This window comes from Vicia villosa, linkage group LG6 (genome assembly GCF_029867415.1).
Source record: "Vicia villosa cultivar HV-30 ecotype Madison, WI linkage group LG6, Vvil1.0, whole genome shotgun sequence".
Taxonomy (NCBI): Eukaryota; Viridiplantae; Streptophyta; class Magnoliopsida; order Fabales; family Fabaceae; genus Vicia; species Vicia villosa.
In genome coordinates this window covers 109246972-109319060 of record NC_081185.1, presented here as the reverse complement: position 1 = coordinate 109319060, position 72089 = coordinate 109246972, and the positions used below count along the sequence as shown (strand labels likewise).

The 72089-nt window shown below is 36.5% G+C and overlaps 1 protein-coding gene across 1 annotated transcript; it reads left to right on the top strand.

The window, feature by feature from the left end:
• Positions 1–19943: 19943 nt before the first annotated feature.
• LOC131609544 (MADS-box protein SOC1-like) lies at positions 19944–48439 on the top strand. The gene is made up of 8 exons (XM_058881258.1): positions 19944–20177; positions 20466–20660; positions 36193–36274; positions 46590–46651; positions 46764–46863; positions 47153–47194; positions 47400–47441; positions 47527–48439. The coding sequence occupies exons 2-8, from the start codon at positions 20479–20481 to the stop codon at positions 47662–47664; spliced, it is 648 nt and encodes a 215-aa protein (XP_058737241.1). The 5' UTR covers positions 19944–20177; positions 20466–20478; the 3' UTR covers positions 47665–48439.
• The last annotated feature ends 23650 nt before the right edge of the window (positions 48440–72089 follow it).

Below are 72089 nucleotides of genomic sequence, written 5' to 3'. Positions count from 1 at the left end.
GATGTTCTTGTGGTTTCAAGCAGTGACTCTAAGAAGGAGTGGATTATGGATTCAGGTTGCACTTGGCACATGACTCCAAACAAAGACTTGTTCGAGGAATTATGTGATCAAGATGGTGGATCAGTATTGCTGGGAAACAACAAGGCTTGCAAGATTGCAGGTGTTGGATCTGTGAGATTCAAGCTCCATGATGAGTCAATAAGGTTGTTGACTGAAGTCAGGTATGTTCCTGATTTGAAGAGAAATTTGCTTTCTCTTGGTGAATTCGACAAGAAAGGATATGTTTTCCAAGGAGAGAAAAGTATCCTAAGAGTCATGAAGGGGTCGAAGGAAGTCTTGAGAGGCGTGAAGAAACAAGGCTTGTATACCCTTGAGGCTGAAGTTGTAAGTGGTTCGACAAATGTTGCATCCACGAAACCTTTGTCGAAAACAGAAATCTGGCACATGAGATTGGGCCATGTCAGTGAAAGGGGTCTGGTCGAATTAGGGAAACAAAATCTGCTTGGTGGAGACAAAGTCGAAAAGCTGAAGTTTTGTGAACCCTGTGTACTTGGAAAATCTTGCAGAGTGAAGTTCAACAAAGGCAAACAAAGAACACATGGATCCCTTGATTACATCCATGCTGATCTTTGGGGGCCTGCAAGGTGTCCATCACATTCAGGAGCAAGGTATTTTCTATCCATAGTAGATGATTATTCCAGAAAATTATGGGTATTCATCCAGAAGACTAAGGATGAAACTTTTGAGAATTTCAAAAGTTGGAAGACTCTGGTTGAAAATCAGACTGGCAGAAAGGTCAAGAGGTTGAGAACCGACAATGGCCTTGAATTTTGCAATGAGGCATTCGACAGTTTTTGTGCTGCCTCTGGTATTGCAAGGCATAGAACTACTGCAGGTACTCCACAGCAAAATGGTTTGGCTGAAAGGTTTAATCGAACTATTTTGGAGAGAGTCAGATGCATGTTGACTAGTGCGGGGTTAAAGAAGGTGTTCTGGGCTGAGGCTGTTTCGACAGCAACATATCTGATAAACAGATGTCCTTCGACAGCGTTAGATATGAAGACACCTGAAGAAGTTTGGTCGGGACATCCACCAGATCTCGACAAACTGAGAGTATTTGGCTGTGTAGCCTATGCTCACATTAGGCAAGACAAGGTCGAACCTAGAGCTCTGAAATGCATGTTCATGGGATACCCTGAAGGAGTCAAAGCTTATAGGCTATGGTGCCTAGAGCCAGGTCACAGGAGGTGTATCACCAGTCGAGATGTAGTCTTCAATGAAGCTGAAATGGCTTTTAAGAAAACTGATGATGTTGGTCGAAGTACAGAAACATCTGACGAAGAGCTGGAACAGGTAGAAATTCCTGTTGAGGTGGAGCATGTTGATGCTGAATTGCATATCCCAGATGAAGTCGAAGAAGAAGCAGAAGATGCTGAAGTTGAGGAAACTGACGATGACTACCTATTGTCGAGAGATAGGTCGAGAAGAGTCATCAAGCCACCTCAAAGACTTGGATATGCCGATCTTATAGCTTATGCCTTAATCTCTGCAAGTGAGATTCTAGACGAAGAACCTAGAGACTATAAGGAAGTTATGAGGAGTCGAAATAAGACTGAATGGCTGAAGGCCATGGATGATGAGATGAAATCTCTTCATGATAATCACACTTGGGAACTGATCAAGAAACCTGCTGGGGCAAGGTTAGTCAGCTGTAAATGGATTTTCAAAGTTAAGGAAGGAATTGAAGGAGTGACGTCGAAAAGATACAAGGCAAGGTTAGTTGCAAGGGGTTTCACTCAGAAAGAAGGTGTCGACTTCAATGATGTGTTTTCTCCTGTTGTGAAGCATAGGTCCATTCGAATGTTGCTTGCCATGGTGGCACAGTTCGATCTTGAACTGGAACAGATGGATGTGAAGACTGCGTTCTTGTATGGTGATCTAGATGAAACGATCCTGATGAGGCAACCTGAAGGGTATGTCGAAAAGGGGAAGGAAGATTATGTGTGCAAGTTAAAGAGATCTTTGTATGGGCTGAAACAATCTCCTCGACAGTGGAATAGGAGATTCGACAAGTTCATGGCACGCATAAGTTTCATTAGAAGTCAGTTCGACCACTGCGTTTACTTCAGATTTCGACCTGGTAATTCATTTGTTATTTTGTTGCTTTATGTGGATGATATTATCATAGCAAGCAACAATGTTGAAGATGTGATGAGGGTGAAGGCTGAACTCAATAAGGAGTTCGATATGAAGGATCTGGGAGCTGCTTCCAGGATTCTTGGAATTGACATTCGAAGAGATAGAAAGAAGTCGAAGTTATGCCTATCTCAAGAGGCATATCTACGGAAGATTCTTGAAAAGTTTGGTATGTCGAATTCGAAGCCAGTTGTGACTCCAACAAACCCTCAATTCAAGCTGAGTATTGATCAGTGTCCCAGTACTGATGTGGAAAGAGCCTATATGAATAACATCCCATATGCTAATATAGTTGGTTCTTTGATGTATGCTATGGTTTGTACTAGACCCGACATAGCATACGCAGTAAGTCTTGTAAGCAGGTACATGGCGAATCCTGGAAAGGCTCACTGGCAAGCATTGAAGTGGATTTTAAGGTACATAAATGGGTCTCTGAATAGAGTCCTAATTTATGGTGGAGCCTTGGGTGAAGATAGTAAAGCAGTAATAGAAGGATATGTCGACTCTGATTATGCAGGTTGTATGGATTCCAGAAAATCTATTTCTGGATATGTTTTCACTATGTTTGGCACTGCAATTAGTTGGAAAGCAACACTTCAGAAGGTTGTTGCTCTATCAACCACTGAAGCGGAGTATATTGCCCTAACTGAAGCTGTGAAAGAAGCATTGTGGCTTGAAGGTTTTTCGAAGGAGCTGAAACTTCAAGGTCAAGGTATCACTGTTAAATGTGATAGTCAAAGTGCAATACACCTGTCGAAGAATTCAGCCTATCATGAGCGAACTAAGCACATTGATGTGAGGCTGCATTTCGTCAGAGGAGTAATCGAGCGTGGAGAAGTCCAAGTGCTGAAGGTTTCGACTGAAGACAATGCTGCTGATATGATCACCAAGACATTGCCGAGTTGCAAGTTTTTCCACTGTATGCAGTTGATAAAGCTGCATGAAGAAAGCTAGTGTGTTCCCTTGATGTTGTAGAGTTAGATCCAAGGTGGAGATTTGTGAGATATTGGATCGAACTCTAGTATGGCCGAAGGGTAGCTTCTTGGTTCGACAGGGTTAAGCATGATGTCGAAGGTTGTTCACATGCTTGTGTCGAAGATGCTAGGGTTGTTAGCATGTTAAATTAGGTTTTAGTGTTTAAACCCTAATTTGTTAAGTTAGCTTGTTTATTAAGTTGGCTTGTGTAATGGGCCTTGCTGAAAAAGCCCATTAGTTAGTATGTTAGGTTTTATTATAAATAGCATACTAGTCTCTCATCATTGCTAAGCTGCAAATCCTAATTTAGGGTGAGAGAGGTTATTTGTTATTCTTGTAAACTTGTAATCTTGTTTTAAGAGAAAGTAAAAGAATAGCAGTTATAACCAATTCTTGTGTTCTTATTCTCTTCCCTAATTCCCTATTATACTTTGTTATTGGTATCGTTTTTCACAACAAATTGGTGCGGTGAGCGTGGAGAAGATGCCTTCAACAAAGTATGAGATTGAAAAGTGAAGGATAGAAAAACACTTAGAAAGGGGGGGGATTGAATAAGTGTGACTTTAAATCTTGGACGATAAAAATAAATTGCACAATTATTTTTATCCTGGTTCGCTGTTAACGAAGCTACTCCAGTCCACCCCCGCAGAGATGATTTACCTCAACTGAGGATTTAATCCACTAATCGCACGGATTACAATGGTTCTCCACTTAGTCCGCAACTAAGTCTTCCAGAGTCTTCTGATCACAACTTGATCACTCCAGGAACAACTGCTTAGATACCCTCTAAGACTTTTCTAGAGTCTACTGATCAACACGATCACTCTAGGCTTAGTTCACTCCTAAGACTTCCTCTAGAGTATACTGATCAACCTGATCACTCTAGTTACAAACTGCTCAGCCAACTGCCAAGACTTCCTAGAGTATACTGATCAACACGATCACTCTAGTTCCTTACAATTTAATGTAATCTATTCAAGAGTATTACAAATGCTTCTTAAAAGCGATAATCACAACTGTGATATTTCTCTTAACGTTTAAGCTTAATCTCACTAAGATATTACAACAGCAATGTAGTGAGCTTTGATGAAGATGAAGATTCTGAGTTTAGATTTTAACAGAGTTTCAGCAAGTTAATTTGAATTGTATTGGTGCGAAAATCGTTAACCTTGCTTCTCATCAGAACTTCATATTTATAGGCGTTGAGAAGATGACCGTTGAGTGCATTTAATGCTTTGCGTGTTCCGTACAGCATTGCATTTAATGTTATACGCTTTTGTCAACTACCTCGAGCCTTGTTCACGCTGTGTCTACTGACGTTGCCTTTAGTAGCTTTAACGTTCCTTTTGTCAGTCAGCGTAGTCTGCCACGTGTACTTCCTTCTGATCTGATGTTTGTGAATACGACGTTTGAATATCATCAGAGTCAAACAGCTTGGTGCATAGCATCTTCTGATCTTCTGATCTTGAAGTGCTTCTGTTGCGTGATACCATCTTCTGATCTTCAGTGCTTCTGATCTCATGTTCTTCTGATGCTTCCATAGACCCATGTTCTGATTCTGCTTCGACCATCTTCTGATGTCTTGCCAGACCATGTTCTGATGTTGCATGCTGAACCATTTGAGACACAACTTCTGAGCGCTGAATTATGCGTACTCTTTATATATTTCCTGAAAGGGAAATTACATTGGATTAGAGTACCATATTATCTTAAGCAAAATTCATATTATTGTTATCATAAAAACTAAGATAATTGATAAGAACAAATCTTGTTCTAACAATCTCCCCCTTTTTGATGATGACAAAAACATATATAAATGATATGAATTTGCGATCAGAAAGAGTAGACGGCAAAAGACAAATTACACAGCTATAGCATAAGCATATGAATATGTCTCCCCCTGAGATTAACAATCTCCCCCTGAGATAAATAATCTCCCCCTGAAATAAATACTCGAAGAACTTTGATAAAAGACTTCCCTGATTATTTCGGTAGAGACGATCATATAAGCTTCTGCCTTCAGAGAATTCATAGCTTCTGACTTCTGCTTCCATTGGACAGCTTCAGAACTTGAATTTCTTTAGATCCTTAGAACACTCACAGCTTCTGATTCCTGCTTCCATCGTGGACAGCTTCAGAACTTGAGTTTTCTGGATCTTTTAGAACATTCACATCTTCTGATTTCTGCTTCCCTCGGATAGCTTCAGAACTTTGAATGTCTACCAACATCACTTCATGCTAGATTTGTATCAGAACATTGTTGAATGTACCAGAGCATCATCAGAGCATCTCTACATCCTGAAATGTTACAGAACAAAAACTAAACGACAAAAGTCAGCATGAACGAGTTAGAACATAAAATGTATGTTTGAACACATTATATGTATCAGAGCCATATAGGCTGAAATAATGTATCAGAGCAAATAATGTATCAGAGCCATAACATTATATGTATCAGAGCAAATAGAATTTTGTCAGAACAGGATAGACAATGATATTCAAATTCTATTATCAGTGCTTCTGATTCAATCTCCTTTCTTGCTTCTGATCTCTGAAGCTTGACAGCACTCAGCTTGCTTCAGTTTCCAAGAGCTTATTCCTTTTACAGAATAACGCTGCTTATGGTTTTGCTTCTGGTGTTTGCTTCTGAAGGTTCACTTCACTTCTCTGTACCTGCAAAACACTTAAACCATATAGAACTTGCAGTTCTTGTTAGTGAATGTGTGGGAGCCTTTACCCAGCAACTGATAGATTTAATCAAATCATTTATCATTTATCTTTCTCCCCCTTTTTGTCACAACATCAAAAAGAATATTTAAAAAGATTCAGATGTACAAAACGACAAAAGAAAGCATTTACTATGGTCGGCGTCCCTTCAACTGCACGCGCGCTTATCCATGAATAGTAACGACAGGTTTACCATCCCGAGATAAAACGTAACAGCTGTTTTGCTTTAAAAGAGGTTCTGAATCAACTTAGACAATGAAACGTTAGTAATAACCGAATCATAATTTCTAAAAGAATTCAGTCAGAACTTCTGATTAAAAAAAAATTCACATTCATTTCAGAAGATACTCATACATGAGAACTTCTCATCTTCTCATTCTGGGCATAAATCCATACTGATGTTCTTCAGAATGAACTTAAACCTATCTTCAGCCAGGGGTTTTGTAAAGATATCAGCCCATTGATGGTCTGTATCAACAAAGTTTAAAGATATAACACCCTTCTGAACATAGTCCCTTATGAAATGATGTTTAATCTCAATATGTTTAGCTTTTGAATGAAGAATAGGATTCTTAGATAAACATATAGCAGAAGTATTATCACAGAATATAGGAATGTTACTCTCAAATATCTGATAATCTTCTAACTGACTCTTCATCCAGAGTATCTGTGTACTACAACCAGCAGCTGCGACATATTCTGCTTCTGTGGTTGATAGAGCAATGGTTGCTTGCTTCTTGCTGTACCAGGAGATTAAGTGACTTCCAAGAAATTGGCAACTTCCTGAAGTACTTTTTCTTTCAATTCTGTCTCCAGCATAATCAGCATCGCAGAATCCTACTAAGTTGTATTCTTTAGATTTTCTGTAAACTAAGCCAACATTAGTAGTACCTTTCAGATACCTTAGAATTCTCTTAACAGCAGTTAAATGAGATTCTCTAGGATCTGATTGGAATCTAGCACACAAACAAACACTGAACAGAATGTCAGGTCTAGAAGCAGTCAGATAAAGAAGAGATCCAATCATACCTCTGTATAACTTCTGATCTACCTTCTTACTTACCTCATCCTTACCTAGGATGCATGTTGGATGCATAGGAGTTTTGGCTTCTTTGCAGTCCAGAAGATTAAACTTCTTCAGAAGTTCCTTCACATACTTGGTTTGGTGAACATATGTTCCTTCTGATGTTTGATTTATTTGAATTCCAAGGAAATACTTGAGTTCTCCCATCATGCTCATCTCAAACTCAGCCTGCATAGACTTAGCAAACTCCTTTCCAAGTGTAGCATTAGATGTTCCAAAAATAATATCATCTACATATATTTGACAAATTAAGATATCCTTTTTAAAGGTTTTACAAAAGAGAGTAGTGTCCACTTTTCCTCTAGTGAAACCATTATCCAGAAGGAAAGAACTTAAGCGTTCATACCAAGCTCTGGGAGCCTGTTTCAATCCATACAATGATTTCTTAAGTTTAAAAACATGATTAGGAGACATAGAGTCTTCAAAACCAGGAGGTTGATGGACATAAACTTCTTCATCTATATAACCATTTAAGAAGGCACTCTTAACATCCATTTGATAGAGAGTGATGTTATGTTGAGTGGCAAAGGAAATTAATAGACGAATAGATTCTAACCTGGCCACTGGTGCAAAGGTTTCTGTATAGTCAATCCCTTCTTGCTGACTATAACCCTGAGCCACCAGTCTGGCTTTGTTCCTTACCACTTCACCTTTCTCACTGAGCTTGTTTCTGAAGACCCATTTTGTACCAATTATGTTGAATCCATCTGGTCTAGGAACAAGATCCCAAACATCATTCCTTGTAAACTGATTTAGTTCTTCTTGCATAGCAATTATCCAGTCTGGATCTTCTAGAGCATGATCAACAGAAGTTGGCTCGATCAAAGATACAAGACCTAATTGACAGTCTGCATTGTTCTTAAGGAATGCTCTTGTTCTGATTGGATCATCCTTCTTTCCAAGAATGACATCTTCTGAATGACCAGAGATGAGTCTGGATGATCTTCTGACAGATGGCTCTTCAGAAATGCTTAGATCCTCCAGAGAAGCTGATACTTGATCTTCCGATTCTTTGCTTCTGAGAGGTTCTGCTTCTGATGCGTTGCTTCTTGGCTCAACAACTTCTGATATGTCAATATCACAATCTGCAAAATTATCAAACTGCTTTGGTTTTTCAGAACCAAGCTTATCATCAAACCTGATATTGATTGATTCTTCTACAACCAATGTTTCAGTATTGTATACTCTGTAGCCTTTTGAGCGTTCAGAATATCCAAGAAGAAAACATTTTTGTGCTTTGGAATCAAACTTACCAAGATGATCTTTAGTGTTCAGAATAAAGCATACACATCCAAAAGGATGGAAATATGAAATGTTGGGCTTTCTATTCTTCCACAATTCATAGGGAGTCTTATTTAGAATAGGTCTGATAGAGATTCTGTTCTGAATATAGCATGCAGTGTTTATTGCTTCTGCCCAGAAATGCTTAGCCATATTGGTTTCATTGATCATGGTTCTGGCCATTTCTTGAAGAGTCCTATTCTTTCGTTCTATAACCCCATTTTGCTGTGGAGTTCTAGGACAAGAGAAATCATGGGCAATACCATTTTCTTTGAAGAATTCTTCAAAGGATCTGTTCTCAAATTCACCACCATGATCACTTCTGACCTTTATGATTTTACACTCCTTTTCAGATTGAATCTGAATGCAGAAATCAAAGAACACTGAATGAGTCTCATCCTTGTGTTTCAAGAATTTTACCCATGTCCAGCGGCTATAATCATCTACGATGACTAATCCATATTTCTTTCCTCTGACAGATGCTGTTTTGACTGGTCCAAACAGATCAATGTGCAAGAGTTCTAATGGCCTTGAGGTAGAAACAACATTCTTAGACTTGAATGCAGGTTTGGAGAACTTGCCCTTCTGACATGCTTCACAAAGAGCATCTGATTTGAATTTCAGATTAGGGAGTCCTCTGACCAGATTCAGTTTGTTAATCTGAGAAGTCTTTCTCAAACTAGCATGACCTAATCTTCTGTGCCAGACCCACTGCTCTTCAGAAACAGACATAAGACACGTCACCTTCTGACTCATAAGATCTTGCAGATCTGTCTTATAAATGTTGTTCTTCCTCTTGCCTGTAAATAGGATTGAGCCATCCTTCTGATTTACAGCCTTGCAAGACTCTTGATTAAAGATTATATCATAACCGTTGTCACTTAATTGACTGATAGATAAGAGGTTATGTGTTAATCCTTCTACAAGAAGTACATTAGAAATGGAAGGAGAGTTACCAGACTTTATAGTTCCAGAGCCAATTATCTTGCCCTTCTGATCTCCTCCAAACTTGACTTCTCCTCCAGACTTAAGCACCAGGTCTTGGAACATAGACCTTCTTCCTGTCATGTGTCGTGAGCATCCAGAGTCCAGGTACCATGACATGTTGTGCTTTGTCCTTCTTGCAGCCAAGGATATCTGCAATAGGAATAATCTTATCCTTAGGTACCCACATTTTCTTGGGTCCTTTCTTGTTAGATTTTCTCAAGTTCTGATTGAACTTGGGTTTGACATTATAAGCAATAGGAGGAACAGCATGATAATTCTTAATGTGAGTTTCATGATATTTCCTAGGTTGTGTCACATGCTTCTTAGTGTGTGTAATGTGAAAACTTTGTGCATGTGAAGTGTGCCTATTATCATGAGAGTGGCCATACTTGAACTGATCATACAATGGCTTGTATGTAAGTTTCATTTCATCTACAGGTTCAAGTTTGTATGGGGTTTCACCCTCAAAACCAATGCCGACTCTTTTGTTTCCAGACACAGCATATATCATAGAAGCTAGCTGACTTCTGCCAATACTTCTAGATAAGAACTTTCTGAAGCTTAAATCATATTCTTTCAGAATATGGTTTAGACTAGGAGTGGATTTTTCTGAATTAGAAGGAGATCCAACATCATTGGATAATTTTAAAAGATTTTCTTTTAATTCAGAATTCTCCAACTCAAGCTTCTTTGTTTCAAATTCAAATTGCTTTTTCAGCTTTTTGTATTTGAGACTGATCTGAGACTTGAGTTCCAGAAGTTCAGTTAGACCGGACACTAACTCATCTCTAGTAAGTTCAGAAAATACCTCTTCAGAATCTGATTCTGATGTAGATTCTGATCCGTCATCTTCTGTAGCCATCAGCGCACAGTTGGCCTGCTCATCTTCTGAATCATCTTCTGACTCATCCCAGGTTGCCATAAGACCTTTCTTCTTATGAAACTTTTTCTTGGGACTTTCCTTCTGAAGATTTGGACATTCATTCTTGTAGTGTCCAGGCTCATTGCATTCATAGCACATGACCTTCTTCTTGTCAAATCTTCTTTCATCAGAAGATTCTCCACGTTCAAATTTCCTTGAACTTCTGAAGCCTCTGAACTTCCTTTGCTTGGTCTTCCAGAGTTGATTTAGCCTTCTGGAAATCATGGACAGTTCATCTTCTTCTTCAGATTCTGATTCTTCAGGATCTTCTTCTCTAGCCTGAAAAGCGTTAGTGCATTTCTTGATATTAGATTTTAATGCAATAGACTTACCTTTCTTTTGAGGCTCATTTGCATCCAGCTCAATCTCATGGCTTCTCAAGGCACTGATAAGCTCTTCCAGAGAAACTTCATTCAGATTCTTTGCAATCTTGAATGCAGTCACCATAGGACCCCATCTTCTGGGTAAGCTTCTGATGATCTTCTTTACGTGATCCGCCTTGGTGTATCCCTTGTCAAGAACTCTCAATCCAGCAGTAAGAGTTTGAAATCTTGAAAACATCTTTTCAATGTCTTCATCATCCTCCATCTTGAAGGCTTCATACTTCTGGATTAAGGCTAGAGCTTTAGTCTCCTTGACTTGAGCATTTCCTTCATGAGTCATTTTCAAGGACTCATATATGTCATAGGCCGTTTCCCTGTTAGATATCTTCTCATACTCAGCATGAGAGATAGCATTCAGCAAAACAGTTCTGCATTTATGATGATTCCTGAAAAGCTTCTTTTGATCATCATTCATTTCTTGCCTTGACAGCTTTGCGCCACTGGCATTTACTGGATGTTTGTAACCATCCATCAGAAGATCCCATAGATCACCATCTAGACCCAGAAAGTAACTTTCCAGTTTATCTTTCCAGTATTCAAAGTTTTCACCATCAAATACCGGCGGTCTAGTATAACCATTGTTACCGTTGTATTGCTCAGCAGAGCCAGATGTAGATGCAGGTGTAGGTGTAGTCTTTTCACTTTCATCAACCATCTTTTACTGAAGCGTTTTTCTCTTCCTGAATCTTTTCTAAACACGGTTAAGTGCTTGCACCTTAGAACCGGCGCTCTGATGCCAATTGAAGGATAGAAAAACACTTAGAAAGGGGGGGGATTGAATAAGTGTGACTTTAAATCTTGGACGATAAAAATAAATTGCACAATTATTTTTATCCTGGTTCGCTGTTAACGAAGCTACTCCAGTCCACCCCCGCAGAGATGATTTACCTCAACTGAGGATTTAATCCACTAATCGCACGGATTACAATGGTTCTCCACTTAGTCCGCAACTAAGTCTTCCAGAGTCTTCTGATCACAACTTGATCACTCCAGGAACAACTGCTTAGATACCCTCTAAGACTTTTCTAGAGTCTACTGATCAACACGATCACTCTAGGCTTAGTTCACTCCTAAGACTTCCTCTAGAGTATACTGATCAACCTGATCACTCTAGTTACAAACTGCTCAGCCAACTGCCAAGACTTCCTAGAGTATACTGATCAACACGATCACTCTAGTTCCTTACAATTTAATGTAATCTATTCAAGAGTATTACAAATGCTTCTTAAAAGCGATAATCACAACTGTGATATTTCTCTTAACGTTTAAGCTTAATCTCACTAAGATATTACAACAGCAATGTAGTGAGCTTTGATGAAGATGAAGATTCTGAGTTTAGATTTTAACAGAGTTTCAGCAAGTTAATTTGAATTGTATTGGTGCGAAAATCGTTAACCTTGCTTCTCATCAGAACTTCATATTTATAGGCGTTGAGAAGATGACCGTTGAGTGCATTTAATGCTTTGCGTGTTCCGTACAGCATTGCATTTAATGTTATACGCTTTTGTCAACTACCTCGAGCCTTGTTCACGCTGTGTCTACTGACGTTGCCTTTAGTAGCTTTAACGTTCCTTTTGTCAGTCAGCGTAGTCTGCCACGTGTACTTCCTTCTGATCTGATGTTTGTGAATACGACGTTTGAATATCATCAGAGTCAAACAGCTTGGTGCATAGCATCTTCTGATCTTCTGATCTTGAAGTGCTTCTGTTGCGTGATACCATCTTCTGATCTTCAGTGCTTCTGATCTCATGTTCTTCTGATGCTTCCATAGACCCATGTTCTGATTCTGCTTCGACCATCTTCTGATGTCTTGCCAGACCATGTTCTGATGTTGCATGCTGAACCATTTGAGACACAACTTCTGAGCGCTGAATTATGCGTACTCTTTATATATTTCCTGAAAGGGAAATTACATTGGATTAGAGTACCATATTATCTTAAGCAAAATTCATATTATTGTTATCATCAAAACTAAGATAATTGATAAGAACAAATCTTGTTCTAACAAAAAGTTCACCGGAGTGAATGATTTCGGTCTGTGGCGCTTGAAGATAAAAGCCCTACTGGTTCAGCAGGGTTGTTTGGAAGCGTTGAAGGGAGAGGCAGCCATGAATGCTGCATTAACGGCAGCGGAGAAGACAACTATGATCGAGAAAGCTCACAGCGCAATTCTGTTGAGCCTTGGTGATAAGGTTCTCCGGCAGGTATCAAAGGAGACGACGGCATCAGGGTTATGGGTGAAACTTGAAAGTTTGTATATGACCAAATCGCTGGTAAATTGACTCTACCTGAAGCAAGCTTTGTATTCATTCAAGATGATTGAAGACAAAGTATTGGCTGAGCAGTTGGATATGTTCAACAAGCTGATTCTTGATCTTGAAAATATTGATGTGAAGATCGATGATGAAGATCAAGCGCTGTTACTATTGTGTTCTTTGCCTCGATCACATGCTCACTTCAAAGAAACTCTCTTGTATGGAAGGGAGTCCCTGACGTTTGAAGAAGTTCAATCAGCCTTGTACTCTAAGGACTTGAATGAACGAAAGGAGCATAAACCTTCGACTGTTGGCGAAGGTTTGGCCGTTAAAGGAAAACTCTTACGAAAGGATGGTAAGTTTGACAAGAAGAAAGGCAAAAGCCAGTCGAAGTCTTACGGTGGCGAAGCATCTGGCATTCGATGCTACCATTGTAAGAAGGAGGGTCACACAAGAAAGGTGTGCCCTGAACGCCTGAAATATCATGGAGGTAAGGATAATGGCAACGCTGCCATTGTTCAAGATGATTTCGAATCATCTGATGTTCTTGTGGTTTCAAGCAGTGACTCTAAGAAGGAGTGGATTATGGATTCAGGTTGCACTTGGCACATGACTCCAAACAAAGACTTGTTCGAGGAATTATGTGATCAAGATGGTGGATCAGTATTGCTGGGAAACAACAAGGCTTGCAAGATTGCAGGTGTTGGATCTGTGAGATTCAAGCTCCATGATGAGTCAATAAGGTTGTTGACTGAAGTCAGGTATGTTCCTGATTTGAAGAGAAATTTGCTTTCTCTTGGTGAATTCGACAAGAAAGGATATGTTTTCCAAGGAGAGAAAAGTATCCTAAGAGTCATGAAGGGGTCGAAGGAAGTCTTGAGAGGCGTGAAGAAACAAGGCTTGTATACCCTTGAGGCTGAAGTTGTAAGTGGTTCGACAAATGTTGCATCCACGAAACCTTTGTCGAAAACAGAAATCTGGCACATGAGATTGGGCCATGTCAGTGAAAGGGGTCTGGTCGAATTAGGGAAACAAAATCTGCTTGGTGGAGACAAAGTCGAAAAGCTGAAGTTTTGTGAACCCTGTGTACTTGGAAAATCTTGCAGAGTGAAGTTCAACAAAGGCAAACAAAGAACACATGGATCCCTTGATTACATCCATGCTGATCTTTGGGGGCCTGCAAGGTGTCCATCACATTCAGGAGCAAGGTATTTTCTATCCATAGTAAATGATTATTCCAGAAAATTATGGGTATTCATCCAGAAGACTAAGGATGAAACTTTTGAGAATTTCAAAAGTTGGAAGACTCTGGTTGAAAATCAGACTGGCAGAAAGGTCAAGAGGTTGAGAACCGACAATGGCCTTGAATTTTGCAATGAGGCATTCGACAGTTTTTGTGCTGCCTCTGGTATTGCAAGGCATAGAACTACTGCAGGTACTCCACAGCAAAATGGTTTGGCTGAAAGGTTTAATCGAACTATTTTGGAGAGAGTCAGATGCATGTTGACTAGTGCGGGGTTAAAGAAGGTGTTCTGGGCTGAGGCTGTTTCGACAGCAACATATCTGATAAACAGATATCCTTCGACAGCGTTAGATATGAAGACACCTGAAGAAGTTTGGTCGGGACATCCACCAGATCTCGACAAACTGAGAGTATTTGGCTGTGTAGCCTATGCTCACATTAGGCAAGACAAGGTCGAACCTAGAGCTCTGAAATGCATGTTCATGGGATACCCTGAAGGAGTCAAAGCTTATAGGCTATGGTGCCTAGAGCCAGGTCACAGGAGGTGTATCACCAGTCGAGATGTAGTCTTCAATGAAGCTGAAATGGCTTTTAAGAAAACTGATGATGTTGGTCGAAGTACAGAAACATCTGACGAAGAGCTGGAACAGGTAGAAATTCCTGTTGAGGTGGAGCATGTTGATGCTGAATTGCATATCCCAGATGAAGTCGAAGAAGAAGCAGAAGATGCTGAAGTTGAGGAAACTGACGATGACTACCTATTGTCGAGAGATAGGTCGAGAAGAGTCATCAAGCCACCTCAAAGACTTGGATATGCCGATCTTATAGCTTATGCCTTAATCTCTGCAAGTGAGATTCTAGACGAAGAACCTAGAGACTATAAGGAAGTTATGAGGAGTCGAAATAAGACTGAATGGCTGAAGGCCATGGATGATGAGATGAAATCTCTTCATGATAATCACACTTGGGAACTGATCAAGAAACCTGCTGGGGCAAGGTTAGTCAGCTGTAAATGGATTTTCAAAGTTAAGGAAGGAATTGAAGGAGTGACGTCGAAAAGATACAAGGCAAGGTTAGTTGCAAGGGGTTTCACTCAGAAAGAAGGTGTCGACTTCAATGATGTGTTTTCTCCTGTTGTGAAGCATAGGTCCATTCGAATGTTGCTTGCCATGGTGGCACAGTTCGATCTTGAACTGGAACAGATGGATGTGAAGACTGCGTTCTTGTATGGTGATCTAGATGAAACGATCCTGATGAGGCAACCTGAAGGGTATGTCGAAAAGGGGAAGGAAGATTATGTGTGCAAGTTAAAGAGATCTTTGTATGGGCTGAAACAATCTCCTCGACAGTGGAATAGGAGATTCGACAAGTTCATGGCACGCATAAGTTTCATTAGAAGTCAGTTCGACCACTGCGTTTACTTCAGATTTCGACCTGGTAATTCATTTGTTATTTTGTTGCTTTATGTGGATGATATTATCATAGCAAGCAACAATGTTGAAGATGTGATGAGGGTGAAGGCTGAACTCAATAAGGAGTTCGATATGAAGGATCTGGGAGCTGCTTCCAGGATTCTTGGAATTGACATTCGAAGAGATAGAAAGAAGTCGAAGTTATGCCTATCTCAAGAGGCATATCTACGGAAGATTCTTGAAAAGTTTGGTATGTCGAATTCGAAGCCAGTTGTGACTCCAACAAACCCTCAATTCAAGCTGAGTATTGATCAGTGTCCCAGTACTGATGTGGAAAGAGCCTATATGAATAACATCCCATATGCTAATATAGTTGGTTCTTTGATGTATGCTATGGTTTGTACTAGACCCGACATAGCATACGCAGTAAGTCTTGTAAGCAGGTACATGGCGAATCCTGGAAAGGCTCACTGGCAAGCATTGAAGTGGATTTTAAGGTACATAAATGGGTCTCTGAATAGAGTCCTAATTTATGGTGGAGCCTTGGGTGAAGATAGTAAAGCAGTAATAGAAGGATATGTCGACTCTGATTATGCAGGTTGTATGGATTCCAGAAAATCTATTTCTGGATATGTTTTCACTATGTTTGGCACTGCAATTAGTTGGAAAGCAACACTTCAGAAGGTTGTTGCTCTATCAACCACTGAAGCGGAGTATATTGCCCTAACTGAAGCTGTGAAAGAAGCATTGTGGCTTGAAGGTTTTTCGAAGGAGCTGAAACTTCAAGGTCAAGGTATCACTGTTAAATGTGATAGTCAAAGTGCAATACACCTGTCGAAGAATTCAGCCTATCATGAGCGAACTAAGCACATTGATGTGAGGCTGCATTTCGTCAGAGGAGTAATCGAGCGTGGAGAAGTCCAAGTGCTGAAGGTTTCGACTGAAGACAATGCTGCTGATATGATCACCAAGACATTGCCGAGTTGCAAGTTTTTCCACTGTATGCAGTTGATAAAGCTGCATGAAGAAAGCTAGTGTGTTCCCTTGATGTTGTAGAGTTAGATCCAAGGTGGAGATTTGTGAGATATTGGATCGAACTCTAGTATGGCCGAAGGGTAGCTTCTTGGTTCGACAGGGTTAAGCATGATGTCGAAGGTTGTTCACATGCTTGTGTCGAAGATGCTAGGGTTGTTAGCATGTTAAATTAGGTTTTAGTGTTTAAACCCTAATTTGTTAAGTTAGCTTGTTTATTAAGTTGGCTTGTGTAATGGGCCTTGCTGAAAAAGCCCATTAGTTAGTATGTTAGGTTTTATTATAAATAGCATACTAGTCTCTCATCATTGCTAAGCTGCAAATCCTAATTTAGGGTGAGAGAGGTTATTTGTTATTCTTGTAAACTTGTAATCTTGTTTTAAGAGAAAGTAAAAGAATAACAGTTATAACCAATTCTTGTGTTCTTATTCTCTTCCCTAATTCTCTATTATACTTTGTTATTGGTATCGTTTTTCACAACAATAATAAAGACCAGAAAGAGTACTATTCAACATTAATAACAAGCTCAAACTAACTAACCAATTAAATTATTTTGTGGTTACATTATAAGACACACACGTAAAAGAAAGGTCTGAGAAAAAGATACAATGAAGAAATGTGACGTAACTGAGAACTTGTGGATAGAGTTAGATTGAAAAAAAAGTTACAATATCAGCCGACTAGAATATACTACATAATTAAGACAATAAAAAAGTTCAAATTAAAGAAGAAAATGAGTAATAATAGAACCAAAACGTTTTTTTGGATATCAAAAAATGTGATACTGATACAATATTCCAAATGTCTTTTCAATCCAATTTTTTTTTGTTTTTTCCTTCGTTTTTTTTTATCTCATTAAAATGTAAACCAACACTAAATTGAGTGTGTTTTATTTCCATACCACGTGAACAAAAGATCTAATATGAATTACTAATAATAATTGAATGTATTTGTTTTATACCATTTGCCATTTGAATAAATTAGAAAACTTAAATATAACTTTTTTAAATATGATTTTAAGTACATTTGTTATATTTTCGTTGAAAAATCATAAAAATCACATTTAAAAATTTATATTTAAATTTTTTCTTGAATAAAATATTCAATATTAGTTATTAGACATCTTTGTTCAAATATACTCTTTCATATTGTTATTATAAAAAAAAATATATGTAGGTTTAAAGAAATTTAGTTAACTATAATTAATATTTTAAATTTGTGAAAAATATAAGTTAAATTTACTTTTCCTTAAATTTTTTATAAAAAGCTTACTCAAATAAATTTATTAAATATTATTTGTATTAAATGAAAAACATATTATATTTATTAATTTCAAAATAAATAAAATATTAATATTAAAAAATATAATAAACAAAAATATATTAATAATTGATGGTGTTCTCCAATATTAGATATAATCAAATGGTTCTCACGTAAGACATCACGCGAAAATAACTATAACGATACATATTATATATTATATAAAGTCCAACATACGTCACCTCAAATATTCTTTCATTCAAACACTCAAACTACTTTCTCATTCATTCATTCTCTAACTTGATCATTGAAATTACTAATCTGGCATATCTATCTCTGCTTCGCCGTATCGAAAAATAACTAAACTCTATCTTCATATATTTTTGATTTTAGCATAAAACAAACAAATTTAATATACACATATTTTGGGCTAAAGTAAGAATTATTTTCAAAACAGAAAAAGTAAGTAAAAAATAAAGAATGATTATGTTATAATAATGACCAGAGAGGAAGGAAGTAAAAAAAGGGATATTAGTAGTATCTTGTGTGAATCGAAACGTAGTGTGACTAAATGCCAAAAGACTGTATAGAGAGCAGACAAGGACATTGTATTTATTAAATGCAAAAAAGAAAAAAATGCAATAAAAAACAATGAAAAGTTAAACAATAACTGTAGAATAGCATAAAGTGTATGATGACAAGATGGTGTGTTTTCGAGTTCTCATTGGTTCATAGTGTACTCACTTGTACGGATTAGTTTCATTTATGCAAATTTTTTCCTATTTTTTCTCTTTTATGTCCCACTTGTCCCGCACACTTGTAATTGTAGCCCCACAATTTCTTTCTCTCTCATCTTTCTTTTTTTTTCTTTTTTTTCAATGAATGAATCAAATCAATGCATTTCATTTGCAGCATTTTCAATCACTCTCTCTCTTTCTCTTTCTCTCTATCTAGTAACTATGACTCATCTAATATCATCAAAATATCTTCAAAGTTTTTTACACATGCGTTTAATCATTTAATGCATTATCGTTTAATTGTTATTATTATTATAATTATTATTCATACAAACACATTTCACCATTATTTATAATCTTATCCATACATATATTTCACCATTATTTACTTTCATTCTATAATAATTATTTTATTCATAAACATATTTGTCTCAAAATTTTTTGAGACCATACTAATTATATATTTTTCAATTGTCATATATAAATTTATTATAATTTTAAATTATGATCAAGATTTTATACAAATTTTAAATAAACATATATATATATATATATATATATATATATATATATATATATATATATATATATATATATATATATATATATATATATATATATATATATATATATATATATATACACACAATTTTTTTTGTTTATAATACAAATTATGGTACTTTGAAGTTTGGTTGGATAAGGATGTATTATAGGTGAAATTCATTAAAAAATTGATTTATTTTATAAAACTAATATAAAAAAATTGACACAATATTAAATAATTAGATAATAAATAAATATTCGATCAAATTTTAGAGTATTAAAGTGTCCTCTTATTTAAATTTGTGTGAAATAATTAAATATGTTATATATATATATATATATATATATATATATATATATATATATATATATATATATATATATATATATATATTATGAGATAATAAAATATATTGTTTATAAAATAATGGTACAAAATATCTATAACATAACATACACTATAATTAAAGAAGTTAGAGAAATCAAATTTAAACTCAATGAATAATAAAAATACAACTTTAACAACTAATTATTAATTAAAAATAAAAATGAGCATAGTATATTCTTTTGCAAATAAAAAAATGGTTCAATAGCTCAACTGAAACATGTTAGTTCGATTAAATAAATTTAAATTATCGGTCTAAGGTTCAATTCTTAACAACAACATTTCTTTATATTTATATATTAATTTAAAAAAGTTATTAATATTTACTTTTAAAAAAAATCTAGTAAAACGAATATAAATTGAAGATGTTTGTTATTATATTAAAAGTAATTGAGATCCCTTTTAACCAAAGAAATATTTTAGGGGTCCCATTGAATTGGATTTTACCAAAACAAGAAAAAAGAAGAGGTTTTGAAAATTGTATAAACCATAAAATAGTTTCTTAAAATGGTGGGGCTGAATGAAACTAAAGGCACAATAGGTGGTTGAATAAGGAAAGCTAACTCTGTCTCTGCTATGCACTTCTTTTCTCTCTTTTTGGGTGCTTCTTTTCTCTCCTATTAATTTCTTTCCTTTCATTTTCTTTCCCTTTTCTCTCATTCTTTTCCAATTTAGTCCATCATCAACAAAACCCTTCTCTTATCTCTTCTCTCAAGTCTCAACAACAACATCATCTCTTTTCTTTCTATCTCCAGGTAAGATCATTTCCACCAATCATTTTTATTTCTTTTCCAAATTTAGAAACTTTTTTTTTTCTATTTCTTTTTTATAGATCCTTTACTCTCAACATATTTCTAGCTACTTTTGTTCATCTATGTTCTTCATTTCATTTTTATTTATTTATTTAATTATTTATTATTATTATTATTATTTTTATTTAACCTTCATCCTCTATATTACAGTTGTTTGTTGACTTCAGATTCTTAATTTTGGATTTCTAATTAATTTCATTTTTTTATTTAAATTTGTGATGATTAACACAGAAATTGAATAAAAATGGTGAGAGGAAAAACTCAGATGAAACGTATAGAGAATGCAACAAGCAGACAAGTTACATTTTCAAAGAGAAGAAATGGTTTGTTGAAGAAAGCTTTTGAACTATCTGTGCTTTGTGATGCTGAAGTTGCTCTCATCATCTTTTCTCCAAGAGGAAAACTTTATGAGTTTTCTAGCTCCTGGTAAATTAATTATTATTATTTTTTACTTTAATATTGCAAATTTATTGTTTTATAATCTATCTATAGTGTTTTTATTATTGCATCTATCTGCTAAGATATTTCATGCACCATATAGTAGAGAGATTCCCAGTGTGGTTGGTTGATTTGATAGGAAGAAAAGAGTTTATTTGATGTTTTCATTTTTACCTTTTGGAGGATATAAAGTGATTTGGTCAAATCCTGATCATTATTTTTAAAGGGAGATTAAGTTAATTTACCCTAATCCATAAACTATAATCAAGGTTTTTCCTAAAGGATTACACACAAACAAAACACAGAAATGGAAGACAATCGGACAACAAATTGCACTGAACGATAAAATCAATTCTCTTAAAAAACTACGGTCTTTCATTTCCATATAGTCCGGTCGATGAGTTAACCAAAATTAAACAAGTTTTAAGAAGAAAATTGAGAGTTGAAACCCTGCTAATTTAACATTAGGTACATTTATGTGAAGTTTAGTGGCCTAATATGTTTATTAGGGGTGGAATTAAGGGTTTATATGTTTGTTATGGAATCAAGGGGCAGGCTTTTCCATACTAATTCTCATTATAATGAAAAGGAGTTGTACTTTTTTTCTTGAGTATTGGATTATAGAGGTGTATCATATGCACCAAAACACTGACATGCAATATTGTTCATGAGAGACATAGAAGGAAGGGTTTTTACACACACTAACATTGTTAAGACTTAAGAATTATTATAGTACTAAATACTAATCATACTTTTTTCAACTATCAATATTAGTATATATAGTAACTAATTATACTTAAGAGTTTGGATTGAACTCTCAACATTCTTATCACTTAACTTCTTATACTCATCTAGAATAATGACCAAAATATCTTTTATATCTCCAAAAGTAATAAAGACTAAGGTTTTGATAAATATATTAAACTTCAACAAGTTGTAACTAAATTAGGGTCTAAAGTACTATTGTTTATTTTATAATATTATACAAAATATCTAGCATCAATAAGAGTGTGGGCAGCATAAGTTACTTTTATAGCATAACTATCTCTAGCTATAATATGAAAATCATAACTATCTCTTGATATCATTTATTTTCTTTCCTTTCTTATATTGAGTTACATATATTTTAAAGTAGCTTTGAAATTATTATTTTTTATAATAAGTATGATTAAAAGTATTAAATATGACTCATATTTATTGATGTAAGTGGATAGTCGCGCGAGTGAAAATCGCTGCTACCTTACCTTTGTTTACCTGTAGTTCTGGAAAACGATATTAAACAGAATGAAACTACAATATATCTCAAAGAATTTCTCGCTACAATCATAAATTATTTATATACGAATTAAAACATATTCACTTAGATATACCTGAAAATTTTGAAAAAATTGAAAAACTTAAATTCAGAATTAAAAAACTTAAATTTTGGATTTATAAATAAAGGAACTAAAATCCCTTTTAAGTTAAAAAAGAGGTCTAGAAGAAACTTAAGCAAAAAGTTGTATAAGTTTTTGTTGGTGTATTTGAGTTGGGGGTGCTCCTTTCACTCTCTATAAATAAATTTGCTTATTAAAAAACTTGTAAAGAGCATTGTAATATTTAATTTTAAGTTGTAATATGCAACTATAAGTTTGAATAATAAAAAACTATAACAACCACTTTCTTATGTGTTTTTATTGATTTGTTTTTTCCTTTAAAGTCAGATTTGTTTTCCTATTTGTCATGTTTATTTTTTGATAAAAAATAATGTAAGTTAGAATCTCAAAGCAATAAAGAAAGAGATGAAGTATGAAATACATAGTTAAGAAATTATTTAATGAATATGACTGAATAGTTGGAGCATAGCATGACATGGTTTTGCTTTTACGTTGCATGCATATTGCATAGGACGGTTCTTAAAAAGTTATGACTTTTTTTGGACTGAAATTGATTAATATTTTGAATAATATCCACGTGTGTGACTTTATCTGCAATTTGTTTGTTTGTTTTATAAGGAAAAGAAGAAGAAATTATTGAAAGAGTACAGGGAACTTAATTAAGAATTCACTAAATTTAATTCTAATTGTTCCAAATAATGAAAAGGATAATTACATCAATTTTAATATATAATCTAAACCTCTCCATTCTAACTAAAATTCATATCTATAATTTAATTTCCATAAGGATTAAAATCTTCAATTTTTTTATAATTTATAAAATACGACGCAATATGAATTTTGTAAGATTATCCGTGTTAAATGAGCTTAAATTTTGTTGGAACAAAATACAAGAGCATAAACTCAACCACTCTTCATTTGAGTGATGCACAAACACCCGAGTTGAAGGCTTTGTTCTTCCTTTCAAACACTCTTTGCACTATTAAGAGTTGAAAGAAGAAATTAAAGATTGAAATGAGATGAATGAATTTTTTTTACACTTCCACACAAAGATTACAAAGTTAGATAACATAGGTTGCTTTCTCACCAAGCAACTCAACAAACACTAACAAACTCTATGTTCACTAACCAACATGACAAAATTATGTTATACCAGAAATTTCTACTAACAATCTTTTACTTGCTTAGCAAGTAACAAACAAAAAAAAGAATTATATATTTAATACACCACCTAATTTATTGTGCTTAAACTTTCTACATCAATCATGTTTCTAAGCTTCTTGAACAATTCCACTTGTACTTCATTGGTCATGATGTCTACTACTTGGTCTTCACTTCTACAATGTTTTAAGCATAACCTTTCATTGCTTACTTGCACTCTAAGGTAATGAAACCTCATCTCTATGTGTTTGCTCCTTCCATGTGCAACAAGATTCTTGATTCTTGGCCAGATTTATGACAAACATGTTGTTAATCTTCATAGTTATAGCTCCATGAGATTTGTCTTAAATCTCATCAATCAAGTTCACCAACCATACAGCCTAACAAGAACAAAGTGAAGCTGCAATGTACTCTGCTTCAATGATGATAAAGCCACCACATGTTCCTCTCTTAAACTCCAAGTAACTGGTGCACCACCTAGCATAAACACAAAGACAGTTGTAGATTTTCTATCATCAAAATCACCACACCAACTAGAATTTGTGTATCCAACAAGCTGGCACTCCCTTCATTCATCTGCTGCTCGAAACAAAATTCCATAGTCCAATATGCCTATAAAATACCTTAGTATCCTCTTTGTGGCTGCAAGATGTGACAATTTTGGCTTTTGCATGAACCTACTCACCACAGTTACACTATATGCAAGATCAGGCCTTGTCTGACAAAGATACCTTAATGATCCAATGAGCCTTATATATTGAGTTGAATCAATGTCATCCTCATATAAATCCTTTGTTAATTGCATTCTTGGTTCAGTTGGTGTTGATGCAGAATTGAAATGCTCCATCTCAAACCTCTTAAGTATCTCACTAGCATATCTTCTTTGATGCATCACCAATCCTCTACCACATTTGTAAAACTCAATACCAAGGAAATATGAGATGTTGCCAAGATTAGTAATTTCAAATTTCTTCATTAGGTCCAATTTAAAGTCTTAAATTTCTTTCTTTCAGCTGCTTGAAATCAACACATCATCTACATAAAGGCATAGTCTAATCAGATCATTTTTTGTTGCTCTTCTTGGCATACACACCACACTCAGTTGCACATTCCATGAATCCCATATCTCTTTGGAAACCATCAATCTTCTTATTCCAAGCTCATTAAGCCTGTTTGAGTCCATACAATGCCTTTTGCATTTTGTACACTGTATTTTCTCAACCTTCTTTCTGAAAACCAACTGATTGTGACACACACACTTCTTCATCTAAAAGGCATTTAGAAATGCATATTTTTCATCCATATGACATATGGACCGGTTGTTGATATTGGCTAATGCAACAACCAATCTAATTGTCTCAATCTTGGAAACTGGTGTAAAGAATTCATCAAAATCAATATCTTTCCTTTGAAGAAACCTTTTGGCCACAAGTTTTGCTTTGTGTCTGATCATTTTTTGCTTCAGACTTATCTTCACTTTTTATACCCACTTCACATAAATTTCCTTCTTTCCACGTGGTAGATCAATAAGTGACCAAATCTTGTTGACTTCTATGAAATCTAGCTCCTGTATTATAGAACTCACCCATTTAGGATCCTTTAGTGTCTTAGTCACATTCACTGGTTCAATGTCTGTATAAAATGCATAATGTATGATCTCACCTTCATCATTTACCACATCATTAGTCGTGACTACACAATTCTGCAATCTAGCTGACACTTCAACTTCACTACTTGGTTATCCATACATGATTTTCATTGAATCCTTCTTAGCACTATTGCTCCAATGTCATTCCTTCAGTTCATCTATGACTACATCTCTGCTGATCACTATTTGCCTATTCATAGAATCAAACAACTTGCAACCACCCGTTGAATAATAACCAATCGGGATTATTTGGCTTGATTTATCATCAAGCTTCCTACTCAATTGGCCAGGTCCATGTCTATGTGCAATAGATCTAATTACCTCAAGTAACTTAGACATGAATTCACAAAAATATTATCTTTGTCTTCATAACAAAAGTATAATGAATTCTCCATTTTCATTATTCTTCACAAAAAAAAGTGGTATATTGATTTCTTTGTGAAATTATGTCAGGTCATGAAGAGATCAAACTTCTTGTATCTCAAGATGTTTCAAACCATAAAGAATTTTCTTGGTTTAGCAAGCCCTTCAGGTTGTTCCATATGATTTACTTCCTTTAGGTTTCCATATATGAATGATGTTTTGAAATTAAGTTGTTATATCTCCAAGTGAAGGTTTGCATCTAAACTAATCATTTCTCTAATAAATATCATGTTTACCAATGGTGATAATTTTTCTTCAAAATCAATGTCTTTCTTTTAATGTCACCCATTCATGATAATTCTTGTTTTGTACCCAGATTTAGGTTATTCTCTTCAAATTTGAGTTTGAACACCCACTTGTTTTTCAGTGCCTTTTTTTCTTTCTGGTAATTTTACTAAGTCATATGTCTAGTTCACCTTTAAGGACTATATTTCTATTTCCATAGCTTGCAACCACTTCTATTTATTGCTTGTCTCAATGGCTTCCATAAAGCTTCGAGGTTCCCCTTCATCACTGAGATTTATAAGTTCACACGAGAAGTAATTTTTTATGGTTCTTGTTCTATCTCAACATCCTCTCCAATATGATCTTCTTGCATTGTATGGATTTGTTCTATCTGATCAAGCTTCACCATCCAATTTTTTTGTGGTTGACTATCACAATCATTATTCATTTAAGGACTCCCCCCTAGAATTGTGTATGACAAATGTCTTTGGCTTCTTAGATTGAATTTCATGGAATGATCTTTATAGAATATCACATCTCTGCTTCAATTGATCTTTTTATTTGCATGATCACATAATTTAAAGCCAATTTCATATCTTGGTGAGCCAAGGTATATGCAGTCCTTTGTCTTAGCATCTAGCTTTTCTGTTTAATCTTTTCGAACACAGACAAATTCTCTGCTCCCAAAGAATCTCAAATAACCGCACAAGGCTTTGTTTCAATACCATACTTCGATCAATACTTCTCCATTTAAAGGTATAGAAGGGGAAAATTTATCAAATCAAATACAATTCTAATTACTTCACCCCAAAAATGATTTGGGAAGTTTTGCTTGAGAAAGTATGCTTCTGACTTTCTGTACAATTGTTTGGTTCATTCTATCAAATAATCCATTCATTTTAGGATTCTTAGGAGGAAATTTTTTATATTTTATCCTATGAATTTTAAAGTAGGCTTTAATTTTTCTCATATAATATCCTCAATCGTCAATCCTTAAACATTTTAATTTTCTTTTAGATGCACATTCTACAGAGGCATAAAACTCTTTGAAAACTTGAATAGCTAGAATATTTTCTCTTCAATGAATATACCCGCCTTCTTAAAGTGGTAATCAATTCAGTTAACAAAGAATTGTGCACCACCAATGAATCTTTCAGATGTTAAGCATACATATGAATGAACAAGGTCTATAATATGTTTTCTTCTTCTTGCATCATCTGATCTTTGAAAAGACACTCTATGATATTTTCCTACAAAACAATCTTCACAAGTTTCAAGTGGTTGAACTTTGATTTTTGGAAGGTGATCTTAGCAAAGAATGTCCAAACCTTTATTACTCATGTGGCTTATTCGTCTATGTGATAATTCTTTGCCTGTGTCTACAATAACATTGGTTTTTCCCTTGTTTATATTCCCCTACAATTTTTTTGATAGCTTTCCTTTTTCCCACATGCAACGATCATACTTCCTTTGTTGAGCTTCCATATACCGACTCTAAATTAATTTCTCATCTCATCATTATTTGATTTTTCCTGTTGAGTTAAGGTTTAGACGCATGTCCGGAATGCATATCACCTCATTCTACACAAGTGTATTTCCATTCTCGGTAACTAGATTCACCTCACAACTGACAAAAATATTTCTTGTAACATGATTTCTCATCTTCACAATACCATAGTTTCCTTTTTATATTATATGAAGAATCTTTTATGGGTGGTTACGTGAAATGATTATCCCGGGTCAATTATCCAAATGCATTCATCAGATGCTATACTTAATAAGTTTCCTCTTCAAGAAGAAATATATTATCGTTATTTGATGTGACTGCAATAGTGGTTCCATCTTCCTTCTTCTTTAGGTCAATCTTGTTAGGATGGACCAATCTAACTCATTGATCTCTTTTGAAGAATATTCCCTCAAACTTTCTTGGTATTATTTTCCAAAGTAGCAACAACTTAGTCTATTGCGATACTATGATCTACCTCATGATTTTCAAGAACACCTTTTGATTATTATTTCTACTTCTATCATCGATGATACTGGCTTCAAACTGATTGTTCAAGATTTTTCCCATTCATATGGATTCGTCATTTAACAAACAATCTATAACCGTATTCATGTTAAGCTTTCCATCTAGAGAAAATTTCCCGAGAGTGACAACTTGAATGTCCAAGATTTAAGTTAAGGAACTTAGAAGTATAAGTGTTGCAACTCATCATATATCTTCATTTCCTTTTTTAGTAACTAATTTATAATAACCTTTAAAGGTGTTTGTCGTGATTCTAATTCTTTGTGTTGCATATGATCACACATGTTGTATATTTATGTGCAAATAAGTATACACAATAGGTAATAATATTATTTACACTTCTGACTAATTGAATACAAATCAATACTTATTGATTTGTAACCGATTCTCACCACTCCCCTCAAGTTGGATCGTATATATTGTATGATCCGAGCTTGTTACAGATATAATTCACTCGAGAACCCTTAAGAGACTTGGTAAACATATCAGTCAATTGATCTTCAGATTTGGCGAACTATGTGGTTAATTCTCCTGACAATACTTTTCCCTTACATAGTGACAATCTATTTCTATGTGCTCGGTCCGTTCATGGAATACCGGATTTGATGCAATGTGAAGATCTCCCAACCTAACTTCTGAGAGTAAATTCTTAAGCCACGCAAGTTCCTTTGATGCTGTTGTCATTGCACGATATTCAGCTTCAGCACTAGATAGTGCTACTGTGTTTTGTTTCTTGCTCCTCCATGAGATCATATTTCCTCCAATAAGAACATAATATTTGGAAGTGGATCTGTAACACCCCAAATCTACCCCGCAATTTAATAAGAAGTCAGAGTGCAAAATCTCAAAGACAACGACACATTTGCGGTGTCACATTATCAACTTAAACAAAATCTCATGCAAGCTCATTAGCAAAGATACATAACACAATCAACGGAGGAATCATAATCTAATAGTCATTCAAATTCAAAACAACCTCTAAACATTGCAGCGGAATTCATAAAACTTATAGACTTCAAGTTATAACATTTTTGTCAACATGGCAACAACTAGACAAAATGTCTCCACACAACGATATCAAAATCCATCTAAAACATAACAACATAAAGCAAGCAAACGACCAATCCCCCGAATGCTACGTATCAGAGCAATAGACACCGACTCAAGCTACAAGGGTAAACGGCTACTCCACATCGTTACCTGCAAGTTACCAACAAAGGGTAACATTCAAACAAAAGGGGTGATATATCAAACAATATAAAGGAACGTATGATAATACTTATAGCAAGGATAAGATCATACACAATTCACCACTTCCCATCTCAAGGCATCTTGCATCACAACAACAATGTTAATAATCAATCATAATAACATATTCAATTTCACAACTAAATCATCCACAATTATAACATCCACTTCATAATCACAACGACAAACAAATGCAACTCAATATGCGACTCAACATTATGCATATGCATGTGGTACCATTTGAAGTAAAACTCCCATCGTCGCTATTGCCTCTTGGGCCATCGTCACTTTGCCATTTTCAGGCCATCGTCGCTTTTGCCATTTTCAGGCCATCGTCTCTTTTATGCAATGGATGCGACTCAATGATGCATATCCACAAACACAACATTCATAATACATAACAACATCGTCTAAACATCATCAATTCAATGCCAAGATTCAATGGCAACAACAACATCATTACTTTTATAGTAATTCGTCACTATGTCGTATCATTATACAACATTATTTCACTTTGCAATACATCACAATATCAGAAAATACAATTCGATAAAAGTTATCAAAAAGCATCCCAATCATTTTCATTAGATAGATATTGATTTCAACTTTACGGAGCTTCAAATGGTGCGCGAAAAGGAGTTACGGATCGAAAGATACAGCAGTTAGAAGTTTCAAAAAGTTTCCAACAGCAAGGTTCACTTAGCAGGCTCAAGCGCGCTTCGCAGAACTAAATCCAAAAGTGAACAGTTTTCACAGATCCGCTTAGCGGACCAGGGGCCGCTTAGCAGACACGCGATTATGCAGAAAAATAACAAAGATATCAGACCTGCGTAACCACACTTCCACCACCCAAAATCATTCTCAAACAGCAATTTAAGGCACATATAACCAGTATTGAACATCCATTAGCAACAATCATAATCAAAAACATGTTTAGAACACAATTTCATGGAAATCTATCATAAACGCTAACATTCTAAATCATGAAATCGAAAGATTAAACACAAATCAACATACAACATCCCTTCATATTAATTTTAACAGGTTCATTAAATACTCAACAACATTCATCAATCTCAATAATCCTCAACATCATCAACATTGCAATTTTCACATAAACATGGTTATTAAGCATATAATCAAAATCCTCACCATAAACTACCATCATACAAACCCTTATATTGAAGGAATCCCACCCTTACCTTGGGTTTGGATTGAAGGCAACTCTAATCTTCAATCTTGGGGTTGACCTAGCTTTCTCCTCCTCCTCTCTTCTCTCTTCTTTCACCAAATGAGCTTCTGATTTCTATTTTCCCCAATTTCCTTGTTTTTGTTAAACCTTACTAACTTCTCATAATGCTAATGGGCTCTAATTAGCACCTTTCAATTACTAACTCTAACTTAGACCCAATTACTAAAAGTCTCACTAAATCATATTATTACTAATAATTCTCAATAAAATAACATAATATCAATTAAGCACATAATTAACACATAATTCACATAACCATCAATTAATTCACATAACACACAATAACATAAATAATTAAAAGAAAAACGATAGTTACAGGATCTCATATTCGATGGTGATCCTGCCCAATCTGCATCTGAATAAAACGTGATTTTAGCATCACCCTTATCTTTATATAATAGGCCTCTTCCTGGTGCATTTTTTTATATATATGAGAATCTGAATAACTGCATTCCAATAAGTATCACAAGGAGCATTTAGAAATTGACTCACAATGCTCATTGTAAAAGTAATATCTGGTCTCATGACGGTAAGATGATTGAGTCTATCCACTAGACATCGATATCTTCCCGGGTTTTTCAATAGCTCCCCTGACCCAGAAGAAGCTTGACGTTGGGATCCATAGGAGTATCAATCGGACAACAATCAAGCATACCAGTTTCATTGAGGATGTCTAATGCATACTTACGTTGGTTAATTGCATTGCCTGATGAGGACTGAGGAACTTCAATACCCAAGAAGTATCTACGTGGACCCAAGTCTTTTGTTTGAAAGTTGTTGAAAATATGAGTTTTAAGTCATTGGATACCCTCTGTATCATCTCCAGTGGTAACAATGTCATCGACAAAGACCACAAGAAAGATGTGGTGACCGGTGGAGGAATGAAGAAAGAAAACTGAGTGATCTGATTCACATCTAGTCATACCAAACTATATCAAGGCAGAGCTGAAGAGACCATAAAAAGCACGCGGAGACTATTTCAGCCCATAAAGATACCGACGAAGCCGACAGACAAGTCTAGAATTGCCAGGAACGGTAAAACCGGGAGGTTGGTCCATATATACTTCCTCCTCCAATTCTCCATGTAAAAAGGCGTTTTTAATGTCTAATTGATAAAGGAACCAGTGATTAATAGCAGCAATTGCAAGGAATAGACGGACTGAACTAATCTTGGCCACTAATGAAAAAGTGTCACCATAGTCAAGGCCAAATATTTGTGTATATCCTTTGGCTACCAAACGAGCTTTGACCATCTGGTCCAACCTTCACTATATAAACCCATCGACATCCTATTGTAGTTTTGTCCAAAGGTAAATAATAATATCCTAAATTTTATTTGAATGCAATGTAGCAATTTATTCCACCACCACCTGACGCCAATTGGGATCAGTCATAGCCTCACCTGCAGACTTAGGAATAGACACAAAATCCAAAGAAAGACATAAAAGACACATAAGTAGAAAGACAGTCATAATTCAATACACATGCATATTTAGGATTTGGAGTATGAGATCGAATACCTTTTCGTAATGCTATTGGAAGGTCAAGTTCAGGTGACGTAATTGGAGGAACAATTGGAGCATGAGATGGTGTTGGTGGATTAATATCATCTCTAACTTCCGATGGAAGGGGTGTCCTTTGCTGGTAGACCTGCAATGGAGGTTTAATGGGTGTGGAGATGACAGAAGGGACATCTTGAGCATCTAAGTTACAAGTCTCATCGGGTGACACAGAGGCAAAGAAAAATGGGGAACCTTTAAAGAATGTAACATCACAGGAAACAATGTACCATTGAAGTTGAGGACAGAAACAACGATATCCTTTTTGTATACGTGAGTAGCCTAGAAAAATATATTTTAGAGATTTGGCAGAGAGTTTGTCTTTACCTGGAATAAGATCATGAATAAAGCATGTGCAACCAAAAACGCGAAGCGGAATGGGGTAGAGGTAATGTTGTGGATTAACGATAGATTATGGAATTTGATCTTGAAGGACCGATGAAGGCATTCGGTTGATAAGGTGACAGGCTGTAAGGAGAGCATCACCCCAAAAATGAGAAGGTACATTGTGGTGAAGTAAAAGAGTCCGTGCGGTTTCAAATAAATGATGATTCTTCAGTTCAGCAATACCGTTCTGTTGTGGTGTATGAGCACATGAAGATTGGTGAATAATTCCCTGTGATGTTAAAAAAGATTAAAACTAGGATGACATATATTCACTAGCATTATCAGTGCGTAAAATTTTAATTGAAGTGTTAAATTGGTTTTTAATTCAGCATAAAACTCTTGGGATATATGGAAAACATGCGAACAATTTTTCATTAGAAATAACCAAGTACATCGTGAGAAATCATCAATGAAAGTTACTAAATAGTAATATCCTAAGGTAGACTTCACACGAATAAGACCCCAAATATCAGAATAAACTAAAGCAAAATGTGATGCAACACTTTTGTTTACTCGTTGACAGTAAGTACTATGAGTATGTTTTCCTAATTGACACGACTGCCACTCAAAAGATGAAAGCTTAGAAAAACCAGGAACTAAAAGGCATATTTTATTAAGACTAGGGTGACCCAAATGATGATGTGTAAGGTCTGGAGAAGCAATCGAAACACGTTCCACCGGTGGAGATAAATGATATAATCCTCCATATTCACTCCCTGCTCCAATCGTTTGTCCTGTACGTTGATCGTCCGTCCTGTATATTGATCGGCCGTCTTGTACATTGATTCTGGACATAAATAGAATTATTATTAAAAATGACTGAACAGTCAAGAGTATGAGTAAGCTTGTGAACAAATATCAGATTAAAAGGACAACCAGGAATGTAAAAAACAGACTTTAAAGACAGGTTTGGAAGTGGGTGTGCCTGACCTAGGCCTTGAACTTTGATTTTAGAACCATCAGCCACACTGACAAAAGAAAAAGAATTATAATAAGACAAGTGAGATAAAAGGGATTTATTACCAATCATATGAATAAAGGCACCAGAGTTAAGGACCTAAGGACCAAGAGAAGATGTAGATACAAAGGCTACATGATTACCCGACTGAGCAACAACAATAAACGATGGTGGTTGATGGGCTGCTTTGAATGGGGGAAATGATTGTATTCAGGGGCGGGAATCATAATGTCTTTAGTGTTGTCCAATTGAGAGACGACAATGACCCGTGGTTGTCGTTGTTGTTCTCTTGCCTTCATACGACAATCAACTTCAATGTGTCCGTAATGGTTACAATAGTAACAATGAATACCATGTAATTATCCACCCCTTCCTCTGGTTCGTCCACCACGATCATGATAGTGGGAAACAAGAGTAAATGATTCAATGGGAGATAGAGTGGAAACCGGTCCAAAGCATGAGGTGTAGCCAAACACAATAGTTGTTCACTGACTGCTTCATTAGGAACATTGGATTCTGATAAAATCTAGTTTTGGATGGAATCAAGCTCTGATGGTAGTTCGACAAGTGCCACGATCATGAAATACTTACTTTATTGTTTAACATAAGTTGTTTGTTTTTTGGTAAAGGGCACTAGGGTTGTGAAATTTTCCTTTAATGCATCAAGCTTACTCATATAGGCTTGCATATCCATACTCTTCAATTTCAAAGAGTTGAGTTTGGTGATGACACTGTAAAGATTGCGGACATCATAGGAGAACACTTTCTTATCCTTTTCCCAAACCTCATTGCAAGTGGTAAAGGCCTTGTATTGTTCTTGGAGATTAGTTGCTATGGAAAACCATAATACAATGCATAAAGAAGCATCAGTTTGTTTTCACTTATCACATTTAGCAGCGGTAATATTTTATGATTTTGTAGTTAAATGGTCTTTACATCCTTGACCATGAAACCACATTTTGACAGTACCAACCCATATATTAGTTGGCTATTCCGGTGAGTTTCTCACACGGGATAAGTGGAACAAGGTTCGCTAAATTCGTGGGTGTTTTCTTTTGAATCAATGACTCAAGATTTTCCCATAACTCATGTATTTATATAGGTTAATATATGCTTAAACAAGCTTAGATCAATGTTTTGAATCATATCTACTACTTTTAAATTCTCCTTGTCTCCCAGTCTTTGTCATTCCCCCCCTCAGATTTATCCTTTTGAGTGATTGGCTCTTCCAAATTGTTAATATTAAGATCTTTCTTAATAACTTCTCTTGTAGTCTTTCTAGAAGGTCACCTATTCTAAAATATTTCCAAGTTTAAAGCTCGTTAATATGTAGTTTTCTATTGTATGGGCTACAAAAATAAGATGTTTCTCTTCCCACCGACGATCATTCATTGTTTATCTCGGGGAGACTCTTATTTGACATATGGATAATATTAATGGTGTCTTTTCTTCCCACAAAAGATCAATTTAGTGGTGACTCTTTCCGTATCAATGAATCATTAATGGTGCACTCTGTTCTCTTACCATTAATGATAATCCAAGTGTTGGGGTTCAAATGTGAGTGGTTAAGTCATATATCGATTATTAATTGATAAAATATTAGATATATAAGAGAGGCTACTCATATACCAAATGACTTAAGATTTTGGATGGAGATGTGGCTTTTGTGTGTTTGGATAATTTGACCCATTGTATTAGAGCACTTATTCGATATGTTGAAGAATCATGTGTTGGATTCTATTATAGGACGTGAGAGAGATTGGTGGATTCAAGTTTGAGTGATTAAGTTCAACATCAATTATGAATGAATAAAATGTTAGATATATAAGAGATTTGAGTTCAAGTGTGAGTTACAAAGTCTCACATCGACTATGAATGAGTAAAATGTTGGATATATATAAGAGAGGGTACACTTATATCTATTATCTTATGATTTTGAATGGAGAAGAGACTTATCACACACACTTGAATGCTCCATTCTCTTTTACCAGTGTGAGTCAACCACATACTATAACAAGATCACCATAGTGATAAGAGGTTGTACTCCTCTACAGACATAACCATGAACAGGGTGAAACTCAACATGTTCTTTCCTAAAACCTTTGATTTTAGTGTATTAGGTACTAACATTAAGTTAACCTTGAGTGAATGTCATTAATAAGTTACAAAGTCATTGATTTTAGTTATCTTGTTTGCAATTCATGCCAAATCGCCAAAATTTCTTTACAAGTGAATCATACTTACAAAATATCCTTAGAAATCGACACGAGTAACCAAGACGCAATAAAGTTGTCATTTTTGCGCCAAAGGGTAAAAGCATGACCATCCTTGACAGAAGAGGGCAAATAGCCATCAACAAATCCTAGCTTGTTCTTGACTCCAAGAGCGATAAGCATCGAACAACACCATGAGTAGTAATTATGACTAATGAATTCATGAGAAACGAGTTTACAACTTGGATTATCCGTGTGATGCAGGAAAAAGTTCAATTATAGTTCTTCTATGATCAAGTAGCGATGCAAAAACAAACAAGATATTGAAATGAAATTAAGATATAAAAAAATACTTTCCCAAAATATGAGAAAAAGAATAAAGGAAATCGTAGAACGATAATGAGATCATTATTAGAAGAGAACTTCTAACAATGAAACAAAATTCAACTAAAACCTTGTTAAACTTTAAAAACTTGACTCATATTCATCGATAGGACCAAGAAAAAGAGAAAGTTGTAGAGAAAACTTCTCTATTTCTAATGCTGAATTTATAAAAGTGATGAAATATTTCAAATAATTGCAAGTAGGGACCTGATAGTAAAAACATACAATTGTTGTAAAGAAATACATTTTTGGCGGAGCGAATATTGATGGGTGGTAGATTTTGGTAGGGTGAGCGTTGACCCAAAATTCAAATCCAACCCGCTATTTTTTGACAGGTGCACAGGCCGGTCTGACGGGTCACGAACCGTTTTGTCACCCCCTAACTCTAATAAGCTCTATTGAAATATATTTTTTAAAATATTTTTAATAATTTATTTATAGTTTTTTTATGTTTAAAATTTAAAATTTAAGATTTAGGATTTTAGAATTTAGAGTTAAATACAAACAAAAAAGATTAATTAGAATACAAGAGAACTCAAATCCATATACATTAGTATCAAGCATGATATTCTTTTTTGTTAATTAATTTTTTTTAGGAGAAATATTTGTTGTTTTTTTTTTTTTTTGTTGAAATGTTTTTTGTGTTTACTGTAACAGCATGCAGGACACAATTGAACGGTACCGTAGAAATACCAGGAGTGCTCAACCATTGCAAAGATCAGATGAACAAAATATGCAGGTAATTTTTCTAAACAAAAAAAAAATTCTTTAACAACCCCGCCATATTTTTAAAATTAATGAAAAATAACAGAAGAATTGTTTTTCTTATTTTAAAAAATAACTCTGTTTTTATTTAAATGTAAAAATAATTAAAATATCAGCAAAAATATATAAATAAAATTTTTTAGAGTTAATTAGTGGTTCCCCATTGAGGTAGGGCCAGATACATACAAATCATGTTAAAATAAATGCGACTTAATCAAAAGCACATAAGAAATGGATAACTAAATTTTATGACTATGTTTCATAGTTGAAGTGACCACTAATTGAAGATGACGAAGGTTGTAGAACCATGAGCTGTAAAGTTTGCACACTCATGAACAGAGTCGACAGAACAGAAGTAGAAGACCAAAACCAAATGTTGAACGCCACATATTTTAAATTGTCTAATGAGATAACATATATGTAGGTCATAGTGTTATGACCAGTAAATTTTTTTTTATAAATAAGAGAGACTGTAAAGTATTTATATCATCTAATCACTTAAACAAGTTACTTTAAGCCCCTTATATTTTTATTTTTATGCATTTTTTAGACTATTAGTATAACTTTTCACATTCATATTTAATGCCATATAGATTAATTAAGGAACTCGTAATTAAAGAACATAATTCCATTCTTAGCGTAATCGTTGTTAGAAGTTGTAATTCGGTGTTTTTTAGAAAAGATAGTATTTGACCGTGTTGAAATAATTAGTTGAAGTAGTAGGAGTCAGTTGTATTCGATAGAGTCGAATATAATATTTAATTCTTTTATCAAAGCCAAAATATAGCTTGGGTTTTAACTTTGGGCAGGGCATTGATAGCCTATAAATAGGCATGACTTGTATAGTTTCATACACAACTACACACTTAACAACAATAACAAATTTTTAAAATACAATTTTCTCTCTTTTTCTTCTCTCATCTTTCTTGAAAACTCTTTTGTCCCAACAAATTGCTATCATAGAGCCCGGGTTGTGATTCAGAGAGAATCTGTACTGGCAAAAGGAACAACAACATCAATGCAATTTCCAGCGAATCTACTGATTTTCAAAGATGAGAACTACGAGAGGTGGGTTACGCAGATGAAGGTTATCTTCAGATTTGATGATGTGGTTGAAATCGTGAACAATGGAGTACCGACAATGGAAGCGAATGCGGATGATGAATAGAAAGTTACGCACAAGGATATAAGGAAGAAAGATGGAAAAGTTATGTTATTGATTCATCAACGCATGGATTCTAACGTGTTCGAGAAGATTATTGAAGAAGAAATGGCTAAAGGAGTGTGTGACAAGTTAAAGAACTCGTACGACGGAGATGAAAAACTGAAAAAGGGTGAAGTTGCAAAGCAATTCGAGATGACTCGATGAAGGAAGATGAATCAGTCTCGGAATACTTTTCACATGTGGTACCGTTGACGAACCAGATGAAGGTGTGTCGTAAACCAATCAACGATTTGTAGAAGATTGAGAAAGTGTTGAGATCTCTGATTGCAAATTTTGATTACATTATCGTGTTCATTGAAGAGTCCAAGAACCTAGCTAAGATGAAGTTGGAAGAACTTCAAGCTTCACTGGAGGCTCATGAGATAAGGCTGAAGTAGAAAAACTCAGAAAGGGAGAAGGTGGCTGAACAAGTAATGCAAGCTAGATTCACCAAGAAATATGGAAAAAAGAAAGTGAAACAGGGAAAAAATCTTGCTAATAATGAAAAGTCAAGCAAGAATTCAAAGAATCACCCTGATTCATCCAAGAAAGACATGGGCAAACAGTATTCTGGGAAGAAAGCTGACATGAAGGAGGTGCGGTGTTATAACTATCAAGGATTTGGCCATTATGCTCGAGAGTTTCAAAGAAAGAAGAAAGCAAGAGCGAAAGATAGCGATGAGGCGCAGTATGCACATGTTGGAGATAGTGATTCTGATGATGTGCTACTCATGGCCAACACTCAGTCGAACACTGAGCAAACCAACATGTGGTACCTGGATTCAGGATGCAATAACCACATGATTGATAATAAAAACTAGTTCATCAAGTTAGATGAGTTAATTAAGAAGGTGATAAGTTTGCAAATGGCACTCACGTCACATCAGGTGGAAAAGGAAACATATCTATGGTGAGAAAGGATGGTCGAAGGGCCAACATCACTAACGTGTTGTATGTACCTTTGATGACAAGTAACTTGATAAGCATAGGTCAATAACTTGCCAAAGGGTATAAAATGAAGCTTGAAAAGTATCATATGAAGGTGTATGATGGTGATGATAGGTCGATTCTGAAGGCACCATTAGCAGACAACAAAACCTTCAAGGTAGATATCAACATTGTTGATCACAAATGTCTTGCTTCGACAGTAGAAGAAGACAAGAATTGGCTATGGCATCACAGGTATGGACATCTAAACTTTAGAAGTTAAGGAATTCTCAACCAGAAGAAGATTGTGTATGGCTTATCCCAGGTGAAGGAACCAAGTCAGGTGTGTGAAGAATGTTGAAAAGCAAAGTAGTCTAGGAAATCTTTCAAGCATGACTTGCCTATGAGGTCGAAGAAGAAGTTGGAGCTAGTTTACTCTGATGTGTGTGGACCTTTTGAAGTAAAGTCGAATGGAGGTAACTATTATTTCCTAACTTTATATATGAATTCACTAGATATACGTGGATTCACCTTATTGAAAGGAAGAGTGAGGTATTCACACAGTTCAAGAAGTTTAAATTGCATGTCGAGAAACAAAGTGGATGCAAGTTGAAGAAAGTGAGAATTGATGGTGGTGGTGAATACACTTCTCGAGAATTTTCTAGATTTTACAATGAGGAAGGTATAGAGAATGAGGTTATTGCACCCTATACACCTCAACACATTGGTGTAGTTTAACGAAAGAATAGAAGTATAGTGAACATGACGAGGAACATGTTGAAAGCTAAAGATATGCCAAAGAGATCTTGGGGTGAAACAGCTTTGACATCAGTATACATTCTAAACAGATGTCCATTGAAGAAAATGGTCGAGAAGACACCTCATGAGGCTTGGACAGGACATAAGCCAAATGTCAATCATCTTAGAGTTTTTAGATCAATGTGTTTCAGGCATGTTCCTGAACAAATAAGGAAGAAGCTAGATGATTGAAGTTAAACTAAGGTGCTCGTAGGTTATCATTCGACTGGTGCATACAAGATGTATTCGCCAGATGATGATAAGCTAGTGATCAATGGAGATGTTCTGGTGGACGAAAGCAAATGGTGGAATTGGACTTAGTAGTCGGGTCGATATATATAAGAGATAGTCCCAACTATGCTTGAAAAAGAAGACCAACAAGTTGAAGTCACAACCAAAACCTGAACCAATTAATTTGGATCAAGCCATGAATGATTCAAATTGGTGTTAAGCCATGAAAGAAGAACTCAGGAAAATCAAGAAGAACAAGACCTGGGAACTTGTCAAAAGAGCTATCAAGAAACCAATTGATGTGAAGTGGGTTTACAAGTTGAAACGAAGGCCAAATGGTGAAATCGTCAAGCATAAGGCAAGACTAGTGGCGAGAGGTTTTCTACAAAAACTTAGTATTGACTTCGACGAAGTCTACGCACCTGTTGCAAGGTTAGACAATCAGGACTGTGGTGTCGACAACAACATACAAAGGGTGGAAGATACATCAGTTGGATGTAAAACCAGCATTTCTGAATGAACCTTTGGAAGAAGAAGTATATGTCAATCAACCGCCAGGATTCGAAATGAAAGGGTAGGAGTTAAAGTTGTACAAATTAAGGAAGGCTCTCTATGGCTTAAAGCAAGCCACTAGAGCTTGGAATAAGATAATAGATACCTTCCTGATCGAAACAGGTTTCACAAAGTATGTCTCTGAACATGGAGTGTATGTCAATGATGGTGACATGGTCAAACGAATCATTTTATGCCTGTATGTAGATGATTTGTTGATTACAGGTGCAAATGAACCTGTGATAAGAAAGTCAAGTCGAAGCTGATGCAAGAGTTTGAAATGTCCGACCTAGGGAACTTGTCATATTTCCTAGGGATAGAGTTCAAAAACACATGTGAAGGAGTGTTCTTGCACCAGAATAAGTATGCCCAAGACATCTTGAATAGGTTCAAAATGAGCGATTGTAATGCAGCTGCAACGCCATTGGAAACTGGAGCAAAGTTGAAGAAGGTTACAAATGGTGAGTTTGTAAGTGCAACACTGTACAAATAAATCATAAGATCCTTGAGGTATCTTTGCAACACCAGGTCAGAGATCTATCAAAATGTCATTTTGTTGAGCAGATTCATTGGGAAAACCCAAGAATGACATCTCATAGCAGTTAAGAGGATGCTGAGATACATAAAGGGTACGCTTGATCATGATGATGCCAAGACAAAAGAAAACCAACACACATGCAGAGGTATATGGCTACACTGATTCAAATTTCAGTGGAGATCAAGACGAGAATAAGTGTACTTCAGACTACATATTCATGATCGAAGGTGCTCAAATCTCTTGGAGCTCAAGGAAGCAAAGCATTATGACTTTATCATCATGTGAAGTTGAGTATATGGCAACATCAAATGTAACATGTCAAGCAGCGTGGATAAAGATGTTGCTCGAAGAGCTCAAGATTATGGAACCTAAGAAAATGAAGTTGTTTGTAGATAACAAGTCAGCTACCGACCTAGCCAAACATCATATGTGTAATGGTCAAAGTAAACACATAAAGGGGGTATCATTTTCTTAGAGATTAAGTGAATAAAGGAAAGCTTGAACTTGAGCATTCCAAGATAGAAAAACAACTAGTTGATATACTCACCAAACTCCTGAAGAAATTCAAGTTCGACGAGTTGAAGAAAATCATTGGGATGAGAAGTCTCAAAAACATGAATAAGGTGGTGTAACAGAAGTGTTAATTCGATGTTTTGTAGAAAAAGGTAGTATTCAACCGTGTTGAAGTAGTATGAGTCTGTTGTATTCGACAGAGTCGAATACAACATTTAGCTGTTGTATCAAAGCCAAAATATAACTTGGATTGTAATTGAGCTTGGGTTGTAAATTTGGGTTTGGGCATTGATAGATTATAAATAAGCATGACTTGTATAGTTTCATACACAGCTACACACTTAACAACAATAACAAACTTTTAAAATATAGTTTTCTCTCTTCTTCTCTCATATTTCTTGAAAACTCTTTTCGTCCCAACAATCACTTGAAAAAAAAGAATTCATATTAAAAATTATGAGTTGAATCTCGACTTAACATTTATAGTTTAACAAGAGTTTCTAATTACTCCCTCTGTTTCTTTTTAAGTGTCGTTTTAGAAGAATATTTGTGTTTATATTTAAATGTCGTTTTATAGTTTAATGATATAATTTGTCGGTTATACTCTTACTTTCTCAATAACTTCACTTCTCATTTTCCATAAAATTAATTATTTTCTCAATTAATAATTGGAAAATGAGAGAGAATGTATGATTGAATTTATTTGAAAAGAGAAAATAAATGAGAGTATAATTGAAAAAATAACTCTAACAATTCACTATCTTGATTGAAGAGTTTTATACTAAAATGACACTTAAAAAGAAACGGAGAGAGTAATATTTATCCTCACTCCTTCACAATAATTTATTTCTAGAATTTCACATCTTCTAATTAAAAAGTTAATTAAACATATATTTTTAAAAATTAAAAGGCAAATAAACTTGTATTTTAATAAATCTCTGTTTTTCCTTTAATTACATCATAGTTACATATTTTGCCTCCCCAATGACGGAGACCACCCATCATCATAGTTATTTTTAGTTTTTTTTCTTATTTCTTGGATTCTTAAAACAGAGAAGAGAAAAACAAAATTATAGGAAGACAAAACCGAAAATCATTCCAAACAATTTTGAGGCCATCTCTAATTTGAGAGTAGCAGTTCTATGTCTTCGGAAAGTGTTTATCGTGTTTGTACTTTTATGATTTAGATGTAACTACATTAAAGTTACTACTTTACACAAATAACAATCACAGCTCAATATCTATAGCAAGCTCTACGAAGAGAGGTGTGAAGATCATGCACAACCTCATTTAAGTACTGAGTGCAAAATTTTTACTTTATGTAAATTTTTCACTGTCAGATCTAATTAGACGGTGATCTATACAAAACGTTAGATCAAGCAAAAACAATTTTAACCCTCTTTCATATGTAAAATTTTGCATGCTTCAAGATTCATATATTATTCATTCTCACATTTAAACTATTTTTCACTCTTTCACTTGTTTAGACGTTCGAGTGTGCTCCATAGAATCTAAACCCTGTTTCACTCCGACATTAACTATATCTGGTTTATGAAAGGAATAGTGGCGTGGTTTGTGAGAATCGGATATCTAATTCCCTTGAAATTCCATGAGAAACCATAGTCTTTTCATCGATATTCTAAAAACATTCGATCTTTCTCCTGTTTGAATTATTGATCTCGTCCATATACGAATCACCGCTCAAATTCGTGAAACTATGACAATATCGAAAGCTACTTGATCAACCGCTAAACGTAACACGGTCGCTACAATGGGCGATGTTCTTCATCTCACGGGGGACCTCCTACGGTCGAGGAAGATCTTGTCCTGGTGACTTTTCCTTCCGCCTAAACACCATAATATCACGTCTCTCCGACAATTCACCAAGGCACATTCCAACTCCTCCCAATTTTCCAATCTTTTCAACAACCACTCAAAGGTTTGACCTCGAAGCAACCTCCATCATAACTGTTGATTCTTGGATAAGAGATGCTTGAGTTTGCAACAGTTACAAGCCAATTTAGGTATGCAAGAGGCTGGTGATTCTGGTGCAACAATTAAATTCACATTTGTTAGCCGAAAGAATAGTTACAATCGAAGAAAACTTATTGTACGCTACTCCAACGGATCATTATGTATGCAAGGTGGCCTTGCCCGAAGATGTTTGATTCAGAACTAGACCCTATTGACTCCCTCTCCCCATATAAAGTGGTCCTTAGATCCTCAAATCATACCTAATGTCGAGAACATCATACCCCACGACAGGAATTTGGGGGAACAAGAGGTAGTCACACTCCACTGGAGATTCATTGTCCCAACCACTCGTTGCCATGATACTCCTTAAGAGAGGAAAGACACAACATCGACTCACAAGCTCCCTCGAGGAAGAGGTGGTCGTTCTTGAGGCACTTCCTCGATAGTAGGATCCCATAATCTCTCGAGAAACCTCCCAATTAGACAACTATGATGGATCATGATATCCAGACGAACATGTTAAGCATGTAGACACCAGACTCGACTACTACCACATCGGGGGGCCATGAAATGCAAACTATTTATGTTAACCCTCAAAGTGGTTGTAATAATGTGGTTCAAGGTTCTCCTAGAGGTAAGCATAAACTCCTGGAAGGAACTTCGCGACTCTTTTGAATCTCAATTCAATGCTCGAAATTGGAAAGCCACTAAGATAGATGTATTTAGTGGGTTTCACCAGAAGAATGAGACCATACGAGAGTACATTGATCGGCTCACCAAAGTAGTAGTAAAGGTAAGGGAATGAATAACATATTAAAGTGTTGGATATTTAAAAAGAGACTAAGAACAGACTGCATGTTCCTTGAGATGCTAGTGCTAAAAGGGGTATGCAACTTAAACAATATCTTAACTAGGGCCCATTCTTAAATAAATTACAAAGAACTCCTGGCCGAAGAGGTAGAGAAAAGTCAGTGAGCAAGAAAACCAGGAAACGATCAGGGATCTAGAGAGACAATAATTGCCATTGAAACAATGGGGACAGAGGACCTCGAGGCAGGTTTCTGTCTTATACTCCCCTTAACACTTCAAGGGAGAAATTTCTACAAGATTGTGCAAATGCCTACTTCAAGAAAACCAAGATAAAAACTCTTATCCCATAAAGGAATATGACATTATCGTCAAAATGAGGTATTTTGTTTCCATAAGAGCCATGTCTAGAACACCGATGAATGCTTCCATTCGAGAGATGCAATCAAAGAGTTTATCAAGGAAAGACCCACCTTGTACACTCTGAAGGGCGGTCAAAAATATGACCGGAAAGGAAATAAAGAAAACAAGAGGCAAAAAGAGTCTTCGAGAGAGATATAATCCCCTCGCTGTAAAAATGGATCTCTTAAGAAAGCAATAAAGGCGGTTTTTGGAGCCAATGGGAAGAAGGATATCACTCGTGATGATGAAGAAGGCCGAAAGAGGAAATGCCAATGCATTGCACCCATTACTGGAGCTCTTCCTAGGTCAAGGAACTTATCCAAAGGCACCATTAAAAGAAGAATCTCCGAGTTAATATCGATCAACAAAGAAGGTGAAAAAACTTCTAAGGGCAAGAGCACCCCAACAAAAAAACAATACTAGTCCGACTCAACACTAACCGGCTTCTCATCCATTATCTCTTGCTCTAGACAAATTTGTTCCTTTGATATTTACACTTTAGGATGGAAAAATTCCATCTATTTTCAAAAGAAACATGTAGAACGTATAATATTCAACCAAAATCTTTAAACATTATAGGTCCTTTCACTTATAGAGTGTTCAACCTTCACTTTTAAAAAGAATGTGAGACAGATCTCACACTTGTATCACAATAATCTACCCCTGAAGTGTGAGTCCATCCAGTTATATGCTCCCTTCAAGCAGAAGCACTTTCATCCATATACACTTATTTCATCATTGACACGTCATAGACACTTCAACGTGATATGCCGCCTGACCACCACCTCTTTAGGAACACTTTGAATACAAGTAGTCGGTCTTTTAGTTGAACTATAAACTCTAATACCACTAATGAGTCATGGGGGGAAAGAATAAACATTGTTTCATAAACAGTGATTCATTTGCATTTTTCTCCATCTAAAAATGATTGTCTCTTTACGATACTAATACAAATAGTATTATTTTTCTTCTATTCCTTCTTTATTTATTAACTTTCAGTCTATTCAATCATTCTATTAATTACAATTAATAAAAGTATTAAGAATCACACATTACTTAAGTGTGTATTTGGTTCTGCGGTGATGATAATTGATTCTGAGTGAATTGATTTTGCGTGTGTTTGGTTCTGTGGTGAAAAAAATTAATTTTGAGTGAATTGATTATGTAAAATTCATTCGGGATAAAAGTGAGTTAAAGGTAAAGTGATTTATGTTTGGAGAAATTTTTGCAAAGGAGAGTTGAACAATAAATTTGAGTGCAAAAATCATGTTTGATCAAAAGCTACAAATCCTAGCTTCAAGAAGAATCAATTCTAGAAAGCATAATCAATTTTGCTCGAAATCAACCATACACGTCAAAATCAATTCTAGACGTCTAGAATCAATTGTAGATGCTTCAAAAGTGAAACCAAACATAGACCTTGTATAATTGATTCGGTTTGAAAATGAGTTGAATGTAAAGTAATTTATGTTTGGATAGATTAATGAAAAAGTGGGTTGGATGTAAAGTGATTTATATTTAGAAAGATTTATAGAAAAGTGAGTTGAACAACAAATTTTAGTCTAAATATCATGTTTAGAATCAAAAGCTACAAATTCTAATTTCAAATTGAATCAATTTTAAAGATAGAATCAATTTTACTTATGAGACGGAGATAATATCACTTGAATACATTATGATAGTTATTTCATCTTCACACTTTTCATTTAAATTGCTTCAAAGCATCTCTCAAGGATGCAGGGGAAAATAAGGAAAGTCAGACTTTGTAAGACATTATTGAGGGAGTATGAAGATATTTGTATTCAAGCTTTAGATATCCTGGTATCCAAAAAGGCTATCCTTACTTAAATCTCAAAGCTTATATTCATTTTAGCTGTCCCTGTTCTGTGCAATGTGGGAGATTTCTAACTCTCCAACAACTTCCAATTTCAAAAACATTAATATAACACCATGCAGATGCAGCAATGTGAGACTTCTAGTTTTCCTTGTACAACAAGTCTATTTGTATCCAATTTGACATTTTTTTATGACCCTCCAACAATTTTATCTAGGTTGGTTGCTGCATTTGGTTGTTTAGTGTTAAATTTTATTAATTTGTCTGATTGTTTGATTCAGTATATTAAAACTTGTGTAATTGTGTTTAAGTAGGTTGCAGTCGTTATCGTTACGGTAGTTCTGACGCGATTTGAACGAACATAACTGAAATCGTCTAGCGCGATTTTTTATTACGTTACGAAGCAACTGTATATGTGATTGAAAATCTCACCATAATCTCATCATTCTCATGGTTTATTGGTATTTTCCATTGATTTCTATTTGCTTTTTGTACTTTCTATATGGCAGAATTTGAAGCAAGAAACAGCAAGTTTGATGAAAAAGATTGAGCTTCTTGAAGCTTCGAAACGGTTCAACATTTTAAATTTTCATACATCTTCACAAATGGTTTACATATATTCACACCAAGAAATTTCACTTACAACAAAAGAATGTATTGTATGTGTATTGTTGATTTCTCAGGAAACTCATGGGAGAAGGTTTGGGTTCATGCTCCTTGGAAGAACTACAACAGATAGAACAACAGTTGGAAAAGAGTGTAAGCACTGTTAGAGCAAGAAAGGTAATTATCTAGCTTCAAAAATCACTTTACAATGAAGCACAGACACTCTGAACACGATTCCAATACTGATGAGGCGGCACCGATAATATGACAAGGTGGCACCAATAATAATTTGAAAAAAAGAAATAAATTAGACGTAATCAGAAGTGTCTGGGTACATGTATCTGACACTGATACTGACACAGCATATTTTTCTAGAGGTGTCAGTCGTCCTGCGTAGCACTATTTTTTACTTTAGTAATATTCTTAGCTTAACTAAATATTTGGATTCCTATTTTATATTTTTCAGAATCAGGTTTACAAGAATCAAATTGAGCAACTTAAAGAAAAGGTATGTTGTAAAGAAAGTAGGGTTTCAGAATCCCTGATAAAAATGCTGGTTGTGCTGTTTCTTTTTTTCTGTAATCTCTTTATGGTAAAGAAAGTGAAAGTTCTTGTTTCTAAGATTATTATCAAACATTGGAAATGAAAAGGAAAACATGGTTAGCTAGTGAATTAAAAAAAGTGCTTATTTCTATGATTTGAATACAATTCAGGAAAAAGCCCTACTTGCTGAAAATTCCAGGCTCTCTAAGCAGGTGAAAAATAAACTATAGTTACTATTGTCATTTGGTATTTATTTTATTTTTGAAACTATTTATAAAGATTGAAAACCTAATGCAGCCACAACCACCACCACTGCCACCACCGCCAACTAATGATCCTCCGAGAGAAAATCAAAATCAAGCGTACGCGGAGAGCAGCAGTCCAAGCTCCGATGTGGTGACTGAATTGTTCATTGGACTACACAGGTCTTGTTGAACATAATGGTTTAATCGTCTAGTGTATGTTTGGTTTTACGTTAATTCCAATAGCAACAAAATTCTTTCCATATTGCATTGGAATTTGTTCAGTTTAAGAACAAACATATCCTTAATACTTGCCTTATATACATGCAAGTGTAGAGTAATTGGGAAAAGCCCTGATGTGTCTAATGTATCTGTTGAACAATGTCATGCACTGAATATATGTCATAATTTTAATTTTTATCAAAGTGTTGAAAAAATTATAGATAGTCTTGAAATATATAAATTTAAGAGCATAACTCTAAGAGTACTGCATGCTCTGTGGGAAGTGAAGGCAGCACCACAAGCATTTGAAAATCAAGAGTTTCCCTCAATCTTATCTTAGGGTTGATTTGTGGGGAAGGTGTGTAGGAATATTGATGGTCTTTTTTCAAATTTGTGTAATAATCCTTGGGGGTGTCTAGAAAGAATGTAGGTTAATTATAAATTTGATATCATGAGTTGGCTGGGCCTTAGAGATTTGGGCATTGGAAGCCCTGGATTTAGAGGTGGACTACATTTACCCTAAGCAGACGGCCGGCCTCTTTGCTGAGCATAAAGCTGAGTTGATGTATGAATTCAGATAATCTTGTCGGTATTAAGTTGGAGTATCCCGTGTACTTCTTTCAACAAATTACATGTTAATTCGAATAATTTGGACGACGGGACAAAACCTCTCCAATGTAAAATAGTAATAGTATCTCCTTATAAATATGTTTATGTGCAGCCATTATACTCAAGAATCCGCCCACAAAAGAATTACCCGTACTTGTTCCAATTGCTTCCACTTCAAAACCAAAAGCCTAACCTTTTAGTCTTGAGCAACAAAAAAAGAAGACATGTAAACCGCAATTGCTATGAATTTTGGAACTGCTTCTGCTTCAATTGAGTTGCTTATTGATTAAAAATAAAATAGTAAGACAGCATTATGGTTGTACTTATGATTAGAAATCTTGAAAGTGTTTTGTTTAAAGATCAAACCAAACCATTCTATAGTATCTACAACCCTTTATTCCTTCAGTGACCAACAAAAGTTTGAGACTGTAGTGGAATAATTTCTTCATTATCTCATTTTGTCATCATGATTCATAAGGATCATTTCCTTTGGTCAAAATTCTAATTTCTTCCACGCTTACTTGCACTAACCAAAATTAGCTTAGAGTATAGATATAGATAGAGATTCATCCATAAAAAAAGAGTATTTTTGAACGAATGAACAATAAAATATTAATTTTTGACAACAAATTTATTCTCCAATTTCAGTTTTTTTTTTTAGCATCAGCCTCTTTTCAGCCTCCTTGGAGCTTAAACTAATAATGGGCTATATGCGTACTCGTTTGGCACTTTTTTCTCCACAAACACTTACAATTCAACTAAACAGAAAACACATTCCATATAGTCCGGAGGGAGAGTTCGATAAAGCTTTAAAGCTTGTTTGGAAGATGGAGGTCCCGATGAAATCGAAAGCTTTCGGCTGGCGTAGTTTCATTAATAAATTACCGACGAGTGGAGCGCTTTTTCGAAAAGGTATAATCCCCTCTTCCAATTCTGTTTGTGCTTTCTGCTGTTGCTTCGAAGAGATATCGGTCTATTTACTGCTGTCGTGCCATTGTGTTGAATTAGTGCGGAGGAAAATTGCCGAATGGATAGGATTCGATAATTACAAAGCTGTGGATATCAAGGAAAGTTTTTTGAGGTGGTACAATTTCGGTAGGAAGGCTAGAGTGAGAAAGGGAAAAGAGGGAGTGGTGTGGTTGGCGGTGGTTTGGCATATATGGTTAGTTAAGAATGATATTGTTTTTAGAGGTGATACTTGGAACATCTCCGACATCGTTTGGGGGGTTAAAGCCTTGGTGTGGCATTGGTCCTTTGTTGGGAAAATTATACAGCCCAATTGTAATTTTTACGAGTTTAGTAGGGATTCTCTTTTCTATTTGTCGTAAGACTCAATTGGAGTATAATTTTCTTCGGCCGGTACTCATTCCGTGCTTTTTGTATCAAGCTTTGAGAACTTAGGTTCTCTTGATTAATATAGTTCTTGCTTACTGAAAAAAATAGTCCTTCAAGGAGGGCAATTTGATTACTAGATTGACAATGAAGAATCATTTTGAAATATTTATGATTTTATATTTTTAGACAACCAATTTAGAAATTTATTGTTTTAAAACACGACAGGGACACCCAATGTCCTAACATTACATTAATATTTATAATAATAATTTTTTTTTAATAATAAGATGAGATTTAGTTTACTCAATAAAAAAAACATGGGTGTAAGGATGGCAAAACTATCTTCAATAAAAAACATTGGTGTAAGGATGGTAAAAATATTTAGAAAATTTCTTCACCCACCTCCTAACCTTCTTGTCTACCCCTAGTGAATTTACCACAATACCCCTTGTTTTGGAAGTTCATTTCCGAAACTGTACTTTTTTTCTTAAAAAAGGTGTTTTCGGAAATGTATCTCCGAAAACGTGTTTTTTTTAATATAAAATATTGATTTCGGAGATGCATCTCCGAAATAAAGTTACTTTTCAGAAAATGTGGTGTTTCGGAAGTTCATCTCCGAACGCACCCCCCTTGGAGAATTCGGAAATGAACCTCCGAAAATATGTCTGGACAGAATAAAATGAAAAACAACAACAATTCGCTTTATTTAATCGGGTGAAGATTACAACGATAATATTACATAAAATTAAAGTTACATATTGTTGAACAGGGGTAGGTGGGGATGAGAGAGTGGTGGGGAGAAAAAAAGGCTTCCAAATTTCAAAAGGTTTTTTTTATTCTTTTAATAAAAATACGTACTACTGTAAGTAACAAATGACGGAGGAGGTGTAACCGGGGCCGGAACATATGACGGAGGAGGTGGATGTCCGGAGGAAGAAGAACCGGAGGTACGTCCACCGCGAGACAAAGGAGCCAATCAATGTAAGCTATAGTTTATCATTATCATCAGGGGACGTCATTACAAAAAATTGGGAAAAAATCTTATTATTTTTAATCTTGATTTTTTAGAAATGACGTCCCCAGATGATAATGATAAACTATAGCTTACATTGATTGGCTCCTTTGTCTCGCGGTGGACGTACCTCCGGTTCTTCTTCCTCCGAACATCCACCTCCTCCGTCATATGTTCCGACCCCGGTTACCACTTCCAAAAACTAACATGATAAATCCAATACAAAAACACTGTGCGATACAATCCGAAATCAGAACAAAACAAAACAAAACACGTCAAACAAAACAAAAACATGTTATTCTGCCCGACGAGCGTTACAAAATACACATCAAACAAAATAAAAACACGTTATTCTTCCCGACGAGCGAACTCCTCCGAATGAAGATAATTATACCAATCCTCATCCCACTCAGTATCAGAACCATCAGCGTTGATCACGCCTGAAGGCTGAGCCTGCACGTCCGAGCCATGGACCCCCAGGGGACGAGAAGCAGAACCAGTCAAAAGCTTCTTCTTCTCCTTCACCTCCTTCACCTCCTTCACCTCCTTCACCTCTTTCACCTCCTTCTTTGAAGAACCCTTTCTTCCCTTAGCGCCCTCTTTAGAAGACGCAGTCCTGCGTGCTGGTTGGTTGCCTGACATGTTCCTGTAAACAATTGAAAACGATTAATATGCATAGACAAAATAAAAAACAAAAAAATTGAACTTCTGATACATTTCGGAAGTTCATTTCCGAAAACTGGGATGGAGGTGTTTTCGGAAATGAACTTCCGAAACACCCCTGCGATGGAGTTTTTTGCAACTTCCATGGCAGACCCCTAAACCAAACTTCAAACCAAATCAAAATGCTTCTAAACAACCTAAATACTACTAACAACCTAACCATATATCATTTATGCAATTAAAACCCTAAATAACATGCATTTGAATAATAGATCTAAAAATTTCAAAACTTACAAAGTGTTAGGATTGAGGGCTTTTGAATGTTGTTTAGCAATGTGATTGGAACCTTGATGCAGCTTTGGAATTCTGTTTGCACAAATTTTCGCCTTTGCCACTTTTTGTTTTGATTTAGGGTAAATGATTGGGGGAGGGGGAGTGTTTTGATAAATCTGCAGAAATCGCAGTATTTCGGAAGTGAACTTCCGAAATAAGTCAATTTTTTCAAAAAAAAAACGCTTTCGGAAATGAACTTTCGAAGCAGGGGTATTTTGGAATTTTCGCAGGGGGTGACCCCCATAGGGAGGTTGCCAAAGAAATTTTCAATATCTATATCTGCAGATAAAATCTGTCACGAATATGGGATAGTTTAACTGATATCCGCGTATAAAATAAATTGATATTTAAATACCCATTTATTAATAAATATACATAGAAGTTTAAAGTTACTTGTATCCGCAAATATCCATATCTATTAATAAAATATAAAAGTTACTTAAATATTATTAATTTATTATAATCTATCTTATCTTCTAAAAAATAAAAATAAAACTAGCCTCCTCGCATATATATATATATATATATATATATATATATATATATATATATATATATATATATATATATATATATATATATATATATATATATATATATATATATATATATATATATATTATTGGTAATTTCATAATTAACCTAACCAATCTATATCCAATTAATAACCATTTACTATGATATAACACCAATCCATATAAATGGTTATATTTTTACATAACCCATTTATCCATAACAACATTTTATAACATGTTCTAGAGTTATAACCAAATTTTAATTTAAAATCGGTTTCGAAAATTTGTATTTTTTCGAGAAAAAAAATGATTTTTCATATTTTTGATTTTTTTTTCGAAGAAAAAAATTTCATTTTTTCAAAAACACTCAATTTTCGAAAACAATTTGATTTTGTTTATTCCGATAAAATACAATTTTCGTATTTATTTGAAAAACTCAATTTTCTGATTCCCTTTTGTATTTAGGAAATTACTCGATTTTTTACGAGTTTAAAAATAAAATTGAATTTTTTTCGTATTTCCAAAAAAAATCAAGTATTTTTGTATTTATGAAAAATGATTTTTACTTATTTAAAAAAAAACTCATTTTTTTGTATTTCTGAAAAAATTGACTTTTCATATTTTCAAAAAAAACATCGATTAAAATCAATTTTTACTATTTTCGAAAAAACTCGATTTTTCGAATTTTAAGAAAAAAACTCGACTTTTTTGTTTTTTCGGAAAAAAAACTCAATTTTCCGTATTTTTTAAAAAACTCGTTTTTTTTGTATTTCCTTAAAAAAATCAATTTTTCATATTTTCGAAAAAAAATCAACTTTTTTTCGTATTTTTTTAAAAACTCGTTTTTTTATGTTTTTAAAAATAAAATCAATCTTTTGTATTTTCGAAAAAAATTAACTTTATCGTTTTGAAAAAAAAATTATTTGTATTTCTGAAAAAATAGATTTTCAGAAAATATTTTAGTTTAGTTTTTATTTTGGATATGGATGACCAAAATATGGATTTGGTTAAAACCATATTTATAAAATATCCATAATATGGATTTGGTTAAAAACCATAGGCTAAATTACAGTTTTGGTCCCCCCTATTATGATCTATTCACGAAATCAGTCCCTCTATTTTAATTTTAAACAATTTTGGTCCCCTTCTCTCAATTTTGATAAAAAATATGGTGATGTGTAATTTTTTTCATTATGTGGATTTTATTGGTGACGTGGATAGTTCCATGTGGCTAATCACATTTTAAATGTCCTTTGTTTTATTTTATTTTATTTACTAAATTAAACTAAACTTATTAAAACAAATAAAATTAATTTCCCCTTTCTAAACCCTAAAAAGAAAATTGTTCATCGTTACTGTATCATCCCCTTTGTCTATTAACATTCATTCAACACTATATCTACAGCAAAACTGGTGTCGGCAAGGCAAGCACTTCCATTTGTTGTTTTCGTAGATCTGGAACCCACCATTAATTCAACACTTTCTTCAACTAAATTGGTTCCAGCAAACACGCTCGTCATGTAGTTTTTGTAGATTTCGAACTAACCGTCATCGATGAGTCAGATCCGGTACCTACCGATATTTCTTCCACCTTGAGCAACTCAACTCTGGCAAGGAAGTTGTTGCAAACATTGTTGGCAAGAATATTGTAGATCTGCACTTAGATCATGTTAGGAAGTTGGATGATAGTTGTACTGGTCTCCAATGATTTTTGGTCTTCAACGTTGTCGGCGGTGGAAACGATTTTGTTCTGGGTTCACTTGTTGGAAAGTTAAGTCTCTCTATTGTTTATGGAACCAGTTCTGTTTTGAGTTCACTTAGGAAGCAGGGACAAAGGAATGTTGCGTAAATGTCGAAAGAGGAGGTAGTGAGGTGGAGATGGACATGGTTTTAATTTGTGAATCTGAGAGGTTATAGCAGGAAACTCAAAAGGAGAAAGAAGATAGCACTTGGCTAATGCAGTAGTTGAAGGTGGATTAGATTTCAAAAATACTACTATTAGTATCTATTTAATTCAATTTTAGCTCAAAAAAATGAAATCTATAGTCTGCTGATCTCTATCATTTTATTGAGTTTATTTGTAGATGAATATCATGTTCAGAAATGGTTAATGATGGTGGCATTCAAGAGGCTGAACAATAATATTGTTTTCTATTCCTAAGGTCAAAGTGGCTGAACCCCAGATAAAATTGTTGCACATCAATTTCATTCCTATGTTTAAATAAAAAATTCATTGACGTGAATGATGAAATTTTGAAACTAATTTTTGTGGTATTAGAGATTAATTATAATATAATAAATTAAAGATTATTAGGTTTTTAAATTATTTTAATTTAAGTTAATAAATAAAATAAAATAATTAAATGACATGTAAAATGTGATTGGCCACCAGGCACTGTCCATGTCACCCAACAAAAGCCACCTATTAAAAAAAATTACACATCACCATATTTTTTACCAAAACTAAGAGAAGGGGACCAAAACTGTTTAAAAACAAAATAGAGGGACTGATTTCGTGAATAGATCATAATAGGGGGACCAAAACTGTAATTTAGCCAAAACCATATTAAAATTAATCTGTTTTTTATAACCGGATTTGAATATTGATATGGATAATTTATATAACCGGGTAATTTGAACACCCCTAAAAATTTGTATGAGTGTTATGTGATAATAACGTCTTGTATCTTTTAAAGAAAGTGAAAATATTTTTTTCAAAATATAATTGTAGAAAAATAATATTATTTATGGATATCTGCAATTATCTATGAATATCTTAAAACCCACATATTACATGTTTAACGAATATTTACACGATTATATGAAGTGGATATGAATATCATATTTATACAATAGAGTGAACACGAATATCATATTGTCCGTGCCATGAATCTATTTAGATCTCTACCTGGTTGATTTAATTGTCGATGACACATCTTCAATCACAAATTTCAATGCTAGAAATATTTACATACACAAAATGTATACCTTGGCAATGTCGGTATTGTTCCAAATGTATAGTTCAAAATGTTGGTGCACAATGAATAAAGATGGTGACAAAGAGAATAATAGAATAACGGCGCAAAAGAGATGAGAGAATAAATGTTGTATTCTTCTGTTAATGATAGCTATTACAAGGCTATTTATAAGAAAAGAAAATCTTGCCACATAAGCCCTAAAACAGTAAACTTAGTGAACAAGTCTAAGGTACAAACAGTACAGTACTACAAAAATACTAAAGCACCCTTACTACTAAACAGCTAAGCTAATGGGACCCAGATAACATCTTCTGGTCAATACTATCTTCTGAGTAACCATCAGAAGATCAGTCCATCTTCTGAATATTGAATTACTCTTCAATACCATCCCTTAATTCATATTCTTCAATCAAAATTGACAACGCCAATTCCATCCCTCAAGAGCAGAAATTGATCCGTCTTGATCGCCTTCGTCAGAACATCTGCCACTTGCTTCTGAGTGCTACAGTGCACAACTTCTAATGTTCCATTCTGGACTTGGCTTCTCAAGAAATGATACTTAGTCTCAATATGCTTGCTTCTTCCGTGTAACACCGGATTCTTGGCAAGATTGATTGCAGACTTGTTATCAATCATCAGCTTCAGAGGCTTCTTCATCCTAATCTTCAGGTCTTCTAATAGATTCAGAAGCCACACAGCTTGACATGCAGCTACAACGCCTGCGATGTACTCAGCTTCACAGGTTGATAGAGCAATAACAGGTTGCTTCTTGGAACTCCAAGAGATAGGGCCTCCCAGAAACATGAACAAATATCCAGAAGTACTCCTTCTATCAACTCTGTCTCCACACCAATCAGAATCAGAATAACTCAATAACTCTGATTCTTCCTTTCTCCCAGAAGGAAACAATATGCCAAACTTCAGAGTTCCCTTGACATATCTCAAGACTCTGACAGCAGCTTGGTAATGGGACCACTTAGGTTTACTCATGAACCTACTAACCAATCCAACTGCATAGCATATATCAGGCCTGGTATTACACAAATACCTTAGAGAACCAACCAGTTGTTTGAATACCGTAGCATCAACATCTTCACCTTCAGAATCAGAGTCCAACTTCTGATTCACTTCGGACGGTGTAACAGCAGCTTTGCAATTCTCCAACTTGAATTTCTTCAGAAGTTCTAACTCATACTTCAACTGATGCAGAATGATACCATCTTCTGAGTATAGAATCTCCATCCCTAGAAAATAGGACATTTTCCCAAGGTCTGTAATCTCAAACTCATTCATCAGCACCTTCTTGAACTTCATCAGATCTTCTGGACAACTCCCCGTAAGCAATATGTCATCAACATAAAGACACAACAGAATCATATTGCATCCAGAATATTGCACATAAACTCCATATTCCATCTCACACTTCTGAAACCCTTGCTTCTTGAAAAATGAATCAATTTTCAAATTCCAAGCTCTGGGCGCTTGCTTCAATCCATACAGAGCTTTGTGTAATTTGTACACCATCCCTTCCTTATTCTTTTTTACAAAGCCAGGGGGTTGTGACACGTATACCTCCTCTTGTAATGGACCGTTCAGAAATGCAGACTTTACATCCAGATGCATCAAGGACCAACCTCTGTTCGCAGCTAACGCAATCACCAGTCTGATTGTTTCATGTCTAGCTACAGGAGAAAACACCTCAAAGTAATCTAGTCCAGGTTTCTGAAGAAAACCTCTAGCCACTAGCCTTGCTTTGTGTTTACCAACTGATCCATCTGGCTTCAGCTTTACTTTGAAAACCCATCTGACGCTGATGGCTTTCTTCTTCTTTGGAAGTTCTGTCAGCTTCCAAGTTTTGTTTCTTTCTATAGCCTCAAGTTCTTCTTTCATGGCATTCAGCCAGACCTTCTTCTTGAGCGCTTCTTCTATACTCACTGGTTTAGAATCTACTAACATGGCGCACTGAATGACCTCTCCTTCTGAGTCAACTTCTGTGTCTTGCAACATGTCAAAATCTGCAAACCTTCTTGGTATAGTTCTGACTCTTTGTGGTCGCTGAGCTACTTCAGAGTCAGCTACTCCAGAGTCACTACCTCCATGATCATCTCCAGAAGCTTGTCCTCTAGACCCTATGTCTTCAGAGCTTTCCCTTCCAGAATCATGACTACCACCAGACTCTGGATCATCATCAGAATCTGGATCAGAATCAGATTCTCCATCTGACTCATCTTCAGAAGATGCTTCATCTTCTGACTCGTCTTCAGAAGATTCTTCATCTTCTGACTCTAACTTTTCTTCAAAAGTTATCTCTACATCAGAAGTTGGTTGAGACTTTCTCCAATCCCAAACTTCTGATTCCTTCACAATGACGTCTCTGCTGACTTCAACTTTGTTAGTCTCTGGACAATAGAGCTTGTATGCACCTGTACTGTGGTACCCCACCAATAACATCACTTTGCTTCTATCATCCAGCTTCTTCCTTCTAGCTTCTGGAACGTGTTTGTAACACACAGAACCAAAAACCTTCAGATGACTAACACTTTGTTTCTCTTTAGTCCACTTCTCTAAAGGAACAATTTCCTTCAGCCACTTCGTTGGACACCTGTTGAGCACATATGCTGCAGTAGCAACAACTTCTCCCCATAGATTATGAGGAAACTTCTTCTCTTTAAGCATACTTCTCGTCATATCAAGCAAAGTACGGTTTCTACGTTCAGCAAGACCATTGTGTTGAGGAGTATAAGGAGCAGTAAGTTCATGCTCAATTCCATTATCATCACAGAACTTCTGGAATTCTGTAGAGTTATACTCGCCTCCACCATTCGTTCTGAGAATCTTTATCTTCTGACCACTCTGCTTCTCAGCCTTCACCTTGAACTTCTGGAATTCTGTAAACACCTCATTCTTAAACTTAATGAGAGTTACCCACGTCATTCTTGTGAACTCATCCACAAAAGACACAAAATACCTATTTCCTCCAAGTGAAGGTTTTGGAAATGGTCCACACACATCAGAGTGCACTACTCCCATAGCATGCTTTGCTCTTGGAGCAACTTCTGATACAAATGGCAATCTGGGTTGTTTGCCTTTCATGCATACCTCATATGACTTCTCAGGCTTTACAATCTTAGGAATGCCACGTACGAGCTTCTTAGAACTTAGATGCCCCAGACTTCTATAGTTCAAGTGCCCCAACCTCTTGTGCCACAACTTACTATCACCTTCTGAGCCTTCAGCACTCAGACACTCTGTTTCAGCTGTTTCTACATTCTGTCGCTACCGCGAAAATTAACAGAGTCGCCACTAACATATTTATCCTGAAAAGGAAGGGAATGCCAGCAAACCACAAAACAAAACAACGGTCTCACGACCAGAGAAAAAGGGTAAGGGAGTCGGTTACGCGGGGGGAAGGTATGAGCACCCCTCACGCCCATCGTACTCGATGGTATCCATGCATGTGTCTAAAACTAAGGGTGTGTAACAAATCTACGCTAATCTGGACTAAAATGAATGCAAAATGTAGGGAAAAGAAAGTGTTATACTCGCACGGGCCCTACCCCGCTGCCTACGTATCTGTTTTGCAGAATCAGAGCTACTGTAGCTCGGCTAACTAGTTTCTGTTTGTTTTGTATTTTTTAGGTGAACAAGTTACATTCACACTCCGCTGCTCGACCTTTGGAGGCTTACGCTTGGGAATGGAGCGGAAATAACAAGCTCTTAAGAAAAGAAAATCAAAGAGTGTGGTTTGTGTTTTAAAGAATGCATGAGGAAAACCTAAGCTAAGGGGGAAAGCTTGCTACCTAATGTTATCATACAAAGGGTATCAGTCTAAACTAAACTAATCAACCTACGAGGGAAAAGGGAAGCAAACAATGAGCCCACAAACGAGCATCCGCTCGTAAAGCAAACAAACCAACGGTACTGACCGAGTGGTAGAAAAGCGGTCCCGCCATAGCCAAGGGGAGCAGCTCAACCCAAGTCAACCAAGCATCAGACCTCGCGAAAATGATCGGGCCATAGACAAGAAGGCGGACCCTTCTCAGCAACCAAGCCGTCACGGATCATAAAGGAAAACGGTGCGTGCGTACACCGAGCATCAACGTCGAGCGACGCGAGCTATAGGAAAGGCGGGGGTCCGGCTACATGAACCCTTTTCCTGACATACTCGATAACAAGATCTTGTGCAGGTTCAGAAGCGAGCAACGCGAGGCGTGCGCATACCAAACAGACTCGATGAGACTAGGCGGGGGTTGATTATGAACCCTTGACCGCATGCCTTCCATGAGGACTTAACGGAGTGCCATATAGGACTTATTACACCGTGACTCCCTGCCGCAAAGCACAAATGTAAACACACCAACAAAAATAGAGCCTCTTTCGAGGGCTTGGCCAGATGCATGCCTAAATCCTACTTCTCGTGTTAAAGGATGATGCGAGAAAGCGATAAAAGGGCAAGAGAAATAAAATGAAACGGGAGACAATACTGAACGGATAGCAAATCCGCAATGAGCTAGCAGGCGTAAGTAGAGAAGAAACTTCAAGTAATCTAACATCCATCAAAGCCAGGAGTCCAGCATAAGCGTCAAAGCGATGCGGTGTGAAAATAAATCACAACCGCTATGTGGTGCGTATCAAACACAACCACACAAGCAACCTGCAAGAGAAACACAAGCCAGACGATACAGGAATATACATCTCAATGAATGAGAGATCAGGTGAATCGCATCGGTAATAAGTCCGTGTCCCACAAATAAAGTGGAACACGATGCAAATCAATCGCACCGGAAGCGAATTCGTGTCCCACAAATAAAGTGGAACACGAAGCAATCGAAGGCCCTCTTGAAGTACCTCGCACATCTCAACAACCAAATCAGTAATAACAAGGAGGCACCCACCCTCCACAGAAATAAATTCTAAGTAAATTCTAAAACAACATCTAACAAGATTAAATTGTTTTTTTATGGCATTTTATCAAAGAATTAGAACTACACTATGAAACAAAACATTTAAGTTCTAACAAGAAAATAATACATGTTTTTTATATTCATTTTCATCTAAAAATTAGAACAAAAATATGTAACAAAGCATTCAAATTCTAACACACAAAAGATTAACATGTTTTTGATTATTATCTAATAAGCTCGAAAACTCTAACAAAATGATTGATTTTTTGCTTTTTATCACCTAAAAATATATGAAAAGAAACTATTTGCAAAAAGGCTATTTCTAACATGAAAAGAATGGGCTCAGGGGGTATTATATGAAATCAGGAGTGTTGTATAACAACTCTGGGCGCAGGGCCCAATCAGAGGCCCAGGAAGAGGTTTTTTGTATGTTCTTAACTTTCTATGTCAAAAATTGGTGGCAATGGGCTCATGAGGGGGTGTGCGCATGAATTTGTTCTTGGCCCAAAGCTCCATCACATTTTCAATCAAAATTGATTCAAATCATTATTCAGATTAATGTCCATTAACTCAAATTAATCCCTAATTAACAACAATCAACTCTAAAGTAAATGGAAAAGGGGAAATTAGGGTTACATTTTTGTGGCCATCAAACTTCACATTCTCTTCTTCATGTGGGACGGCGACGGCGGAGACTTCGTCTTCTCCGATCCAAGACAATTCGTTCACCACCGCAGCCCAAACACACACTATCTCTTCTCGTTGGAGCTTAGCCTTCGGTCTCTCTCCTTCAACTTCGTACGCGACGGCGGCTTCGCATCTCAGGCAACGTCACGACACCGGAGAAAGCTCATTCTCCGAGCGGAACCTCGCCCTCTCTGTCTCTTCTCCGTCTTAATTCCTCTTCTCACTTCTTCGATCTCTCTTCGACTCAAGTTCTCTTTATCTCCATTTTCTTGCAGACTCATAGTTGTTGAAGAGTGATGATGATGTTGCTTATTGCAGGTGAAGATTATTGATGCGTCAATTTCGGTTTCGTGAATGTGTGAGACGATGAGGATGTTGCGTGTCTGAGTTTGCAAGTTAGTTGAAGCGATGAAGATTGAGAGGTTGAAGATGATGAATCGAGGAAGAAATTGAATCGATTGAAGGATTGTTGAAGGTTGATTGATGAACTGCGTTAGAGTTTGTTTACAGGTTTTGGTTATCGTGATTGAATTGAAGATGAAGGTTAGAGTGAAGTTTTTCTGAGTTTTTCTATTGTTGATTTTTTGTTCGTTTTCTGGTGATTGAATGATGAATATGGTGATAGAAGGATGAATGGAGAATCGATGATGGTTCTGGTTTTTCTTCAGAATTGTAATTGAAGGTGAATTGTGGAAGATGAAGATTCGGTTATCGTGGTTGAGATTGAAGAGAGAGAGGATGAAGATTCAGGGAGCGGTTATGGTGGAGATGATGAAGATGAACCTTCAAGAGTTTTCTGGTTTTTTCTTTAGAAATGTGATTGAAGGAAGATGAAAGAGATTCAGAGCCTCAAGATTCGTTCTCGAGAATTTAGTTATGGCTGAGAAGTTTGTTACAATTCTGTTACCGGTTTCTTACTCCTTTTTTTCTGATTTTTTGTTATCGATTTCCTGATCCTTTTTTTGTGAACTTTTCTGTTATGATCTTCTCCTATATACTAATGCTGGATGCTTTTGAATATCAGGTGCCGGGATTTCTCATATGCAGGTTGATTGAATTGGCATGAAGGGCCCTTTGGTCTGAAGCTGCAGAAAGTTCACGAAGGAGATTGGAACATGGCTGTTGAATAATGATTTCCGTATGAAGAACAATTGATTAGGATAGGTTTTCATGTGTTCCCTGTAATTGATTTTCTTTGTGTAATTTTGTAAAGGAACTTTGTATGCTTTTATCTTTTCTATATATCAACAATGTATGCTTCTAATCATGAATCATTTGCATCCTTTGCACTCACCATGAGACTCACACGCACCCAGAGAAATTTTGCAGCACCATTCCAAGGCACAAATTCATAAAGCTTTCCACCATTAGCTTGAATTAACTCTTGACACTATGAACAAAACACATGCTTGAGAATTTTGACGTTATTTGATTAATTTTGATCACATGAATATTTTTAAGTAAATCTTCAACTCTCAATGAACAAAGTCATATTACCATGTACTACCCTTATAATTTGATTCCTGAACCCAAGTTCACTTGTCATTGAAGTGACAAGTATTTGACGAGAACCAAAAAGAATTGTATCGATAAAACTAAGTGAGGAAATTAATCCCCTTTGCCCTTGCACTCGTATTTCAATCCAGAAAATACTTGAGGCGTAGAGGAAACCTCGGCCTATAAGCCAATTAACCTTAATTGAACCTCCATAAACTCAAGCACTCGGATGAGAAACTCCTTTATTATTTTCTTGATTTTCAACTGACGAAATAAACGTCCACACAACTTATAGCACAAAGAAGAGGGCAAATTTTGTGGTGCAACAACTGCCCCTATTCAAACTTCTTGAACCTGACGAGTGAGAAACAAAAGTTTCGAACCGTTGAGGTGGAAGGAGATTGAATACCAGAATGAACTCAAAAATTTGCGCTCTTGATCAATAGAAGATTCCGTCTTGTAATAAGAAGAAATGTACCACCCCACAAGCAGGGAGAAAAAACTTCAATTGACCTGGATAATTAAGTAGCTCCAACTTGCTATAAGAAGGAACAGGCAACCCCACAGGCAGGGGGAAAAAACTTCAATTGATCTGGGCATCAAGAGAAGGAACATCTCGACTGATCTGGGCATCAGGCGTAGCAGATGTCTTCCGAACAGGAATCGGGGATAGATGTCTAAGTCGATCTGGGAATCGAAAGGAGATATTCCGGTTGATCTGGGCATCAATGGGTAGTAAGTATCTCTGGTCTGGGTTCCAAGGTGACATCTCCATCTGATGCAATTAAATCATCAGGCAGATATTCCAACTGATCTGGGTATCAGCGGCTTGCTCCTTCGTAAGATCGACGAGATCCGGAGGCGGTTCCCTCAACTGAAAGTCTGGTTTATCAGGAATAGGAACAATATCTCTTCCGAACTGTGTACACCGGGAAAGGAAGTCTTTAACTGATCTAGGCTCGATGCTAGAAAATAAGTAGAACAATCCTCTTCTGAATGACAAAGTCAATCAGGCAGATATCTCCATCTGATCTGGGCATCAGTGGCTTGCTCCTTCGTAAGATCGACGAGATCCGGAGGCGGTTCCCTCAACTGAAAGTCTGATTTATCAGGAATAGGAACGGATATCTCTTCCGAACTGTGTACGCCGGGAAAGGAAGTCTTTAACTGATCTAGGCTCGATGCTAGAAAATAAGTAGAACAATCCTCTTCTGATTGAAAAAGTCAATCAGGTAGATATCTCCATCTGATCTGGGTATCAGTGGCTTGCTCCTTCGTAAGATCGACGAGATCCGGAGGCGGTTCCCTCAACTGAAAGTCTGATTTATCAGGAATAGGAACGGATATCTCTTCCGAACTGTGTACGCCGGGAAAAGAAAACATCTTCAACTGATAGTAAGCATCAGGACTGGGCAGATGAGTTCTTCTTCTGAACGAAAATAAATCGTCAGGACGTAGATATTTCCAACTGATCTGATGCATCAGCAGGCTTGCTCCTTAGGAAGACCTTGGGAGATCCGGAGGCGGTTCCTTCAACTGAACTGGAGTCAGGATAGGAACAAATATCTTTAACCGATTTGAGGGCATCGGGAACAAGAATGCATTCAACTGATCTGACGATGTCAAGATAGGAAAACAAACTTCTTCTGATTAAGACATCAGGATAAGCGCCTGTAATGATTAGGCGAGTTGCTCTCTGGGAGGCATTTTGAAACTTGATAACTTTCCTGTAGAAAGAAACAAATATGATATGATTTATGCATGATGCATGTATGAATGTTTATGGAATAACGTTCCGGAGAAGGAAGACGCTACACGCTTTTGAGAATGCTATGCAAATGATGCATGATTCAGACGCTGCTTAGGGAAACAGCGGAGGAGCACTGAATTGCTGAAGAAGTCCTGGAGAGAATATGGAACTCTGCGGGGAGGACAAGATTAGTGACCAAGGGTCATCATTGTGAGCTTGCAAAGATGGATTAGGAATCTGCTGGAGATGATCAAATCTAGATGCGAGCTCTGCTTGGGGAATAGATCTTGCTTGAAGATAAGAACACCCCAATTAACCGCTTGGGGAAGACCCTGGCCACTTCACTGGAGAAGAAAATTCTCAACACAATGGGGATGAGGAGATAAGAGCAAGTCATGGAGACAACTCTGATGGGGAGTGACCAACTTGCTGGTGAATAAAGCATTCCGCTGGGGAAGTCCTAGATGAGAACAGATCCTGTTGAGGATGCATGTAAAACTCTGCTGAGGAAAGACTCAGTGGGGAAGATCAATACTTCTGCATAATGATCCAATGAGGAGATAAGAAATCCGCTGGGGATAAGGAACTTAGCATAAGAACCTTTTGTTAAGACAACTCCACTGGGGAATAAGATGACTCTCCTGGGGAAACAGGTCAATCTGTTGGGGAGAGAAAATGCTCTACTGGGGAGAACGAGGAACTCGGGCAAGGAACCTCATTAAGAGCTAGCTGGGGAATCAGATACCATCCAATCATGATTCTACTGGGGAGAAAGCATTCCGTCGGGAATAAGGCTTCTGGAGCATAGAGAATGCATTAAGATGTGCTTTACTGAGGATATGAGAATCCTGGAGCAAGGAAAGTCCCATCTGAAAGTACTCAGCTGGGGAATGAGAATCTTTCACTTGGCTAGATCTGCCAATGCGCTGACATGTTATACTCGAAAGGATGTACTTGCGAGGTAAACAGATGAAAATGCCCCAGGATATAGCATGACATCTTTGGGATTTCCTCACATGGCAGAGGATAGTGATGCTCACCCACAATAGGAAGATGCAAGAGCAAACAGATTGTCACACATCTTGTCTTTGAAACTTTCCAAACAAGCAATGGATTCACGAGTTGGCAAGCAAGCAGTGATTAGAACGCCAAACAAGCATCGGCCGGAGCATCAAACAGACATTGATTTTCCGAGAGAACACCACCAGGAAGTGGACTTAAGGGTCAAGCAAGTGTTGACTTGAAAGGGACCAAACAGGCATTGGCTTTCATAGTGTTCTGCATATTCGTATGATTGTAAGAATGCCAACAAGTATTGGGCTTTTAGCTTCTAATTGATGAGGATGAAGACCCTGACGGTTCTCGAGTTCATAAGTGTTTTAGCTCACACATGAACTTCAAACTGAACATCTCCTGATGAGGAAAGAATGCCACTGTATATTGCTTTTCCCCAGCCTGTAAGGACTTTGAAGAAATTCGTCTTGTAAAGACCTTCTGATATCCGTTCATATCAAACTGACTTACCCCAATATCATGAAATTTGGAACCATGCCCTTGCCTGGCCATATTGGAGGTAGCTTCGACTGTGCTTGGGTGAATGCCCCTGATTGTTTAGCATTTTGAGAGATTTTTTAGAATCTTGACTTGATTGCCCCAGATTGAGTGAAAACTTACTCGATAGAGTAATCAAATGCTTTTGTGCCCCTGAAGGTGATCAGACTTGAGATATTGCTGCCTCTGCTCAGCGGAGCTCGGAAGACAACTTGTCCTTCGGGAGGATAAAACTTTTTCATCTGAAGTTCATGATAGAAACTTTCCTGATGTTAAGCACTTGTTCATAAGCAAAGAATGTTTATTATGAGAAATATAATTCTAATGCAAAGAGTATGTTTGTCTTGAAGTTAAAAGAAACTTTTTGAAAAGATGTCGTAACATCGATTTTTTTTTGAAAGAAAGATGGTGTGATACCAACTCAAGCGTTTAGCGGATCTCCTAAGAGTCAGCTTACCGTATTCTCGTGTATAGTCTGCTTTCGAATTAACCATGCTTCAATTAGGACTTTTCAGGGTTGTAACGTGGCCAGGTTCACGGTTTGAGGAAAAAAGGATTTTTAGGCTCAAATTATTTGGTGCCCACCCCCTTCATGATGTTCTCCAGTCCTAAGTTCAGTTAACTTGTCACGAGCATTCATCTTTCAAGAGGAACTTGAGATAGTTGAGGAATCAATGAGGTATTTGGACACGACAACCACTTTACCTTTTGTTTTTGGTGTCTGATCACACGACTTTGTTCTTTTGATAAGGATTCTTATTTTGTAATCCTTGTTTGCTTTGCTTTGCTTTTCTTTTTTTTCGTTTCCCTAACTTTTGCCTGGACAAATTCGTTTGAATTTTGATTTAGATGTCCAGCGGGATGCCCTAACTTTTGCCTAAGTCACTTGTTTTCAAGTTGTTGACTTAGCGGGCTTTTCTTCTTTTTTGATTTATTCTTTTCTTTTGAACAAGTCGTGTGATCCTGAATCTCTGATTTGTTAGAAGTGATTGTGACTGCCTGAGTCTTTGATTGATGAAGAATTATCATTGTGGTATCATCATATTTTGACCTCTTGATGTGAGGGATAAACCACAGCGGCTTTGATGTTGGTCTCGACCTCCTGATGTGAGGGATAAATTTGATGTCTCGACCTCCTGAGGTGAGGGATAACCGTTGTGGATTTGACTTTCCTCAACCTTTTGAAAGATAGCCATTGTTGTATCCTTATATGTGTGCTCCTGATGAATTTAGAATGCTCGATCAGGTTAACTGAATACTACCCTGCCCCATGGTTAAAATAAGGGTTTTTTCTGCATAGAAAAGAAACTCCTACTTCGAAGGCTCAGAAGGGTTGACGAAGGTCTATCTCCCTTATATCTCCAGTGTTTGGGGATTTGAAACAATGCCTGTACATCATCAACAGGGTTCTACTCAAAAGCATACCATTTGAGATTATTGGTATAATGTTCATCATTCTCCCTTCGAAGTTATCATGCTTTATTAACAAGAGTTGAGTATCACAAAAAGCATGGAAAAACATATAAGAGCAAAAGCGAATGGATTTTTTCAAGACAAACATATCCAATGCATTATGATTATAGTTCAAAAACAAACAAGTTTTACATACAAACAGTATTGCACAAAACAAGAAAGCTTAAACATGAACATGCATGATGATTTAGGAATTGCCACCGTTGAGGAGATCCCTCTCCGTATGGACTTATTGCTTCAAAAGATCCAGTGAGTCAAAGGAGAACTTCAATTCTGGACTTCAGGTGCAAATGTGACAGCCTTTGAATCAATCAAGTCTTGAATCTTGTCTTTTAACGACTTACAGTCTTCAATCAGATAACCAGGTGCCCCAGAGTGGAAAACACCAAGCGTTACGTCAGAACACTTTAGATCACTTCCTGGAAGAAGATTTCGGAAACAAGAATTGTAAGTGTTCAACTTTAGGGATTTGAGTCGTTTCAGTGGTGCACAAACTCAAGATACAAGGCGTCTTGCTTATCCCTCGGTCGGGAGCCCCAAATAATAGCGACTGGTGTTTGTGAATGCTTTAGGGATTTGAGTTGCCAATGATGCGAACTCAAGAACACAGAGTCTTGCTTATCCCTCGGTCGGGAGCCCTAAATATAGCTGCTGAAACAGAAATCACCATACTGAATGGAGGAAACTTGTATTACTATCGGCGAACAACAATAACCTCTGACGCTTGGCTATCAAATTCACTACTTGGAACACACAATAGCTGTTAGGAAGTAAGCCTTTGGAAGTACAGATTGCAAGTGATTATCATGAGTTACTTCCTCGAGGAAGAACAAACATTCTAGTTGCAGCAGATGAAATGGGATCAGCCAGTAGAAACCATTGTGAACAAACCAAACATCTCTGTATCGAGCAAGTCCTAGACTTTTTGTACCTTAACACCTTGTAAGGCTTGACATTATGATCAGGTGCCCTGAGAATGGAAAACACCGAGTATTATCATCGAAATCAAGAGAGCTATCTGTGGTAAGAAACACCAAGCATTAGGATTCTCATCAGCTTGTTTCTCTTACTCTTTCTGTCTCTGTTGACAAGCAAAGGCCACTGAAAAGGAAACTCCACGAGGAGGTGACTCGGGATATGAAACAGAACCTTGAGAATGAGAGGTGCCTTTGCAGAATACTTTTGATTACCGTCTGGAGAAAGATTCTTGCGAAATCACACGGAATTTGTAAGTGCTTTAGGGATTCGAACACTGCAAATGGTGCAATGCTCAAGATAGACAATGTCTTGCTTATCCCTCGTGCGGGAGCCCCAAGCAACTTCAAAGACTTGCAGATCCTAACATCACGACCAGGTGCCCCAGAATAGGAATCACACCTAGTGTCATCATCATCAAGCAGAGAACTTGCAAACATCAATACGGTACGGAGCTTAACCAGTTGCAAATAAAGCAAACATAGAAGCTAATGAGCATAAGACAAGTCTTCAAAAAGAACCCCAAACTGAGCTTTCATCTTGGTCACCCCACAAAGTTGTTCCATGTATGATCTTTGAGCTCACAACAGTAACAAATCAAGTGTGCGAGCCTGAAGAGAGTACCAAGTCTGAATAAGAGATCCTCGAGCTTGAACACCTGTTATGTATGAAATGTATGAGATGCATGGTATGAATGCAATGCCATGTTCATTCGATTTCCAAGGAATCTTCGTGTTTTGATTTTTTTTAGCAAATAAGAGATGGAAAAGCTCGACACGAGGCTTAAAGATATGATTCCTTTGAAATAGAAGGAACATGTATGCTAGTTATTTTTTGTACATCATTTTATGGAAAAGTAAATATGCAATGATGCAAGGTGGTGGGAACCACAATACTGGATATATCTGGGATACCAATAAATCACACGGCACAAATTCAAAGGTTCGGCGCAGCTTCAGACCACCACACAAACCACAAGTCACCAACGGAACAAGTTACCATCGGAACCAGAACATAAAGTCACCAATACACTGGAATAGAACATAGATTACCACTCGAACAAGAACCATAGTACCCCATGAACAGGAACCAATAGTACACTCGAACTAGAACATCGGTAACCCACGAACGAGAACAGCGGTAACCCACGAACAAGAACAGCGGTAACCCTCGAACAAGAACCAAAGTCACCATCAGCGTACCTGTTAAGCAATGATTGATTCCCGCCCCACTCACGGGTAAATCTAGGCCAAGGTAGGTCAAAAAGCCAACAGAGGATCGAATGTAGGCGTTATCATACGATATTGCCTCATTCCACCAAGCTCTGCCCGTGGATACGTGATCAGATCAATCAGGCATACGCCTTCTGTCCGTCACGGCCACTCTAGTCCTAGTTCCTATAGTATCACTCATAGCCTGGGTATTGGGCCTTTTACCTCTTGAAACACCCACCCACAAATAGAAATCCAGACAGTCCAGAATATGATGCAGAAAAGTAAAAGCGCACATAGAATGCAATGCAAACAGGTAAATATGCAAAGCAATAAAACACCCAAAGATAAACACACAAGCGCTAGGATCGACTCGCTAAGTCCGGACCCGCAATAGGTCAAGACGTCCCCAGCAGAGTCGCCAGCTGTCGCTACCGCGAAAATTAACAGAGTCGCCACTAACATATTTATCCTGAAAAGGAAGGGAATGCCAGCAAACCACAAAACAAAACAACGGTCTCACGACCAGAGAAAAAGGGTAAGGGAGTCGGTTACGCGGGGGGAAGGTATGAGCACCCCTCACGCCCATCGTACTCGATGGTATCCACGCATGTGTCTAAAACTAAGGGTGTGTAACAAATCTACGCTAATCTGGACTAAAATGAATGCAAAATGTAGGGAAAAGAAAGTGTTATGCTCGCACGGGCCCTACCCCGCTGCCTACGTATCTGTTTTGCAGAATCAGAGCTACCGTAGCTCGGCTAACTAGTTTCTGTTTGTTTTGTATTTTTTAGGTGAACAAGTTACATTCACACTCCGCTGCTCGACCTTTGGAGGCTTACGCTTGGGAATGGAGCGGAAATAACAAGCTCTTAAGAAAAGAAAATCAAAGAGTGTGGTTTGTGTTTTAAAGAATGCATGAGGAAAACCTAAGCTAAGGGGGAAAGCTTGCTACCTAATGTTATCATACAAAGGGTATCAGTCTAAACTAAACTAATCAACCTACGAGGGAAAAGGGAAGCAAACAATGAGCACACAAACGAGCATCCGCTCGTAAAGCAAACAAACCAACGGTACTGACCGAGTGGTAGAAAAGCGGTCCCGCCATAGCCAAGGGGAGCAGCTCAACCCAAGTCAACCAAGCATCAGACCTCGCGAAAATGATCGGGCCATAGACAAGAAGGCGGACCCTTCTCAGCAACCAAGCCGTCACGGATCATAAAGGAAAACGGTGCGTGCGTACACCGAGCATCAACGTCGAGCGACGCGAGCTATAGGAAAGGCGGGGGTCCGGCTACATGAACCCTTTTCCTGACATACTCGATAACAAGATCTTGTGCAGGTTCAGAAGCGAGCAACGCGAGGCGTGCGCATACCAAACAGACTCGATGAGACTAGGCGGGGGTTGATTATGAACCCTTGACCGCATGCCTTCCATGAGGACTTAACGGAGTGCCATATAGGACTTATTACACCGTGACTCCCTGCCGCAAAGCACAAATGTAAACACACCAACAAAAACAGAGCCTCTTTCGAGGGCTTGGCCAGATGCATGCCTAAATCCTACTTCTCGTGTTAAAGGATGATGCGAGAAAGCGATAAAAGGGCAAGAGAAATAAAATGAAACGGGAGACAATACTGAACGGATAGCAAATCCGCAATGAGCTAGCAGGTGTAAGTAGAGAAGAAACTTCAAGTAATCTAACATCCATCAAAGCCAGGAGTCCAGCATAAGCGTCAAAGCGATGCGGTGTGAAAATAAATCACAACCGCTATGTGGTGCGTATCAAACACAACCACACAAGCAACCTGCAAGAGAAACACAAGCCAGACGATACAGGAATATACATCTCAATGAATGAGAGATCAGGTGAATCGCATCGGTAATAAGTCCGTGTCCCACAAATAAAGTGGAACACGATGCAAATCAATCGCACCGGAAGCGAATTCGTGTCCCACAAATAAAGTGGAACACGAAGCAATCGAAGGCCCTCTTGAAGTACCTCGCACATCTCAACAACCAAATCAGTAATAACAAGGAGGCACCCACCCTCCACAGAAATAAATTCTAAGTAAATTCTAAAACAACATCTAACAAGATTAAATTGTTTTTTTTATGGCATTTTATCAAAGAATTAGAACTACACTATGAAACAAAACATTTAAGTTCTAACAAGAAAATAATACATGTTTTTTATATTCATTTTCATCTAAAAATTAGAACAAAAATATGTAACAAAGCATTCAAATTCTAACACACAAAAGATTAACATGTTTTTGATTATTATCTAATAAGCTCGAAAACTCTAACAAAATGATTGATTTTTTGCTTTTTATCACCTAAAAATATATGAAAAGAAACTATTTGCAAAAAGGCTATTTCTAACATGAAAAGAATGGGCTCAGGGGGTATTATATGAAATCAGGAGTGTTGTATAACAACTCTGGGCGCAGGGCCCAATCAGAGGCCCAGGAAGAGGTTTTTTGTATGTTCTTAACTTTCTATGTCAAAAATTGGTGGCAATGGGCTCATGAGGGGGTGTGCGCATGAATTTGTTCTTGGCCCAAAGCTCCATCACATTTTCAATCAAAATTGATTCAAATCATTATTCAGATTAATGTCCATTAACTCAAATTAATCCCTAATTAACAACAATCAACTCTAAAGTAAATGGAAAAGGGGAAATTAGGGTTACATTTTTGTGGCCATCAAACTTCACATTCTCTTCTTCATGTGGGACGGCGACGGCGGAGACTTCGTCTTCTCCGATCCAAGACAATTCGTTCACCACCGCAGCCCAAACACACACTATCTCTTCTCGTTGGAGCTTAGCCTTCGGTCTCTCTCCTTCAACTTCGTACGCGACGGCGGCTTCGCATCTCAGGCAACGTCACGACACCGG

Bases quoted from the DNA above. Each gene is read 5' to 3' on its own strand.
- LOC131609544 (XM_058881258.1), top strand. From the start codon at position 20,479: ATGGTGAGAGGAAAAACTCAGATGAAACGTATAGAGAATGCAACAAGC. The intron at 46,652-46,763 runs GTTCAACATTTT...TTGATTTCTCAG, and splicing joins CTTCTTGAAGCTTCGAAACG to GAAACTCATGGGAGAAGGTT. The intron at 46,864-47,152 runs GTAATTATCTAG...TATATTTTTCAG, and splicing joins GCACTGTTAGAGCAAGAAAG to AATCAGGTTTACAAGAATCA.